The following is a 72,089-nucleotide window of genomic DNA, read 5'->3' on the forward strand; positions in this document are numbered from 1 at the left end:
CCGGGATATGAGAGGATGTCCTGAGGATGTTGATTCTGAGATGTCCTGAGGACTTCACCAATTTCACACCCTGAGGACATTCATACTGCATTGTCCAGAGGACTTCGGTTGTCAAACATTCTGAGGATATTTCTTCTCAAATTTACCAGTTTTAGTTTTTTGACATTGCACATCTGAAACTTGCACATTATTTAATTTTCATATGTATTTTACTAAGTTATTTCTAAATGCTGTACACTAAAATATTGATATGATTGATAATTTATTCTTGTTATTTTGTTATTAATTTTAATTGCTATTTTTTCTGACATTTTTAAAAATTATTTAGTCATGAACAGATTTTTTTCAGTGGATTAACATTTTCCAGAATATTTGCTAAATTCCAAATAACATATTTTTTATAAAAAATATGTATAATGTAAATATGTATATAAATTACATGTATGATTATTTACAGATTACAAACAGGTAAAATTGGAATTTTTTTTAATTACGGAAACGATTTTTTTTTAATTAGAGTGTAGAGACATTAGGTATTTTTTTGGAAGCAGGATAGCAGTTATATGTTGTACTATAGTACAACACATAACTTCTATCAAACAGGCAATTACAGCAATTTAAATACAAAATATTTATATAAATATGATCAACTGTAAAGTATCAATTAGCCATTTCTTATAAAAACTAATAATCAAAATAAATCCATCATTTACCACCTAATATCCGTTATTAAGTCGATCGAACTTCATTAATGAACGGCCGGAAGCATTTCTAGCTAGAAAGACGACAGTCAGTACTAGATCAATTCTTAATTACAGTCAAACTGTCATTTTGATGTCCGCCTTCTGCTTGTTAACGAATTTGCATATCGTTAAGAATGTGCTTGCGCATATAAAAGCAAAAGGTGATAAATAAAACTCGGAGGCGGCAATTAGTACTTTAGAGTAGGGTTTCTTAAACTTTTTTCAGTCGCGAACCCAGAACCCAACAATATTTACGAAAATTTTGTGGAACCTCATAAGCATTTCGCAAATCCGACACACGCGTGTGTAAAACTGCCAATTTTTTCACTTGTACTGTAATATGCTATTGCAATTTTATGTCATTAACTTTAATTTCTAATTTTAAGACATAGAACAATACGAAAATTTTAAATAATTAACAGACGAAATGCAAGCGCCACGTGCAAAGCAAGTAAGATTATAAACGTTTCTATTATAAAAAGAATGCGTCGAAATGTTTTCCTTTTTTCTTTGTCTGTATTGTCTTATTTTTATCTATTTTCAGATACATTGTGTAAAAATTTTTGGTAATTGTAAAATTATTATAATAAGTTAAAGAAATATCAAAACTGCTAAATTTTTTGGCGACCCCCTAGGGGTCGCGACCCACAGTTTAAGAAACGCTGCTTTAGAATAAACGTTCCTCAGTCCACAGTTACTCATGTTGGTTTTACGACAGTTCATACCAACAAGTGTGTATGTGGTCTGGCATTATCTTTCTGAAAAAATAAGTCCAGTGTATTGCAAAAGGAACGCTAGCAAAACAGGCTCAGAATATCGTCGACGTACCGCTGTGCTGTAAGTGTGCCTCTAATGGCGAGCAAAGGGGTCAGGCTATCAAGGGAAATAGCACCCCAGACCATAACTCTTGGTTCAACGCCTATGTGGCGTGCAATAGTGAAAGCAGGAACGGAACGCTGCTCTGGGCGTCTCCAGACACGTTTTCGATCATCGTCACGACACAGTTGGAAGCGGGATTAGTCGCTGAAGACGATACGTCCCTAGTTCAGGATCATTCCAACCTGATCGAGCCAAGCACCACTATAATCTGGCTCGACAGTGTGCAGGCGTGACTGGCAAGTGGCGTAACGGTCGGTACGAGCGTATATTTCTCTCTATCAGCCGTCTGTGAATGGTCATAGTGGACACTCGTGTGCGGTTGGCACGTCTGATGGTTGATAGCGGTGAACCAGGCGCTTTGGCAGCTGATCTGACCATCACTCTGCCCTCTCGAGGTGTTGTGGCCCTAAGTCGACCGCTACCATCATGACGCTGAAATCTGTCACTGTCCACCCATTCTTGCTAGCATCTTCTGATCGCCGCATCGCTTCGACTCATATGAGGAGAGATTCTCCGATTTGCCCAACTTGCCTCTTTCAATCTAATGATACGACCTCATTCAAACTCTGGCAGTTGCTCGTAATGATCTCGAATCCTGCGGCAAGGCATTTTTACAGTGGTTGAAAGGTATGCTAAATCGCAATGCTACAGAAATTTTTAACAGCAGTTCAAGAACAGCTCCTTTTAAACATATGCTGAATGCGCAATTCCGATACGCTGGAGATCGCACTATTCATCCATTGGACACTAAATTTTAACCACTTGCACATTTGCTCAAAACATTTATCCATACGAAATTTCAAAGCAATGGGATGATTCCTTTTTGGTGCATCGATTTTTTTTCCTTGTTTTGTTTTGTTATAGAGTGCATTGATTAATTTCAAAATGGGGAAATTATTCATTAATATGAAAGAAGATATATTTTATTGACGAAGTAAAAAATACTGCAGAATGTCACTAAATTGAACACACACTAAATGTTCGTAGAGTCTCACTTTAATTAAGTGCCCACTATTCAACAGCGTCCCAAAGGTTATGAACCATTAATAAAGTTTATAAATGGTAAATAAATAAGTGCCACATGAGTTTACAGACGAATATTAAGGACAAAGATCGAATTTTGTTTTCGGTTAATAATTTCTGTTATTTCTAAATAATCTGTTTCTTAAAAAAAAAAAAAAAAAAAAGAGAGAGAGAGAGAGAGAGAGAACATACTTCACACTAAACCAACAATATTAAAAAAATATACTCATTTATCACACAGTTTTGGTATATATTATGGTTAATCTATAAGCCCTTCATGAAGGGATTTTTATCTGTTCTTTTGAGATCTTTTTCTGTCTAAGAAGCCGCAATAAAATCTGAAAATCTCAGCTGCGGCTCCGATAATACCATAAACATAATCTCAGGGATAGGAATAGTTGCGATGCTAGCAGATAAGTTTTAATTATGGTAATGGAAAATTAATATTTAAGATAGGAAACTCACATCCTATTGCATTACCTGGATTTTCTGGTTAAGGTGTCTTAATTAAAGTTCAGATGCTTACTAAGAATTTCCATAAAACTAGAAAAAAAGATTTCGGTCTCATAATCTCAAAATTAAATCATCTAGGAAATTAATTACATGACTTCTGTTTTTTCTGTTAACTTCTGTTTAACATTAATTCACATTCTGTTTAACCTTAAGACCTTTTTATGAACATATCGCTTCTTTCAGTGGCTGGGTACATTTTCTGCGTAAGAAACTTCTTATATGCTATTGGTTCTCATACGTAACATTTCAGCTCGTTAATAAAATGTTGGCGTTTCAGACATTATATCCCGATGAAATAATTTGCATATAGGGTTGGGCTAAGATGTTTTCTGCAACTTACAGGAGACTGTAATACACTACTTCTCATAAAAGAAGCAAAAACCAAATCATAGTTTCCTTTAAACTTCACTCAAATCCAAAATTAGCTCATAAAATCCAAGCCCATAAATAAATTTTTTGTGGGCTTAATATATATTTAAAAATTTAGCAAATAGAGGAAAAATATGTATAAATTATGACCGATATTCTGGCAGCCAAATTTGACATTACGAATATTGCAGAATGGCAAGTCAAAACTGTTTCAGGATGTTTGATGGGACACTATGACTTGCAATGCATGTACTCCTGCGTTCTAAACATTGTGTATCCAGTTCAGGATAAAATGTGAGTGTTCATTGATATATCTGTCCATTCTTAGAAATAACATTCTCTCTAATGAATGGTCTCTTTCTATGACATCTGTCACATGGTGTTGAGTCCTGGGTTCTCTCTTTATCAAAGTCTTTAGGAATCATTCTGGAGGTTAAATTGAAACTCATATATAAAGAATACTTGATGTGTATACACCAGCGAAATTACTTAAAATCTAGAAATATAAGACATTTTCTGCTCTTAGTTTGAAAACTCTCGCTCAGCCGAACATAAGCGAATAAACATATAAGAATTGGAGTTTTAATGGCATTTATAACTTATATAACTTATATAACTAACTCCATGACATCGTATTTCTTAGTATTCCTCGTTCGGTATTTCATGAGAAAATTTTTACAAACATTCTTGAAAGATTCGCGTGTGATTTTAGTAGCTGGATTCAACTTCTATTTAAATTTAATTTTCTAATTTGTGGTCTAAACAAATATATATTCGCTTTTGCTTTTCATGTTAACAATCCTAGATTTAACCGAGTCCTACATGAAAGTGTAGCACAGAAAAGAATAATTTCCCAAGATCCACAAATATTCGTTGGGAATTCTTGTTTCATCTGGCGATTTTAGGCGCAATAAGGTTAATGTGTCTCTGCTTCCCATTTGTAAAGGAAATTTTTTTAGCCCATTTGAAGTTACCACTAATATTTCTTCACCATAGGCTTTTTGAGGGAGAATTTTTAAAAATTTACTTTTCTTTCCCAAAAACATTGATGAAAATTTTCGTCCGTTCTTAAGGATTCCAACTTAATTCGTTAATATAATTAAATGGAAACAGGAAGTGAACTATAACAGGAATAACTATAACAGGAAATGAAGTATGAAAAGATCTCGTTAATGGAAAATTAAACCCGTATGATCTTAAGAAACACTTACATATTATCAAACAACATAACCAAAAGTCATTCAAAAACTATAGACAACAGAAAAAATGTTAGCACATATTCGAAAACAAATTCCAAAAAGAATAAATAGGAATATCAGGAATCCCCAAGACGGATAGAAGAGCAAATGGGGAACTTAAGACAATAAAAAGTATGCTTTTATGTTGCACATACGCATGAGTCACGCATGAGGACGCATGAGTCACCCGAAAAATGCTGCGGAGTTTGAGAGTATATGTTTATTAAGCAGCACCGAAACTGTAGAAAATTTTATTAAATAACATAAGTAACAAACTATTTTGAATAATTCTGAATAAGAAAATTTACTAAATAGCATAAGCCAGAGAGATGACTTTCTATCGTCACTCTGGCAGCTGGAAAGTTTTTCTTTCAGAGAAGTATAGATTTATTTAAGAAATTATCAAGATGTTAACTTGACGGCCTCTGCAGAATGAATTCCAGGCCACTTCGGGAATTCTGTAATGACCCAAATAGATGAAAGTCTCGTAGAGTAAGGTCAGACGCTTATTGTGATGGGAGGGGGCTGAACCAAAATACTACAACGTACTTCTAATAAATCTAATAAATAATAAAAAAATCTCTGTTAAATATTTAATACAGCACTCTCATGATGAAATACAGCTCGAAGATTAATCAGTTTTCGATGCTTGACGTCGAATTCTACTTTTTGAACTGCCATCCGCAAACGGTATTTCTCTGAAATGAGACCTGATTAGGTGCAAATTCTTAATTAATTTCAGCTTTATAGTCCCACCTACAAACGGATCGATTTTTCCAGCTTTCAACAATAGTTTTTTTTTTTTTTTTTTTTTTTTTAGTCCAAAGGGGCTTTATCCCTGAAGGACTATTGTTTTCATTTTGCAATTTTGCGTTGAATCACTATAAATGTCCGTTTTACTTTTTGAACTGTTGCCACTAAATGTTAGAGTCCTGCATTATATTTGAAGAAACTAAATAATGAAAAATCTGCATAAATGTATGTATATTTCTCGTATTGTGATAAAACAAAGGTATATAGAGACATCGAATTTTGAATGACGTAATCCTACTGCGAATATGTTCATGTGGAAGCTCAAATTTTAAATTTATTTTATGATCGATTTCCTATTTTGTAAAACTTTTAACGAATTTTTGATTAATAAAGTCAAGGATTTCAAAGCGAGCAATGGCAACGTTGTATAGAAAAATCATTTTTATCTCCAGCACGTGAGACTCTGTATCGGAAATTTTAAAGATATGCTCAGTTTAAAACTATTTTGCGATATTGCTCTTGAATTTTATGGTTTAAATGCGAAGAACGTGATATTTAGCAAATAAAGGTAACATACAAAATGTTAAAAAAATGCCCCTTTGGACGTAATTTAAAATCTGAAACATTTCAGATTTTTATTTTCTTTTCTTACGCATCAAGGGTTCCGTTGCTCAGTGAAATGAGCCAATTCGTGAATGAATCGCAAATCTCTAGTCTTCCAACAAGAGCTCTTCCTGAACTGTAAAAGAAGCCCAAATCCGTTTTCTGGAAATGGCGTAAATTCTCTCAGTTAGATGAAAAGGAAATGAAGAAAAACGATTTCAAGCCTTTTAGATTTCAGTGCACAAAAGCATCTATCTTATTTGTTTAACAATTAAATATCGAATATGGGATATGGATCAGGTTATTCCTTTCCTTCAGATCTCCTCAATTATAATTTATACCATTTTTGATATGCTATTGTGTTCTGTACATATGTATTGGCAGTACAATCGGCTATGACTGCCTTGCTGGTTACCTACACAGATTCGGAATGACTGCCTTGCTGTCTATCCGAACTCTATCTTATGCCGCAGTGAACATGTGATGGACGCTGAGCATCTTAGAGTATGCGCATCTGGTCTCAGGAAACATTTACCATAGACATTGAAAGGGTAGAGAACGGTTATAAGACTAATTGACTTTTGTTGTCTATATGTTTGTTTGATACGGTTTACTGTTTGATGTTTCTATTTTTATTTTGCATGCTTTTTGTTATTTGTTTCCTCTTGTACGTTTGCGCTGAGTGTTCAAGACGAATGATGTACACTGGTGTGCAAAAATTAAGGACGAGACGGTTTTTTCAATATAACTTTGTACAAAAGCTTTCCAAATCCACACATTTAATACCGTAAGATCCCCAATACGTAAGGACATGAGTAATGTAAGCAACACTTACGAAAAGAGAAATCAGAGGGATAAAAAGAAGCTTTATTGAAAAAGTAGCATGGAGCGCAATGCGACTGAAGGCCGAAACATCCCTGTGATGGGTGTCCAGCAAGAAACATCCGGTCTTTAATAGGGGATATGATCTCCCCTGACTGCTAGGCAGGTTTCACAGCGTCTGCCCATGCTGAGAATGAGGGTGTCAATGAGTTGTTGAGGCATTGCTGCCCATTCGTCTTGCAGCGGCAATCGAAGCTCCGGAATCGTTACTGGTGGTAAGGTACGAGCTGCCAAGCGTCTGCCTAGAAAATCCCATACATGCTCGATGGGATTGAGATCCGGAGATCGTGCCGGCCAATCCATACGTTCAATATCCTCACTCTCTAAGAGCTGTTCGGCAGCTACTGTGCGATGACATGGTGCATTGTCGTCCATGAAAAGGAACTGCGGACCCATAGCGCCTCTAAAAAGACGCACATATGGAAGAAGAATCTCGTTACAATAACGAGTCCCGTTGACTGAACCTGCGTCGAAGATGTGAAGGTCTGTACGACTACCAAGCATGATGCCTTCCCAAACGAGAACACCGCCACCTCCATACCTGTCCCTTTCAATGATGTTCGTGGGATGATTGCGGCTTCCCCGCTCTCTCCAGATGAGTATGCGATGAGAATCGCTACTCAGACTGAATCTGCTCTCATCTGTAAAGAGTACTCGTCCCCATTCATTGTCTCTCCAATTCCGGTGTTCCCGGCACCACAGAGAACGCCTTCTCCGATGGGCAGGCGTTAGAGGTACACACAGTACAGGGCGTCGTGCAAACAGACCACCACCGCAGTCTTCTGGCCACGGTAAAACGCGATATCGGTGGTCCAGTCGCCTGTGTCGTGTGTCTAGCGATTTCTCCTGCTGTCTGCCGCCTGTTTCTTCTGGCCTGTAAGGCAATATACCGGTCATCTGCGGGTGTGGTTCCTCGTGGACGACCACTACTAAAGCCCCGGATAGCTGTTCCTGTAGTTTGAAATTGTCTCCAAAGTCATGAAACGATGCTGTGAACAATTCCGAACTCTGCAGCCACACTTGTCCCACTGCGGCCTTCCTCCAACTTCCCAATGATTCGACCTCGGGTAAAAGCATCCAGATGTCGTCTAACAGATTGATTATTCGCCATTTCTCTCTGAGGCAGCAACTCGGTGTGATTTTAACTGCTATACGGCGTGCAATCTCTTTGCCAGAAATACTGATCTTACACCGACAACATGCTTTATACTACTCAGACACTCCCCCATTACGTCTACCTGCATATCTGCGCATGTGCTACCGTACATCACCTTACTTAATCTCCTGATTGATCTTTCTGTCCGCTCTGCCTCTTCGTTCAGGTGATATGCTAATTTTTATGTTGTTGTTTAATGTTTGCACACCAGTGTATATCAAGCGTTACTGCTAGAAAAAAAAAATGAAAAAAAAATATATTGGCAGCACCGATATTAATTCAAATTTCAATTGTTTCATTTTATTTTGCTTTTTTTTAATTTAAACAATGTGATGTTTAGGGAACACAATAGTCGTTCTATAGAAATCATTACCTGAGATCTTTTTTTTTTTTTCTACCTATGCAACGAAGAATGGCGAATCTTTCTCGAAAAACCATGAAAAAAAAAATCACGGAGTTTAAACAAACATTATCGTAAAGTATATGATAGACTGGATACAAGAAACGTAATAAACATTTAGGAATTTGCATACAAATTACTAGCATTATACAAACATGATATAAATTCGAAAATTAAATTGTCAGTGAAATTTAAAAGTACTTAAATAATTTTTTTATTAAGAATCCAAATAACAAACTAACTGAAAAAAAAAATACGAAACTGTAGGGTAAACAATTAGAACCACTATCCGCGAAAGAAGTGGCGAGAGCAATGAATACTTTTAATAACAATAGTTCGGCAAGACCGGATGGTATCAAGGCCAAGCTCTTAATAACAAAGGCCGATAGAATGGGAGGCCAAGTTGGAAATGGGAGATATGTTGGAGTGGTAAGAACTACAGAGAAAAGGAGAATAATAGTGGATTCCAAAAAGGGTAGATTACACAGTATTAGGCAAATACTCAAAAAACAAAAGAATATGACATAGCGAATATACTACCTTATTATTGAATTTAAGGCTGCTTACGATAGCATTAACAGGGAGAAACTGTTTCAGGCGATGCTGGGGTTGGGAACGTCCCAACTCCAGCAACAATTGGTGACTCTGACAAAGCTGACCCTTAGGAGGTAGACTTAAACTGGAAATGTAGACTTAAACTGGGAAATGTAGACTTAAACTGGGAACTTAATTGTTAGATAGCTTTTACACTGAAAAAGGATAGGTCATACAAACATAAAACACTATATTCATAAAATCTGTGCAACTATTGCCCCTTGATGATGACATAGACATCGTGGGAAGAACATGGGGCGGCAATAATTGAGGCTTTTTGTGTTCTAGAGCCAGCAGCAAAAAATATTAATTTGACCATCAAAGAAAAAATAAATTAATGGGAGTTACAAACAGAAGACATAACATGATACCATAGAAAATAAATGACTATATTTTTAAGGAGGTTGAAGAATTTAAATATTCAGGTAAAATTGTAACTAATAATAATATAACTATTTAAATCAGGACCCGAATCAGCATTCTTAGCAGATGATATTATGGATTACGAAACCAGTTTATACTAAAATACCTAAGCAGTAAAACTAAAATATAGTTGCGTAAGATCTAGAATGTTGTATGGAAGTGAGTGTTGGACAAAAAATAACGCTAATGAGGATACAGTAATGGCATTTGAACGAAAGATTATGAGAAGAATTTTTTTGCAGCAGTAAGGGAAAATGGACTGTGAAGAAAAGATATATTATTTTTCTAACTACAACAAAAATTTAGAGAACCAAACATTATACAAGTTATTAAAGCCTCTCAAGTAAGATGGCTACGCCATATATACAGATATGGAGATTATAACCCAAGTAAAGAGACTGACGTAACGAAAGCCAGAGGGAAAGAGAAGGAGAGGAATGCCACGGACGAGGTGGCTAGATAATGAGGAAAAATGGTTAAAGGTTATAGGTAGAGGACACTGTGGCGTTGGATGGGTCAAGATGGCGAAAGCTGAATGAGACAGCCTTGGTCGAAAATCGGCTGTAAAGCGTAAAAAGAAGAAGTAGGGAAAAGAATAATATCAAGTTGTTTTCCGACATTTTTCAATTTGTGTTGAGCACTCTGCAACTCCTAATAGAATACAGTTATACCGATACTGATAATTCCGTTTCTGCATTTGTTTTTAATGTTTTTCACTTTAAAAAATATCACATAGCAGAACTAGAACAAATTCCTTCACTCAAAGCATTATTCGAACCAACCTAAGTATTTTTCTTTTCGGATAAAAGGCTATTCTTAATCGACCAATCGTACAGAATTTTTTCCAGATGTTTTTGCTTATTTTTTTTATATCAATATTCACAAAAGAAGCTGAAATAAACCGTGCAATGTTTGTGCTGACAGGTTTTACATACACAGAGTGTATGTGAGAGTCAGCGTTTTTTTATGTCCAAAAATGATTTACTGCTTTACTTATTATAAGCTATTGTAAATCACAAACTATTCCAAAATTCTATCCTAATTTTTAATATATTCTTTCATTTTACTAGATGAAAATAATATAATCATCTTGCTGCTTAAAGGAGTGGACCTTTTTCAAAAGACCATGGTGTAAGTATACAGCTATCCAGGATGTACACTGCAGAATACATGGTTTTGTTTACAGTAACTGGAAATAAGAGAAATAATGAAGAGCAGCCTTGTTCATTGATGATATTGTTTTTAACCAAACATTTCTCTGAGACAATCCACTTTCAATGCATCTGCCAAAATCATATAAGCCTTAAGGGAAAATTATGAATAACTGGCTGACATTTAAGGATTTATCATTTATTTTTACAGAAAATAATTATTCCTGTATTAGTAACACATTATGAAAATCTGGCTTACCTGAAAAACATCATAGGTCATATGAATGCAATGAAAAACATAAAAGCCAGATGTCCACTTCTCCCTTAAATGTACATTTGTTGCATGTAAACTGAGGTTGATTCCCATTTTGTACATACGCCTCATGGAACCACGTACTACACTCTCCAACACATTTCACCCACTTCTGTCCGGCAGTATCATCAAAATAGTACCCACCGCACTCGCCACAGTAATTTTCACTGTCTTTCGAGATCCCTCGAGGTACTGGGTTGAGTTCCTCCTTGACGTCTAGGTCCCTGTGTTGGTGATTTACTGCGCAGTTGACTCCTGTAATCTGCGGATGTTATAATGGCTGATTCTTGTTTTTTTCTCTTATTATGTACAGAGTGGTTCTGTAGTACTGGTACAGGGGATAATTCCGAAAATCATGTAGAAGCTGATGCAGTAGATGGTGATGATGACCTCTGGAAGTTATCGTCTTCCTCTGCCATAACTGGAATGGTGCCATTTGTAATAGACATGAGTTCATATTCAAACACATTGTCTTCCAAAATATCGAGATTGTACGGGTGTATTCCACATTTTCGAAAGCCATTGGCAAAATTGCCTGACTCGACTTCGAGATCTCCCCGTAACCTACTGTCGAAATCTCCCCGAGTTACAGATTTCTATGAAAGATGGCAGCCCCCCTTCCCCTCTGACTGGCTACGAAAACTTTTTGCGTAGACATCCATGTTCCTGAATGCCTGATCTCACTAGCCAGTCATTTTGAAATCGTCAAAAATCGGAGCCATCGTCCACATTTATTATCGTTATCAAAGCCAATCTTATACTTTGTGCATTGCAAACTATGAAGAACTTACCTGACAGATTATTAATATTTATTTTCTTGATCAATCTCTGACTTTACAACACTTTCGATTCACAATGATGCACTACACTCTTAGGTTATTCCAATACAGTGGTTTCCATATGCGACACCAGGCTGCAGACCACTCTACTAAGGGACTTCCTTGAAAGTGTCGAGATCTCCCAAGTGTCGAGATGTCCCTGAACGACTATATTTATCTAACAGGTAGGTTAGGAACATTAATTTCCCTGCCCTATGGTATGGTTTTCACTAATTTAAAATTCAGCATTTTAAATCCTTATACTGACATCCAATCTTTCCAACCAGAGTGATAAGACATATGCCTATATATTGCATGCCTAATATAATTCATGGCTGCACATTACATTTATATCAAGAGGCTTTGTGACCTGAAACAGGGGTAAATTATGGTTTGACCTTACCATTCTGTGGGAAAAAAAAAAAAAAAAAAAAAAAAAAAACCTTGCCTTCTTTTGATAGTTTATGCTGATTTAGGCCCATTTGTTATCCCTTTCATATGTAATGTCACTGACAAGTGGCTTAAAAATTCTACAGTAATTGAGATAACTTATACAGAACAGGTCCTAATGTGGCATTGTGTATTTTGATTTTTACTTTTGAGATCAAAATCAGAAAAAATATCAAGAAATTTTTTTAAAGAGACAATGGATTTCTTTTTTATTCCTCAATCATGGTTAATTTTTCCCCCAGGGAAAGGGAGAAAAGGATCATCTAATTTTGTGTCTGTAAGAAGGTTCCCCCCCCCCCCCCAATGAACTTTGACTGACATAGAAAGCACCTGGTGAAGAACTAAATTACTGAAATTTTTTTTTTAAATTTATAATTTTTACAATTTTTTTCAAAATTCAGAGTATGAGAATTTCAAAACACACAAAAAGTTTTTTTTTTTTTTTTTTTTTTGTGTGTGTGTGTGTGTGTAGAAAATAATGAAGAATATATTTTAAAATGTATTTATTTACAACAAATAATATAACAATAAATATTTGATGGCTTTAACAAAATATCATGCTTTCTTTAATACTTTTTTCAGTTTAGACCAGTTAGCTTTTACAGCTAATATCAGTAAGTACACATTTTTCTTGTACCAAGCCCTGGAAAAGAAACAGAAAAATATGACACTATAACACTATTATAAATGATAAAAGGTAAAAACTATAAGTAATATTAACAAATATTTAGCACTATCAGAATTTTCAAAGATGATCTGCTTGCGTCATCAGCTGGTATCCACATTAAAATCCTAATCATCTCCTACTTGCTACCAGACTCATTCCTTACACTGAATTTATCTACAGCAATGTAATTACTTTCTTACCTTAGAAATACCATCCAAAATTTACGGATGGGTAACGGAAATTCTTTTTTCACAATACGGTTTCCTTGTAATTACAAAAAATTCTCTAATTTTAAGACTATTTACGAGCAAATTTATTGACGGCTTTAATCTCGTCCTAAAGGAGGTATACTAAAGATGACTATGTATTCTCATGATTATAAAACTTATTTCCACTATGAATGAGTTACAATTTTTTTTACAAAAACAGGGACATCACTTTCAATGAGCTGTTAATGTACACAGGTGTAACACCTATTGGCAAATATTACATAATTATTTCAAATAAATTTATTTTGCATTATGATTGATACTTATAGCCCCAACTGTTGGAAGATACGAGATATGTAAAAGCTCCTTTTATTGCTTTTTTGAGTTCCCCCCTTTTTTTTAACATATCTTTTTTTTCGACTTTTTACTTTGAAGTATTAAGTTTTCGTGGCTTTGAAAAGATTATAAAAAAAATTATTTCCTTTATTGAATTCATTATTTCTACAAAATCTATTGTAGTGTTTAGCAATTTGTTTAATTTAATATTTGCTTCTGATCACTTTATACATTTTTTAACATTATCTATCAGTCTATAATACATAAATATACAGAGTGTTTCAAAAAGAAGATACGCATTACAAAGTGTTATTTTCTCCAAATTATCGATCACTGCACCTCGGCTCGGCTATTGGCGAAACGAATTTATAGTCTCGTTTATATTAACAGCCAGCAGAAGTCAGTTGTCTTCTGTTTTGTGTGGTAACCGTCACATGTTTAAAATGGCTACTTAGCAGCAGAAATCATTTTGTGTTTTCGAATTTGCGAAGTGCGATTCCGTGATTGCAGTGCAAAGACGTTTCAAGTTGATGTACCAAAGTGGTCCTCCAAATGGGTGGAACATTCGCAGATGGTATTGAGAGTTTGTAAATACAGTATGTGTATGTAAAGGAAAGAGTCCTGGCTGCCCTCGTGTTTCCGATGAAAATGTTGCACAAATTCAAACTGCTTTCCAACGTAGTCCTTCAAAATCAACTCGTCGTGCCAATCGGGAGTTACAACTGCCTACAATAACAATTTGGTGTGTTTTGAGACGATTCCGTGATTACAGTGCAAAGACGTTTCAAGTTGAGGTACCAAAGTGATCCTCCGAATGGGTGGAACATTCGTAGATGGTACTGAGAGTTTGTAAATACAGTATGTGTATGTAAAGGAAAGAGTCCTGGCTGCCCTCGTGTTCCCGACGAAAATGTTGCACGAATTCACACTGCTTTTCAACGTAGTCCTTCAAAATCAATTCGTCGTGCCAATCGGGAGTTACAACTGCCTACAATAACAATTTGGTGTGTTTTGAGACGTTGGTTGGTTATGAACCCGTACAAGTTACATTTGTTACAGGCTCTGGCGTCCTGATAACAAACGCAAACATGTGGCATTTTGTAACGAGATTATTGATGCTATTGACAATGATAACACTTTCGCACAACGCATCGTGTTTAGTGATGAAGAGACTTTTCATGTTAGTGGTCATATAAATAAACACAATGTTCGAAGTTGGGGCCTACACAAACCACATGCAGCCATTGAACATGTACGAGATTCGCACAAAATCAATGTGTTTTGTGCGATATCCCGATCATCAATTCACGGCCCATTCTTCTTTGATAGATACACAGTTAACGGTCAGCAGTATCTCGCTATGTTACAAAACTGGTTGCTTCCGAGGCTGCACGAAGACAACTTCATTTTTCAATAAGACGAGACACCCCGTCACTGGTTTTGCCAAGTGCGTGATTATCTGAATGAAACTCTACCGAACCGCTGGATTGGTCATCGGCCTCCATGGTTATTGGATTTGACACCCTGTGACTTCTTCCTGTGGAGTTTCATTAAAGGCAACGTTTATGTACCACCACTCGCACAGAACCTGCAAGAGGTGAAAAACCGGATCCGTACTGTCATAACATCAGGACATGCTTGCCCGAGTATGGGAGAAATTTGAGTATCGATGTGATATTGATCGTGTCGGTGATGGAGGACACATTGAACATCTGTAATCTGAACTTGAGAGGTCAGCTTGAGAGCAGAGGCTTGTGGTCAGCGATTTGCGACACCTGAAGAAGCGGTTGATGCATTCAAAACGCATATTTTGGAGTTACCTCAATCGAAAAAGAAAAAGTGCTTCGAAAAATGGTTCAAACGCATGCAAAAGTGTATTGATTTTCATCGAAAATATTTTGAAAAAAATAAAACCAATTTCAACCATAAACATTTTTTTTTTCTCATTATTAGGCCAGAAATATAAATAGCAATCCTTATACAGGGAGATTAAAGGCAAATAGAGGGGACCGAAACAAAAAGATTTTGTAACGGAATGCATATGACGAAACTGTACTTTGAAGTAAAGTGAAAAAGTTTTGCTGGAAAAAATCATCATTCTCCTTCATATTTTGAGCCGCATTTATCCCTAAAAGCACACGAAAGTTTCCGATATGCACTTTATCTATCGGGCTGCAGCTAAAACGAAGGCGGTGCTGAAACGAGGTACAGAGAATGATTCTGAGTACCTCTTTTAAGCAGTGTTCCGTTTCCATCCCTAGCCTCATACATAAAATGCATATCGGGGAGTTCCACGTTCGTGCAACAGTGTACATCACTAAAATTCCTCACGGAGAGTAGCAATATATGTTAGCAATGCTTTCAGCTACTGCTCAGTTGCACCCTGTAACACGTCATATCGGCATTGTAGAATTTGTCAAACAAATGGAAAACGAACATGGCCGTTCACTTTTACCGTTTCATTGTGTTATATATATATATAAAAATTATAGGCATCTACGCTACAACTTAAAAGATGTAATGGAAAAGGACAATGCATGATAACTACACGATCAGCATTAGTACACAGGCGTTTCAAAGCCTTTTTAACGGAAATTGAATCGCATTATGGAGATTTGCTGTTACATTTGGAAATACGATGGTTGAGTAGAAACAAAGTTCTTAATGGACTTGTAAAGTATTCTGATGAGATAAAAATATTTCTTTATATAATCGAAGAACATGATTTCGAACTGAATGATAAAGAATGGGACTTTTCTTTAAAAAGACAAAATGAACCATTATAATGATTTCAACCTACGATTTCAAGGACATAACCACTCACAGTTTTGAAAATTTATGAGGAAAGGAAGAAGTTTTCTTCAAAATTAATATTACTTAAAATAAATGTTTAAAAAAAATGTTTTTTTTTTCCTCGTTAAAAGGGCCACACGAAAAAAAAAAAAAAAAAATACGGATATAATACAAAAAAATACTAATATATACTACTATATTTTATAATGGAAAACATAATTCGCTACTGCACTGCACTCAGGACAATTGTCATCAGAATGAACCACATTATCAGGTTTCGGAATGTTCACCTACGAGATGTCATCAGTAGGCAGCAGTACTTCCTGTGAATGGAATTCCGGCAGATTTAAAGGAAGTTAGATATTACGTAATTTTTCGATTCGAAGAGAAAACAAAAATAAAAATGCTCTTTTGACAACTGGCATAGTTTGGGTGCGGACTTCTCAAAATGCCTATTATAGTGAAACCGGTTGTTTGTTAGTCTCGTGCAGTCAAACAAGCGTTATAACTTCGGACTTTACAAATAATTTGTAGTATAAAATGAAACCATTAAAGATGCCCGTTAATGGGGCTTGGGCGAAGATGTGACAAATATTAAATTTAAAACTAGGGAATTTAAAACTTTATTACCAATGGAAATTCTTCCTTTTCAACGTAAGCAGAATTTTTGATTGTACCTAAAATCACATACTTTTCCCAGCTACCACAATAAATACAGAAAATATTAAAATGATTGGGCGTATATATTTAACGAAACCAGATTTTCACAAGTCGGGAAAAAACAACATAATACTGGATGCTGAGCTCTTTTTCGATTTAGTGCAAGAGCGAAATGGAAAAGAATGTCTAGAACTTTCGGGTTCCAAGATTCAATTTTCGGATTTATTGTTAGTGGTTTTCTTGAAATAAAAAGTGCAAAACAATATTGTGGAATAATCTCTTAATTAGTCTGAAAGCTTAGACGCACGTGTTAATAAATTTGGGCTAATCCAAGAAGTAGTGAACGACCCTCTCCGGAGCTCAGAAGAGGTATTTTGTGAACTGCGATATCAGAAAACACATAGGACGCACGAGAGTGGACGCGTTATAGTACATATCCTATTCCAGAACAAGTACTTCATCAGCTAGGTGATTTGAGAAGTCGCCTAATAGAATAACAAACGCCTTAATCAAAAGGTTAGATAGTTAAATAAAGAACTAAAGATTTATGAAAAAAAATCTGAATATAAAGTCCGAAAGATTTCAGATTTTATATTACGCCCAAAGGGGCGTTCCGCGCTCCCCCCCCAATTACACACACGTTTCGAGAGTATTTGGACTAATGCTCCTTAAGGCTACAAATATTTAAAAACAGCATAGCTTTAGAATTTCCGATATACAGTCTCGCGCGCTAGAGATAAAAATATTTTTTCCCCGTGCAGCGTTGTCGTTGCTCGCTTTAAAATCGTTGAGTTTGTTAATCAGAAATTCTTTAAAGTTTTACAAAATTAAAGTTTTTATTCTTTAAAGTTACTTTTTCTTTCCCCCCGTACACTGTTGCCATTGCTCGCTCTGAAATCGTTGAGTTTGTTAATCAAAATTCTTTAAAGTTTTATAAAGTATGAAATAGGCAATAAAACAAAATCGTAATTCAAAATTCGCGCTTCCAGGTGCCCATGTTCGGTGGAGGATTACATTATTCAAAACTGGATGACTTTAGGTACAGTAGTTTTTTCACAATGGAAGAAACATACATACATTCATGCAGATTCTTCATTATTTAATTTCTTTAAATATAATACAGGGCGATAATATTTGGTGGCAGTAATTTAAAAAGTGATACGCCATTTATAGTGAATCGACGCAAAATGCTGTTTCGAGACTAGAAGCCCTTCTGGGCTAACGAAACACCATTTTATACGGATTTTTTATCAATTAATATGAAAGCTTAACTCACATGGGAAGAGTTGAAGAAGAAAATCCACCACCCTTTGCTTTTTATCTTCCTTACCATGACATTTAAAAATTTGATAAATCCTAAATGAAAATGCGCATAGTGTTTTAACGTGCTTACCCCTACTACTTTGAGCTACTTTGAACGATAAGTCATAAGTCTGAACGATATTTTACTATCAGGAGAGCTTAAAGAAGATATTTTGAGTTAATTGCTCGATTTCGAAAACATGAAATGACACTAATTGCACATATTAAAGAAATGTTTAGACAGATTTCAAGTGATACATCGCAAAGAGATCTGCTACATAGCTTATAGTAAGAGCGCGAACACGACACATTTAAGTGTCTTTAGACTGAACACTGTCACGTGTCCATTTCTAGTCACCAGAACATTAAAGCAACAACGAACAGCAGAAATACCCACTAGTTTCTGAAGTAAGTCTTCCTAACGTCTGTATCGACGACATAGTGATAGGAGCCCCTAATATTGAGTCTAAGCAACAAGATGTTTGGAAGCTGTGAAATAACTTAATGAAATTCTAAGACTGTCAAAGATATCTCAGTATCTAAAGGAGAGTTTCACCGTTACTGCAGGGAACTGACAAAAACTCTTGGCAAAAGTTGGCAATCGGAATCAGACACCTTTACTTTTAAAGTTGCTTTACAATACAAGTCATTCTTTATGAATAGAGATGTTCTTTCATTCATCATTCACTGATGTTCATTCTTTCATTAACGGTTCTATGATCTTATTGGTTTTATCGGGCCAGTCATATGTATCGCAAAAAATATTCCTTCACTTTAGTCTCCAAAATTAAACTGTGACGATGAATTACCTAAACCATTTGCCAATGAATGGAAGCGTTTTGTTTCAAAAGACTCGAAAAAAACCTTAAAATAGAAAGATACGTTTTGCATTTCACAAACAATAAAACGACTGTCGTAGATAATGCTTATGCTTCAACATCTGGTGCAGTGGCTTTCCTAAAACCTGATCAAGATAGCTCTCGTTTAAAGTTACTGGCAAACAAATCTAGAGAGGCTCCTTTAAACTCTGAAACTATGAAATTCCTCCAATAAGAACCCTTACTCTAGAGACATTGTAAATGAGTGGATGCCTTCTTAAATACCAGCTGATAAAAGGCAATCTGTATCCTAGAGGGTGACGGTGATAGGAGACGGTTGTACCTTTTGCGAGCTCCGATTTATCGTGACTTTTACGAGTTTATTTCTTTAAATAAGGAGGAACCTGCGGGTACGATTCCAATTGTTTTTCTTTAGGACACCGAATGATGGGACGGATGCTGAGTTAAGTGAGCGGGAGTCCGAAAAATCGTTCCAGTCCACAAGATCGATGCCTGTAAAGTTCAGGACGAAAGATTTCGTCGCCGAAAGCAGTATGATGAGAGGAAAGGGAAAAGCCAAAGGAAAGGAGGCCCAGAGCAGTTCAAATATCCAAATTTTTTCGGATGGTCAACTTCAAGCCCTGATTAAGACACATGGTGCAGAACATGTCGGTAAAATTTTTAAAAGTGACCCCAAGCGATATGAAGAGCAGCAGGCTCAAGCACAGCAGCAGAAGCAGGCACGAGAACAACAGCCAGCCCAGCCGATTGATGAAACCAGTTGCGATGAGGAGATGGGTGAACAAGAATGGAAACGACCAAGGAATCCGGTGAAACATCAAGCACCTGAAGTATCGATGGAGGTTATCCAGACCAAAAAGTTTGAAGCGCTGGAAAGCACGAGCCAGGAAGGAGGAGCGTCAGCAATGGAAACGCCCCCGCCTTTTGTGTTTGTGTTCCCGAGTGATACGCCTGATTGGCTGAAAATTGATGAACTGTTTGCTAAGAGTTGCCCAGAAGGCTATGAATCCAGCGTTAAGTTCAGAACCATTCATGTCTACGTGCGTGAAAACTCATGCACACTATCAAAGCATGAAGAAAATACTTAAGGAACGGGACACGGCTTTCATACTTACCAGCGTCACCATGAACGTAACATCAGGGTCATTTTGAAGGGGCTCCCTGCCTCTGTTAAGAAGGACTCCGTACTCGCTGATTTGGGTAGAGTGAGTGAGTGAGTGACGGAGGACGTGGGCACCATCCCTCTACCGTTACGGTTAACTGGTATCAGCACCACGTCCGCCCTTATCTAGAATGACATAATTAGGTACTTTGGTTATCGCTACCCATTCAGACTTGCATGCCTCACGATATTGCCATACTCTGACTTGCATGACTATTATACATGCCGTAAGAAAATTTCCTGCTATTAAGGTCAAACAGTTTGAAAAACAGTAAAAAGGGTGTGAAAATCAAGCTGCCGATATATTTCGTGGAGCTCAGACGGAATAAGGAAGGAAATCAGATTTTCCCATTGAATAATATTTTCAACTTCGAAGTTCGAGTAGAGAAATATAACCCGAAGAAAAGGCCTGCGCAATATTTTCGTTGCCAGGCCTTCGGACACACGCAACACCTCTGCAATAATCCTGAAAGATGCGTCAAATGCGGAGGACTTCACAGGAGCAATACTTGCTCGAAAAAGCCGGAAGATAAGCGCCGCTGCATTTTCTGTCAAGAGGACCATGTTAGTAGTTTTCGTGGTTGTGCGGAGTACAAGAGGAAGTTCGAAAAAGGAAATTAATCCAGAAATAAGCAGAAACCACCCCCACATGCCTCACGAGAAAATTTCCCGGAGTTATCTAAGTCCGTTCTTCAGCAGACCGGAACCCCAGGTAGTGTCAGCTATAGCGAGCGAGAAAGTGAGAAGCAAGCTCCCGGCCCCGAAAAACATTCTGGAAGGTGTTCTATCCCGGTTGTTAGGCCCGAGTATCCAAGAGCTGCTAAAAGTTTTCTCAGAAATTCTGGGTTTCCTTCGGAGTACCAACTTAGCGGAAAAATTGAGAGGAATACTTCAGACCGTGTAGCAAGTTATGCTGATGACCAGCAGTGAGTAAACTTCTTATGGACTTTATGAATACCGCAGCTATCTACATGTTTCTTGCTCACTTGTTCGACGACCCTCTGGCCTTCAGTTACTAAGTTTTTGAATCTTTAAATATCTGTTATCCTTAATTTTAAATTTTTAGCTTAACTACTCATCTTTAATTACCAACCGCTTTAATCGATTTTATTTCTTCTTTTCAACGTTCGAGGAAAATTTTTTGGCTACTGTTTAACGCGAATCGAAACGTCTAAAATTGTTCTACAGGGGGTAGAGCCTTCGGCCCAGGTACCCCGGGTGTAACGAAGCACCGCTCTACTAGGAGGTGAAATCTTTTAAGGTTTCCACACTAAAAATCTTCCCTGTAGGATAGCTAATGTTCACGAAAAGTTATTAAAAGAGTTCACGAAATATTTCTAACCAATGCCATACATTAAGAGTCTTTGCTTGCATTCATGCTCGTAATCATGAAGTGACCTCGCTGCTGTATAAAAACGTAAATGTTGAAATTTGAGTAAATTCCTGGAAGAAGCATTTTTAAAATTTGTTGCGTGCTTAACGTGCAACAAATGTCGAAATGCAAAGCGAAAAGAGTAAAGCCTGAAAGAAAAGGATAAACTGTAAAAAGATTTTAATCCTCCTTGATAAACGTAGCTAGAGAAAAAATATATTTAAACTGGGAATTCCTCAAACAGCATTGTGCAGTTAATGTGTAAGGTTTCATCTAAGTTTATAACAGTTACTTTTTTTTTTTTAAGTTCTCTTTTCCTTTCTATCCTAATTTTAGCTTACAGTTTCCTACGAGAATGTGTTTTTAGAATCATGGTTAATCCAAATGAGTAGGAGTAGTATTTAAATCGATGTTCCACTGACTTCGAGAGAGAGTCTCAGAGTTTCTGACTAGCGCGCGTTTCCCTTTGGCCATGTCTCTCTAAGCTGCTACTACGCTCGGCCGTATTTCAAGCCCTTGATAGCTTCGCTAGCTAATTCGATATTTAGGGGCCAACTAGTTAGAACTTTGATAGCTTCGGCTACATCTCTTTAGTTAATCATTAGTGAAGTTCTTATTTCTAACACTTTGGTGTTCAAGCCCAAGTGGAGGCTTTGCTGTAGGCCCTGAGAAAGGGGTCGACTGTATATCTTTATTTTCAGCAATAAAGGGTAATTAACCCTTCTTGAGTGTTACCTTTCTGTTTCTGGACTTAAGCGATTATTCACTTAGTAGTTCACTAGGTTCTTCTACATTTAATTATTAGATAAAAGAGAGGACCACTACAAATGAAGAACTAATAAAAAATGCAAATGGCTCAAGGATGACCAAAAAGAGAAAATCACGAAACTGGTATGCAAATATTATTAACATTTCCAAGCCCAATCGTCAGTGCTTCCTCAACACTGTGATCTCTCTCGCTAGACATCCATTTCATGTTTTCCTTTCAATTTTGTTTTGATTTGCAAATAAAGTCTTCACGACTCTTCAAAATCTTGCATAAAAAGGGTTGAGAAATATTACTTTTAAACAAAAGCAGCATTCCATTGACTCATTGATTCATTTTTGGGAGTTGATTGTAGCCGTTTAGCAAGTCGACAAAGATCATTGCGCTTTTTACTAGATTCCATGATAAAAATAACTAAATAGAATAAAAAGAATTATGGTTTGTTAGACCAGAACATTAATAGAAAAGTAAAGTTCAAATCAAGAGAAGGGGCATTTTGGCGGAGGGGGGGGAGGAGGACCCGATTATCTAGAAATCCTATTTCTGTAATTGGTTGATCCAGTCGATCTTCCTAAACTTAGAAAATGCATTCCTCCAACTCCAAATACCTCTGCGTGCTGGTAACACTGTGCATATGGCACGACGTGTCCGGCTCTGTAAAGTAATGGACACATAACGTGGAGTAACGTAGACACATAACGCGAAGTAGTGAACACATAACGTGGCTTGAGAACGCATAACGTGGAGTTTACCTGAACATGGTTATGCAAAAAAAAAAAAAAAAAAAAAAAAAAAAAAAAAAAAGGTTAAGTAAGATGTAAAAGAAGGATACCTGAGAACGTAATTGACACCAAAGTCCAAAATGGCGCTGAATTGATATGTTCCTAGTACATTGTTGACTTAAATCAAAATTAAGCTACTTGTCGACTTAATTCCTTACCTGGCGACATGTTGGTTTCATTTGGCAATTTCTACACTCTATTTCGACCTTATTTGGAGATTTTTATCTTTTATTAGGAGACTTTATTTCTTTTTAAAACACATATTTTGATAACATTAACCGACTTGTTGATCACAATAAACAGAGCATTTTCCATGGTTTGGGCATAAATGGATAGGACTTCGGAAATTCCATAACAATATACAAGTGATAATATTTACCACAATCACATTAAACGGGGCAGCTGTGAATAAATCCCGAACCCCAAATTTTAAGTATTTTTTCCCGCCTATAAAAATCAACAAATTGCGACAATACCGCCTCAAAAAATTAATAAATGAAAAAATCTGAATTATTAAGCTATTTTTTAAACAATTTTTATATATGTTGTAGTAACAAAACAAACCAAATAAAAAGTAACAAAGCCCAAATTTATAAAAATATAAACAAAAGCATAAATGCACGCCTATCAGCTTTTTTTAAATTATTTAAAATATACATAATTTAATTCATATTAACTGGAATGCAGTAATTCTAAGTTTTCTGTTTTAGAGGTGTATGTTAAACATAAATCACCAAAACAAAAACTGAAAGAACATTTTCAATTACTGTAAACACTTTGAAGAACTGGTATTTAATATTTTTAGAGAACTTACAAATGACTTTTTTCTCCCTTCTTATGATCACAGATGATTTGAAGATACTAGATTTAGGTTTGGGGAATTTTTCTTTAACATTCATGGAGAAGGCATTAAAGAGTCGTGATATTCGGCATTAAAAACTTAAAAAGGCTAACGAACTGTCAGTATGCATGGTTAGCATATTTCAAAATAAACTCTGCCAGTATTAATAGATTTAAAGATCGCATTCATAGCTTATTTCAGAAAAGCGTAGGTTCTTTCCTGTCGATGTGCAAGATAAAATTGTAAATTTAATTTATATTAATCCCTTTAAATATCCTATTTAATTTGGTTATACACCCTTTCAATAATATGCTTAAAATAAATTTTTCTTAAGTGCGTCATTTCAAAATTAATCAGTGTCGTTCTTACGTTAATGATGCACGTAGTACTTGCATAACCACAACCTGAAATTGGAGATTTTGATCTGATAATAATGATAAATTTGATTTGGTTTTTTTTTTTTCCCCATTTCTGTCCTAAAACAGTAATATGCTAATAATAAACCCTTCTCATATACGTCATTTCAAAACTGATCCCTGTCACACGATTCTTAAGCTAATGATGCATGTGCTAACAGATAACTGCAAATGTGAAACTGAAAGTCTTTTAGCCAATAGTAACGAAAATTTGATTTAGTTACTTCCCCTTTCTATCCCCAAAATAGTAAATGGTAAACCTTGCTCCGGTTATTTCCACTTAATATCCCCAAAATAGTAATATGCTAATAACAAATTTTTCTGCGTCATTTCAAAATATGATTTCAGTTACATGATACTTACGCTAATGACGTATTACTTACGTCTAAAGACGCATATACGCTAATGACGATACTTTGGTTAATACTCCGGCATGCAGCGGGGAATTCCTATCCTCGGTCTAACGCTAATGACGCTACGACGTATTACTACTTAGGCTAATGACGTACTAATACGGCATCACTTACGCTAATGACGTATTACTCACATAACGGCAAAAGTGAAACTGAAAGTCTTTTAGCTAACAGTAATGAACCATTTGATTTAGTTACTTCCCCTTTCTATCCTAAAAACAGTTTTCTCAAGTGCGTCAATTCAAAAGCAATCCCATTCTTAAGCTAATGACACATACTTACGTAATAGCAAAACTGCTGAAGTCTTTTATCCAAACAGTAAAGGTAAATTTTGGAAAACCAAAACTACCAGCTATTAATAATTACAGAGATTTCACATACTAGTCACAAAAATGTAACTGACGATGACGGATAGAAGCGACAGATATGACGTCAGCGGCAGAATGTCAAGGAACAGAGGAGTAAAGTGATTGCAATATTGATACTAAATTAAGAATGCCTAACTTAAAATGGTGCGCTTTGTTTCTATTGGTTAACTAATTTTCGGTTTGCAAATTTATTATTCTGGAATAAAAAACTTCAGTTCCGCTTTTGCCGTTACGTAAGAACTACGGGAATAAGAAAACAATCGAAATCTTCAAGTTTTCCTGCCCCGCTCGTTTTTATCAGCCGAATCAAAATATTATTTGCATGTAATTCTATGCGTTTCTCACTGTTTAAAATATGCTAATAGAAACATCGCTTTGTAAGTAAACTAACATTTTTGTCCCATTATTCAAATGTTTTTAAACTTATCACAGTTAAATTTTAGGAGAATTATCAGTTCGCAATTAAGTCTAAGATAAGTTATTAATAAATGCCTTTAATGATATGCATAAGGGTGTAATTTCAAAGTTATTAGTTCTTCTGTGCTCGTTAAATGTGGATGGACAATTTCAGAGGCAGAGGTAAAACCGAAATAGTATGCAAAGATAATATTAAAAAATATTTTAATAACAAAAAATTATGTTGAATATAATATATATATATTTTTTCTTTTTTTAATCCTTCGACTGATAAATAAACAGAAACAAAAATAGAAGAAAATAATAAAACTTCTAAAATTATTTTCTACACTTAATGAAAAAAAAAAGTAACAAATTATTCTATAAACCTGAACAGTATTGATTTATGACAGAAACATGACTTACCACACATTCAAAAAATCAGAATCTAAGAAGACGGTTTAAGTTAAATGATCTCTTATTCCCCACCCATCTTACATTTAAACATCTACCGCATAACACCTTATCCTTATCAAGAACATAATTATGTACTATATTATGCAAAAATTACAAAATACAAGATTTTTTTCTTTCTTTTTTTAACTGACACTACTCAGAGCCATCTGTAGCTCAATCTATCAGCTGGAATGCCACCCAATTTGATATGGTGACTAATGACGGCACGGGAAAAAAGATTCAATGGCAAACAAATTAGTTCCAAAAGTTTCCAACGCGAAATGCGATGCTGTTCTAGTCTACACAACTAAGAACTAGACAAATGAATAATAAAGAAGAAATTTTAGAGCAACATCCTTTTAATGCAGCAAATGAACTGCCCCAAAGCGTTACAGAGATGATATTCCAACATACCATGGCACACTATCAATAGAAGCGCTTCCTCGAACCTCATATAATATAACCACCCTTCTCGTAGATCATATATTACACCCTGTACGCTACATTCTCGATGGTAAAATGTAACATGTCACCAGAAAGGCTCAGCCCTTCCCTTTAACAGTCAAATCTTTAATGATGGCAAGATCGCAACCCCCACCCCCCAAGATAGACCTTGAACTTCAAACAACCCCACAGGAAGAAGTCACATGGCGTTGGATCCGAAGGGGGCTATGTGGTCATGCTAGTGGAAAAAAGTGACCCTTATGACGCTTTCTTCTGCAAAGTGATGACAGAACAGCCGCTGTACGGCTAGACCAATGTTTGGCACTGCTCCAGCCTGCATAAAAGTTATCTGATAGAGTAACTGCCTCTGATGACGTTATGAAATGATAAAACTAATTAACATATCTTGATACTTTTGCGTGGTAACGATACAGATACGTAGACCAGCTAGAGTAATGCTCTTAATAACGAATGGTTCACGGATGAAAATCTGCTGTGAAGCCCCAATAAAACTGAATAATGGTGAATGCAATAGGATTTCCTAATTGTTCTGATATTCAAATTCGAGAACTGCGAGCATTACAGCCCTATTTAGGTGAAAATGAGCCTAATCTCTCAAAAGAATTCTTCACAGCCACACACCGTCAACCTCCAAGATGGTGGCAAGAAATGCTAGTCTTTTGTCATAATTTTGCATTTAAATTCCTGCATGTGGCTTATCTTCTATGAGTAGAAATGAAAAACTTTCTGTTCAAACATTCAAATCCAACTGTAGCGCTATTCACCGGCCACTAGTTCCCTGGGTGCAGTCGTGGCATCAGTAACTGTCTGTTCTGACACCAGTTTTCGCCCTCTAGTAAACCGAACTGCTCATGACCTATGGTACATCGCTGGTGTCCCCCATACTTTTACCTTTACCTTTACTTCTCTAGCAGTTCTTCAAAAGTTTTAAGAAACTGGATGGATCTCTATCCATCCAGTTTCTTAAAACTTTTGAATTCAGCCTCTTAATTAAAGAGCGCCTTTACGTGGCTTGTTATAGATTCTAAACTCAAGATGAGCGGCGGCTGCGTTCCACTGATGAAGATAAAACAACTTATGCGCGCACTGAGGCAAAGTGAGACACATGTTGAGCTCGGCTAACATTTGGAACATCCTTCGGTGCTTTTCTCTTATCTTTATAGACTGAATTACTTCATGCTGCTGTCGTTTACGTAATTCAGCATTTGCATTTTCAATTTTTTTCCTGTGTTTCATGCAAATTTTCTGTTGTGTAGACTAGAACAGTGCCACATATTCCCCTATCAGAAACATTTGAAATTAATTTTTTTCATGGAATCTTTTCCTCCGTGTCATCATTAATTCCCCTACTGAACTTGGTGGCCATTCCACCAGATAGATCAGAAGGATACAGATGGCTCTGAATAATGTCAGTAAACAAACGAGGGGACACCCAGTAGATTTTTATATTAATAAACAGAATGTTTCATATTACATCCCAGAACTTTAAAGAGAAGACAAATTGCTATGGAGATCATAAAAATTGAAAAAAATATATATATAAGGATTAATAAGCAGAATGACCTTAGAACTTTAAGGGAAAGACCGACTGCTATGGAGGTCATCCCAAATGACTTCCATCATTATCTTCTTTGTGATATACATAGAAACACATATTATCATTCTGTGGAAATATTACGAAACAGAAAACTTAGGTCTTTTTAATTTAAAAAATGAACTACAATAATAATTGTATTCATAGACGATGAATTAAATAAACCAAGTTTATTAATTAAATATGATAAAAATTAAACAAATTGCATTCCTATGATAAATAAAGAATACTATATTATTTACTTTTATTATTAAAATACTTTCTTTCAGATCATCAAGAACTTAATTATACATGGCTCATAAAGCATAAAAATAATTCTCCTTTAAACAGAACTAATTTATTATGAATATATTTCTAATATTTGTGTGTGTTTTGTGTGTAGGATAAAAATATGCAAATCAGCTTTATAATTTAATTTAGTAATAACCTTTTAATTCATCTTTTTTAATTTGGTTATTTCCTCTTTATTCTTAAAAAAAAAGAAAAAAAATTCTGGACCTCGACATTTCTAGATTAATCTATGCCACAAAGCTTGCGTTACGCTGATGACGTAGTTAGTTGGGAACCTAAACTCTGAGAACTTAAATCTTTCAAACTTAAACCAAAACCTTTCTCTTAACAGACTGCCATACTGGATTAAATGCTTACTTCACTTGTATCTCTGTTGCTGCTTGGATGCCATTTCATTTCGCTGTATTCTCTTCCTATCAGAATGGTATTAAAAAACGTATATGTTCTGAAAATAGGCACAATTAGAGTGCCGAATGAACTGTGACTATAAATCTTAATTTAAATAAAAATGGAATGACTGCCTCAGCTGCCAGTTTCCTATTCATCGCATATCGGCATTTCAGCATTCTATGACATCAAAATTCTTGCTGTTCATTAAGGATTCAACTGTCTGTGTTCTGCACCATGCAAAGTCACTTTATTTATTACACACAAACACACATATATACTGAAGAGGCAATATACAGCATCCTCAGTGTTAAATATTTTGCATAATCGCCTGTAGTAACGGCAACCGCCGTCAATAAAAGGAGGTGCTTTCCTTGGTAGCGGCGCAGTTCATTTTCAGTTCGAGCTAGAGTAGACCTGCCCGGGGAAGAAGCCAGGGAATGATAGGTTCCGGTTTCAGTCCTGTTCCGTTTCTCGTACTGTTCCGGTTCCCATCCTGTACCGGTTCCTGTCCTATTCCGGTTCTCGTCCTGTTCTGGTTCCCATCCTGTTCCGGTTCCCGTCCTGTTCAGGTCCTGATCCAGTCCTGTTCCAGTTCCAGTCCGGCCGTTTAAGTCCAAAACACGTAGGAGCTGAAGCCTGAATCTAGCGAAACTAAAATGAAGATACATGCTGAAAGGGCTAGATGGATTTTGTCCTTTTAAAGAAAGTGTTCTTCACCGTGCCGGAATAGCTGACACTTTAAAGCATTTTGAATGTTTCCACCTAAGATGTTAAGTTTTCGTTTATGATGTTAAGTTTTTCATCATTTTTGAAGTTCCAGTTGAATAAACCTTTAAGTTTTAGACAAGGTCTTGTGTTCTTTAGAAATTTTAGATTCGAAGTCAGATATATAACATAGGATTTAACGGGGAAAATCAAAACTCAGTGTTGTAACAGTTCGAAGCAAAATTTTCAGATTTCATTTATTTCTGAATAATTGCTCCTGTGCAAAATAAAAATGATGTTTTAACCCTCAAGCCAGTTGTGATTTTCACATCAGTTGTCATCTAAGCAACAACAGTCTTCTCGGTCATGACAAGAGTGAATTGGTGCATTCCCTAATCGAGCTATCATTTAATATCAAATTATTAGCAACGAACTACATAATCATCACAGTTCATTTGACAGGATCTCAAGTGCAGGTATTCCAATGGAAATTCTGTAGAATTAGTGTGCTAATCAACAAAATTATTTCATCAGAATTTTGAACTGTGCTACAAACCTCAATGGGATTTATTCCCCAACTGGATTTCGATAAAATATCTACAAAATTTGAATAAAGGTGCCTGTTTATTTGCAAGTCCAAAAGTTCTAATGTCTAGTGAAAATGCAGTATAGAATTTATTTTGATCATCTCTTTAATATTTAAAAGAAAAAAAGAAACAAAAAAATCCTGCATCATTTTAACTATGGACTCCCACTGTTTTTCATGGTCATTAATCACTGTTTATAGAAAGTGCTTCGAGTATGTGCACCAGAAAATTACTATTTGTACTTCCGATTTTCCTAATAGCATTTCCTCAGTCGAAAATTCAAAATTATTATCTTAGGTGAACATACTAAGGTTCATTTTCCAATGAAACAAAGTTATATGTGGAAATTCTATATTTTACATCTATATCTTGTTTAAAATTTCTCCAACTTGATTGCTCTGTTTTGCAAAAACATGAAATTATTGTTCAAGGAATGAAAGCATAACAATTCCATACTTTTTTTAATGGTTGAATAAATGAATTTTGTGAATATTTTTAATGTTATAATAATGCTTTTTAGTGTTCTTATAATAGTTTATACTTAATATTTGTCTTGGTCATGAAACAGATAATTTGATCATTCATAAATGTAACTAAAAATTATTTAAACAATAGAAAAACTAATAATAATTATTATTTTGAGATTTGTACACATAATGGTGTTTTTTCTCATGCTGCATTAAAAGCATCACATTGCTTTATGAAAAATGAAAGATTAAAAATCATATGGTATTCTACATTTGAATTTTGCTAATTTGGTTTAAAAATTGAAGAATTTTAAGATTTCATTTAGGGGAGTTTATTATCATGATTAACGTATTTTTGCATTATTGTTTAAATAGCTCTGAATTAATATTTTAAATTTTTTTAATTATTTTAACAATGAAATTATTGTTTAAAAATTTGAATTCTAAGAATTTTCTAATTAAGAATGAAATATAAACTATATAAGACTCACACGTCACAGTTTTTTCATATGTCATAATTATTTTTATAATAGGATGAAATTCAATTTCTTTTTATAAATAGAATATTTTAGTGCAGTTCAAAAAGGTCAGTTGTCTTTAAACGAGAAACAGGGGCTTTTTGAAAGTAACAGTCACGAACACCCCATTAACTCTTGGTGATAATTCATACATCTATTTGTCAATGGTGATTTGCCCATAAGGTGGATATGTTAGTATTCAGAGAAAGCTGTGGAGGTTTTTAGTTTTAATTTGAAATATCCTATAGATTGCTTTTAAGAAGTCTGGGAAACTGTAGCAAATTAAAATATTAAAAGAGAATAAAACTGCTTTTTTCACTTATATAATTAAATAAAGCAAAGCTTGCAACAGCTATCTTGCAAAGAGAAGGGATGTCTTTGTGAAAGATCTCTTCAAGGATATGCAGATAATACTAGGAAAAAATAATTTTATCTTCTTGTATAAATGAAGATAATACAAGAAAAAAGATCATTAATATGCTAACACATTACAAAGATTTGGATTACCAGTATTCGGTAAATTTAGCTACAAGTGAGAAAAAAGCTCTGCGAGTTAGCACTACATTAAATAACTATTTAAATAAACCATATGAATTTTTAAAAGATTTAGTTCCTTATATATTTTAATCAGAAAACAACATTTTAAAATAAAACTCTCCTCTCAATTTTTTCTCCACAACCAAATATTCCTTTTGAGAGGCATAAAAATTAGCTTTATCATCTTAATTATTATTAATCTATTCAAGGTAATTAAATTTTCATTATTTAAAATTTAGTTTCACTTGAATTAACCATATCTTAACCTGGTTTTGCTTAAAAATAATAAGACACAAAATACAGTATTCCTTAATCTCAGTACTTATTCATTTTTGTATTCTATTTTATAAGCTTATAATTTTAATATCTCCATTATGTTTTGATTGTAATAAACACACACTTTTGTATTATATAAAGTTATGAAATTTTTCCAAATCTCAAGGTCTATTTTGCCTGATTTATGACAAATACAGAATAGAAGAATTCTAATCACCATATCAAAATTTGAAGGGGAAAATCAAAAGACCAAACTAAACAATGAAATTATATTAAAAGAACTTGCTCCCAGTATTTGAAATAAAAGATCCTAAAACTTACCAGTTATATGCCAAGTGTTTCTTGCGATTTTTATCCAAGAAATCCCTGTAAAATAATGACATTTCTTCTGTCATCAATGGCCGATCTTCCTCAAGTTTCCTTTCCTTTGATAATTTATCAATGTATGCTTTTTTGGACTGAAATTAGATTCACAACCATTAGAGAAAGGGAAAAAAAACTTTTGCACAATTTTAGAGACAATTTTTGTAGTAATTTTTTTACAAGCTACCATTCATAAATCTAAAAATCCTCTGACATTTATTCTAAAAATAATAACAATATATAAATATTATTAAAATGAAGAAAAATAGAAAATTTTTCAGATCACCAAAACCCTCATGAAAAGCCATTGGTTGTCAACCTTACTAGTTGGTTAAAAAACATTGTTGGCTATTTTTATGGTTCATAAATAAAAATAAAAAGGAGCATTTTATAAGAGAGAAGAAACTTTGTGATAAAAAAAAAAATCTTTATGGACAATATTTACATTTTTACAGCCACCAGATGCAAAAAGAAATCTATTTGGATGTTTTTCATTATAGAACAACAAGCACCAAATAATTTTCACTAAAGAGATATGTATGTCAACATTGCCTATTGGCCACTGTTAATTGAGATGCGTTGTTCTGATCTACTACAGTAGTGTTCTTGTTTTCAAACTGGAAGTTTTGACAATAAAAAGGCCTTTAAAGCTTGTTACTCTATTTCATTACTTTTTTTAACTGAAATAGATAACTTAAAGAGATATTTTTTATATTTGGAAGATTTTTTACCAGAGTCAAAAGATGCTGATGATAAAAGTACCTTTTCTTGACAAAAGCATCAAGTTGGCATGCACATCTTTATCTCATCCCCTCAAATTCAGTCATTTCAACTTCATATAAAGCAAATTTTTGTATTCTCTTCAATTTTTTCCCTCGTCCGGTGATAAACTTAATTATAATTTATGATAATCAAAACAAATACACTTGAAAGAGGAACATTGATCAGTAAAATGACAGATCTCTGTAACATCTTTGTATAAGTGGGAAGAGAGAAAGCATGTTCTATTTGATTTAGCTCATTACTTTATGCAGGCTATTACTATTATTGTTATCTTATGCAAATTAAAGTGATATATAGATTGGTCAAAAACGCTTTCTACAGTACTCTTGCATGTATAAACTGCACCAAATTGAACATAAGGATGACGAGGATAGCCAATCATCTACCATAATTTTTCATTTAGAGGTGCGAAAGTAGTTAAAATGAACACAATATTTATCACACATTGTGAAAAAATTTTTATTACTGGTCAAAAGGAACATGTTCTGTATTAGCACCTCTTATTCGCTGCCATTGTCAGTATCACAACAATAGTTATTTGCACCTACTAGTATCAATATCACTGGTAGTGCAAATAACAATTCACAATAACGGATTTTATACTCAGTTGTTAAATACACACTACTGTCTTGCATGCACTGCTGTATTACCACATGTTTATATGTATCCATTTGTATTCATTATATGTATCATTTGAGCGCATAATCCACATCCCTTATTTCCATATGCTCTCTTGGGGAAAAGTGTATGGCTTACACATGAGAGAATATTCTGGAGCTGTAGCAGGATCTGAAAAGTGAACGAATTTTCAGTGCTTGCTTTCTGTAGCAACTTTTGGTTAAGAAAAAGGCAGTGGCATAATCCAGGCTTAAGAAGGGGTGATTTCAAAACAGATAAAACAGCAACATTATTTTGGAATAAATTTTGAACACTACAAAAGACAAATTCGAGACGTCAATGTGCCAATCAGCAATTAATTAACAGATAGTGAAATCTGTAGAATGGTTTGAAATCCAGAAAATATCACTACCAACAGTTACAAAAGCAAAAAGATTTTTTTAAATGAAAAAATTTCGATTCGTAGTGTAGCAGAAATTTTCAACATGACAATTACAGCACTTTGTTGATGACCAAGAATTAAAGAGAGAGAATTAGCATATAAGATCAGCGAGCTTAAAAAACTGGCATTTATGTATTCATGTAACCACCTTTATGCAATTTGGCAAATTTTTACAGATGAAAATGTAAAAGTAACTTATCAGGTGCAAGTTGGTGGTTTTCGTACCTTTTCTATGGGAAGATTCTTAAATGATTGATATTTATCGCAAGTCAGTAAACATTACTAACATATGAAAAGAAAACATGCTTTAGCAATTTAAAATATAAATCTGAATTATTAAATCAGGATTACATAATACATTAAAAAATAAAACATTCTTCTTCAAATCTTTCAGCACTTTTTTTTTTTTTTTTGGCACTATTCTTTTCCCAAAGTACACAGCCATCTAATTTTGCTTTTAAAAAAATCAGAGATTTATGGAGACTCGGATTCATGTAATACTCTGCAACAGCAGCTATCGTGGAAACAGATTTCCTTGTTCCCTTTAGAAAATTTTCAGCAAAATTCTGTATTCTTCCAGAAATTTTACTGCAATTTCTCCCATTGCTGGCAAATTGCACAAGCTCATATTTTAAAACTAAATTTTAGGCAAAAGATATCATGATTTGTTTATAAAAAACCATTGGAATTTAGGATGCAACAAAAAATAATTCATAAAAAAATGGCAGTGTTGCTTGACTAAAGGACTGTTATCAGCACGGTCGACAAAAGAATGGTTATGTGCATGGTTGCCAAAGTTTTGCATATTCTAAAAATTTGGTGACTTCTACTAAGGTGGTTGTGTTAACACATATCATAAAACTTACATTGAAAGAAATGTTTAATACAACAAATAAATATTGAGCCTTTTTCTATAAATATTGATTCCCTTAAAATCATAAATGGTTCATTATTTTGCAAAAGCTATTTTATATTTTTAATTTTATAATATCTAAATGACATATTACTTGATTTAAACTAATGATCTAAAATTTTAAATTTCTCAATCTCAAATCTGATAACACCAGAAGTCCCAGTGAGGCTGGATCTCAGGCATCTTTCCTTTAGTTAAAATGTAATTCTTGTCAAGAATTATACACACCATTTTCAGTTCCACAACTTTATAATATTTTGTTACCCCCTTTTTTTTAAATTTCTCTTTATTACCAAAAAATTTAACTTCACTGTTATTAATTACATCTGATAAAAAGTTCTAACTTAGCTCTGGAACATATGAGACATCATTCAAAATAAATTTATTAGTTTCCACTAAACCTACTTTCTTATTTATAATATACTGAGACATTTTAGGTGAAGAAATTGCTAAAGTAAACATTTTACAATCTATTAATAATTATTTATTATTAACCATGTGAAATGATGAATCTGAATCAACTATCCAATTAACCTGTTTGTATCATTATTGTTTCTTCTATTAACATTTAAAAATAATGCTTGTTGATTATTAGCATTAACTTTTATTTTCATCATTATAATTTTCTTACATATTTTACAAAACTGTGCTTTTGAAGAGAATTCTTTTCGACAAAAATCAGCTACACATCCATTTTTGTTAAATTTGAAACACCTCTTCTCAGCTGAGCTGATCTTGTTTTATAAACAAAAATAAGAAATATAGCCAACATATTTACAATTAAAAACAGTCTTTTTTTTAAGCATTAAATTTAATTAAATTTATTTTCATATCATCTGCTTCAATTCTAGTTTCTGCACTCAATCTAGCTATTAAATTTGTTAATATCTAGCCATTAATTGTCACTGATTCATTCCCAACACTAATGAAATATTTAGATGATAAAGTTACCAATTAAAAATTATCTTTTCATCAATTCGTTCTTTAAAAGAGTTTAACCTATATGTTGGTTTTCTATTTTAGTACAATCAAAAGTCTTTAATCCGGACTCGTCGGGACTTCAGCGATTCCGGATTATCGGCTTTTCCGGATTATAGATCATCAGTTTAAATCTGGTAAGATGGCATGCAGAAATTATAAAATTAAAAATATGAAACCATAATTTATGAAATAAGGAGCAATTATGATCTAAAGGGTATCAAAATTTACAAAAAAAAAGCTCCATATTTATTTGTTTACTTTATTAAACATTTCTTTCAACGTGCGCATGCGTAAAGCATACATTACACATAGTCGAAATTAGAAAATTGCAACCAGAAAACTATTTGATGTGTATTCGTGATGTTTATAATGATGAGGAATTTGATTTAAATCATATCAAAGACGGAGTACATCGAGATGAAATACTACATTTAGTAAGGAATTATAAGCCAAATAAAATAAAAACATCTGCCTTGAAGATAAGGATAGAGCTGACAGATCAACTTCCAGTTCATTTTGTGCGCCGTGACGTCCCCCCCCCACAGAGCAGCATGAAGTTGATAAACAGATTTTGGAATGGTTAGAGAACCAAAGGATATGCCTTTATCCATTTTTTGCAGCAATTCCACTTTTTGTTTGATGGACATCGAAACATGCTTTCGCTTCATAGATCCTTTGGCAGCTCCAGAATTGGAAATTCTTTTTGACATAATCGAAAGTTCAAGCTTACTTTTATAAAATTGCTCTAACAGTCTGCAAAAAATAATAAGTTGGATTTAATTAGAAGATTAAGGAACAACGCAATCTGCAACAACTGAAATAGATACAAAAACTTTGCCCATAAAAAAAATCCCAGCTGAGAGAAATGTATTCCGCAAACATATTTCAAATAACAGTTTTTAATGGCACTCTTTCATTAATTTTTTAAACTAACATTCGTATTTTTGAGGAATGAACATCTTTTAAATAATACCCTTATTATAACTTTTTTTAATACTTTGCATTTGTCAAATCATTTGTCTTTATCATTTGTCATTCTATAGAATGCATAAGGAAAGTATGTAATAATTCTTATATTTCATACTTTGCCTAAAAACGTCTAGCATTCTTTCATGCTTTGCCAGTAACATATATACAAAATTCAATTAACATTGAGGAGCTAAAATTTTGATAGCTAATTTTTTAAAAACTACTCATGCAATTTTTACAAAACTTGGCACTTTGTCATAATTTGAGTCATAGAATCAAAATACAGAAAAGAATTGGCATGTCAATTTACAAAAAGTCTCATTTTGTGTCAAAATACCTATATTAGAACAATGCTATATATAAATCTAACTCGTATCCTAAGTTGCACTTTTGGGACATGAAAAACCAAGTTGAATTTCGTCAATCGGCCCAGTAGAATGGGTAATATAGAACTGTCCCTTTTTTATGAGCAGTGAACCTTAGAAGCAAATGAGTTCTTTGATACAAAAGAAAAAATATATATATTTCTATTAAAATTAAAACAATGTATTTGCTTAATGTTATACCCATCCTAACATTCCAATATTTTATTTCTTTCTCGATTAGATTACAGCAGCGGGCAGAGCTGGTTTCACGTGCCACTGTAACAGTGCAGCAGTTTGCATGTTACTTTATTACAGAGTTGTGGTGTATAAAATATATTTATACAGCCAAAATTGTGAGGTAAAGTTTGAAATTTTATAAAGAATACATTAAGTTTTACCTCATCAAAATCTTTGTTATGAGCTTCCCAATACTGTTGATGCCAATCCTGAGTTTCTTTGCATTTATCATAAAAGTATCGTTCTTCATCTGTCAGGCCCTGTGAGCTGGGAAAGATTCTTAGCCTTAAATTGGATACAGGATGAGCAGGTCCAACCCAAGCATGTTCATTTTTTTCTGACTGTGACTTTAATTCTGGATTTACATTGCCAGGAATTTGCTAGAAAACAAATTTATCTTTCATAATACGAAAGCATGTACATAAGGTTAAAAAAAGGAATCCATTGCAAAGAAATTAGCATATAACCCTCAATATATTTATCATCACACATTGATAATTTCTTAATAATATAAAAATTTCTAAACACAGATATAGCTAAAATCTTGTCTATTATCATATTATCAGAAGCAAGAGACCATATGGACATCATCCACACATACATAACAGAAATCTTCAGATCTGGAAGTGCTGGCTTACTATGAAGATTTCAAGCAGTTTAGATCTTTAATTATAAAGAATAAATATCTAACAGGAGAGCAGTATTTTCTACCCACTAATATGCAGTAAGGAGTTTTTCTTTACTAATAAAGCATGCACATTAAATATTCTACAATAATATCATAAAGCACATTTTGTAAATGTAATTATTTCATGATTTACAACTTCCAGTTTTACAGAACACTTTTGCCCCAAATTCAAGGTTTATTGCACTTCAGACAATGCAAAACTTCTGATTAAATACAATTTCTACAATCTTTAATTTGGAAAAAATCCTTGTAGAATACAGGTTAGTGAAACAAAAGTAAAGTTTAAAAAGAGATATTAGTTTTTACATCATTGTGAGCATAGAATTCTAGGATAGTCTATATTTTGGGGTACCCCTTGGATTATTGCCAAGTTGTTTCATTTATGGTAACCTAAGTATTTTATAATGCATGTTTTGGAAACCCCTACCATTATGTGATTGGTCATAAAGCATGGTAGAGCTGATTTTGGATCTGGGAGAATATTTCTCAGGGCTTATTCCTACATGGGATGTCGGCTAGGAAGTACATTGCTTATTTTGTACTTTACATCATAAAATGGCTGCCAATGGTAAGATAAACTAAAGTTTCTGTACAATTTAAAATGAATGGGAAAGAAAGCATCAATTAACTGGTGTGTAAATGGCTTTGCTCATGTCTCAGAAAATCACACCGTGACATTTCAGGACCCGGAAACTGAAGATCATATTAACGCTATTAGAGGTAAGTGGGATATAAAAAGGGATTTGGGAAAGAAATGCCACTGACAGTCCAGTACTACAGAGATTATTTTTAATGGTTACTTTTGTGGATTTATGTGGCGATTACAGTATACAGATTCTAGTTCAGATAATTTTAAACAGTTTTCGGATGCTGTTAAGGAATTCTGTGTACCACACATTGAAGACACAGAAATTTCTATATAAGGCAAGTCGATATTTCCTTTTTGTACTACACAGAGGAGATAACACATATTTCCATTTTAATGTTATTTCCTTGTTTTATTTCGATTTGAAATGCAGTTTATTGAGGTTATAATTTTTTATGTTTTACTTACATTTTATTGCATTATGTTTTGGATGCAATTTTTACTTGGCATTGCAAGTAAACAGGAATGGTATTAAAAAAATCGCCAATTTTCGCCAAGGGGAACCCTGAAATATATTTTCCCCGAATTCTGCATTATCTTTTTAAATCGTTTAGTTAGCAGCTTGTTAAATGTTCCATTACTGTTACACACATTTTCTACATTATTTGCTACACATGGTTATAGTAGGATAACGAGAACTAATAGGTAAATGCCATAAAAGTACTATGCCAGATATTTACCATCATCTGTGATACATACTGTTTGCATTAAACAATGAAAATTTTGAAAAAATAAAAACTTTCCATTTATTTATAAAAAGAAGAAAGAATTAATGAAGGAAAAAGAAATATATATCATTTAGTTTTTTAAACCAACAGTTCAGCTATTTTTCTCTTAGAATTTTTGCAATTCCCAAGAAAAATTTTATGTTTGCTAGAATAAATAAAAAATATATATATATAACTTACTTTAACCTACAGTGGATGGACAAAAATATGGAAACACCTTGTGAAATGCATGTTTGAAAAGAAAGATTAATTATAATGAAATATGTAGGTGGTGCTGGCGTTTTTGACTACTGACGCCACCTATACAACTTCATAAATGTGCTAAACAGTTCAGTTGTTGTCAGAGTACTGTTATGTGAGGTTGTCATTGCATTATGTCAGAGTTAACAGACTTCGAACGTGGGCAAATTGTTGGAGCACGTATGGTAGGTGCTTCTGTAAGCAAGGTAGCCGAGGTGTTTAGTGTTTCAAGAGGTACTGTATCGAAGATTTATTCTGCATATTTGAAAAGCGGAAAAACATCATCTGCTAAATCACAGTGCAGACGAAAGTGTGTCCTGAGTGATTGTGACAGACGATTATTAAGGGCAATTGTGACGAAAAATAAGAAGACCACAGCTGCAAAAGTTACTGCTGAAATGAATGTTGTGTTACCGAACCATGTGAGTACCAAAACAATTAGAAGGGAGCTTCATAAACAGGGAATTGCTGGCCGTGCTGCAATTGAGAAGCCACTCATCAGTGATGCTAATGCCCATAACAGGAAAAGCTGGTGTTTAAGTCATAAAGCCTGGACTATAGAGCAGTGGAAGCGAGTAATATGGTCTGACGAGTCTTCTTTCACATTGTTTCCCACTTCTGGCCGAGTTTACATCTGGAGAACGCCATCTCAAGCCTATAATACAGACTGCTTGTTGCCAAGAGTGAAACATGGCGGGGGTTCTGTTATGGTTTGGGCAGCCATATTGTGGTTCTCTGCTAGCCCCATGATAACTGTGTCAGGGCACATGACTAGACTTATGTGACCAAGACTTATGTGAACACTTTGGCCAATCAAGTTCATCCCATGGTACAAACTTTGTTCCCCGATGGTGATGGTGTCTTCCAAGACAACAAAGCCCCTGTTCACACAGCTCACATTGTCCAGGACTGGTTTTCTGAGTACGAGGATGAGTTGTCCCATCTCCCCTGGCCACCACAGTCACCAGACCTGAATATTATCGAACCTTTGTGGTCTACAGTGGAACGGAAAGTGCGTTCTCGTTATCCACCGCCAACATCGTTATCTGAACTTGCCACCGTTTAGCAGGAAGAATGGTATAATATTCCCTTGGCAAACATACAGGAACTGTATTTATCCATTCCGAGAAGACTGCAAGCTGTTTTGGATGCCAACGGGTTTCCTACACTATATTAAGCAAAGAAACATGTTTTTTTAAAGGTGTTTCCATATTTTAGTCCAACCCCTGTATGTTAACAAAGTAGCTCCTAAACCTTTAACTTATCCTTTCCAAGTTTAAAAATTTTCCAGGTGTTTTACAAGAAAAGCCTGTCACAACTGGCCTTTCATAACATTTGCACTGCAATGCCCCATTATGTTTTTTTACCACAATTTCCCATTTAAAGGCAAGGTATTTAAAATACCTCCTTTATTCATTAGTGTTATTTAACATTATTCCTTGAATTAGCATGATATTTAGGCATAAAAAATCAACAAAAAAAAACATTAAGTTTTGGAATAATGGCTGAATTTTTATCATTAAATGTTTGAAAATTTTTATGACCCAATATGTTATTGAAGCACTATACATATCTTATCCTTTTTAATGATAAATTCTTTTAGAAATCAAGAACCTTTCATTTCAGATATTTGCCTGAGTTGTACAAACTTTATTTAGTTTTAAATATATATAAAGGTACCCCTTGTATTATCACGAAGTTGTTTCATTTATCGCCAAGTAGTGGTTTATTTATGGGTAGCTAGAGTAGTTGAATGTTATGGAAACCCTATTACGAATCCTATTGGGTGAATTTGTAAGCACTTGTTGTGTTTGTTGGTTAGAAGGTACATTGCTTGTTTTCTGGTTTAGACGGTAAAATGGTAAGATTAATTGAATGTGGTAAGATTAATTTGAAGTTTCTGTACGATTTGGAAAGAAAGGAGAAAAGAGCATTACTTGACTGGTGTGTAAATGAAGGTTTACTTAGTAACCATTATTAAGTGTCCTTTTTGTAGGAAGGAAATGCGTATGGTCGGACAATACAGCGCTAGGGAGGATACGTTTGTCTCTTACTTTTATGTGGCAATGCCAGTATACAGATTCTAGTTCAGATAATTTTAGGAAGTTTTTCGATGAAGTTAAGGAATTTTGTATGACTGAAGACGTGTTAATTCATAAATAAGGTAAGTGGATATTTCCTTTGTATACTGCAAATATGTATTTCCTTTTTTAAGTTATTTCATTGTTTGACTTAAAATGTAGTTTATTGAGATTATATATTTTTTTTGTTGGCTGCTCCTTTACTTTTTAAGTGAATATAGTTCGATGTATACATGGACAAAGTTAAGGGAGTGCGCAATGCCTAGTTTGTGCAATTCTCTGATTTTTTTTAAGTGAAAATAGGTCGATGTGTACATGGATAAAGTCAAGGGAGTGAGCAATGCCACGTTTCTGCAATTCTGGGATGTTTTTTTAAGTGAAAATAGGTCGATGTGTACATGGATACGGAGTTTGTGCAATTCTTTGTCTTGTTATTTTGGTTTTGTATAGTGTCTAACCAAATAAAGATTTTGTTACAAAAATTGCCGCTACACAAGCCAAAGTAACAAGTCAAAGAATTGCACAAACTCGGTATCCATGTACCGCCCAAAAATCGCCAAGGGCCGGTTATCTGAAAACTGCCCCTACAGCGTAATCATCTGAAGCACAGAGTATAAAACCCATTACTTCCTATTTCACCCTGCGGCCCTTCATATTCGGCGCTTAAGTAGCAGTCATAATGGAAAAGTCTGTTACCTATGACAGCGATTTTATCAAACAATTGCGGTTTCTTTTGATAAATCATCAGGAAATGAAAGAACAATCAAATAACTTCACGCTAAAAGCCGGTATGATGAAAGCAAAGTAGATGTATAATTTTTGACCGTACAATCACTTTCTAATTAAAGCTGAAAATTTAACAAGATATCACAAAAATATCGTTTTGGGCATAGAATCACTGAAAAAATACAACAAAAGAGACAACAACTTACACAATTACGATTTTGTAAGCAGCTAGTCCATCTATAATGCCTGTTAAAATTTTGATTATAAACACTTGTGCTATTTTTCAATAAGCTCTTTGAAATGTGAATAATATTAGGCACTGAAAAAATACTACCCTTCAGTTTTATAAGCATAGTGATAAATCTATGCTGACTAATTCACGATTTACCTTGGCATGTTCACCTTCATGTTTACATTTTACATTTCGTACTTCGAAGCAGCAGTGGTAGTAACAAATTGTGCAGGTCTCCTTGGAGTTCTTGAAACTTTTTTGAGGCTGGTCATCCTATTAGCTTCTTGTCTTTCGAAATAGAAAGCCAACTGATGTGAATTTTTTTACATGTCAGTCTAAATTGGTTATAACCTATAACCAGTATACAAAGACAACAGAGTCAGCAGATAGATTTTCCTATCTCAATCTAAATTGGTTATAACCTATAACCAGTGTACAAAGACAACAGAGTCAGCAGATAGTTTTTCCTATCTCTTCTTGGGCCATGTAGAAGTTTATGTATGAAAAAAACTATTATTTAATAAATAATATTTGCTTTTAGAAATGAGGTGTTCTAGAATCATTTAAAGAAAATTTGAAATTAACATAGTATGCCACACCTCAAACTGAAGGACAGGGTGTTATGATTATGCAGTGAGGTCAGTAAAATTGGTTTAAAAAAATCTCTTAGAAGTTATTGAAGCTCTGTATTCTGTATGATCTATTAGGGAAGCAAAACTGCCCATTTTCGGTGATCTTATACATGATTAGGAGAAACTATGGGAGAACTTTGGGGGTTTAGAAGGAGCGAGCTCAGATTATAATCAGGCTTTGGTTACAAGAGTATATTGATCTCATCAGAGATAGATCAATGTTTCATGCTGAATTTTAACTACTTTTTCTAATTAGAATCATGAAAATATTAATAGAGTAATATCTACTCGTGTTAATTTTCTTTCGCTTTCAGGGAATAAATTTCATACTTAATACTATTTTTGACCTCATTTAATTATATAGTTCATTAACTTTTATTACTTTATAAAATATCTATTTATATGTGGTATTTTAAATTTGAAATTAACATAGTAGTGTAAGAAACAGAAAGAAAGTATAAGAAATAGACTTACGCTTGATTCATGACATTCTTTTCAATGGATGTATTTCTGAGTATGATAAAATTTATTTTCGAAATCCAAAACAAAACAGTGCATAGTAAGTAATACCTAAAATTACATAATAAACAGTACACAGGAAGAAAATTTTATGTATACCTTTACATCTTCATCCACCTTTTCATCCTCTTAGATTTGCTTTTCAGGGAATAATTTCCAGCAATTTTTGGAAGGTAATCCTGAAAATTTACTGCTATTTCTTCTTTACAGCAAATATAGGCAATTCATTGATTGTGAACAAACCATGCGATTGCTTCTTAACTTTCCCCTCAAAATACGAAAGTTGGGCTGCGATTTGGATTTTGTAAATATTGTGTAGCAGTGTTTTCCCCACTCATTGAATAGTATAGTTGTATACTATTATTTATCAAAGGAAATATTGTAATCCTGATTTAATAAATTGAGCTGTTTTCTAAATTTTGTTAGTATAGAATCTTGAGAATATTTTCATAAACCCGAGAATCAATATTTTGTGCTAAAAAAAATCTAGAGAAACAGTCCATGCAGGGACTATTAGGTCTTACAAAAGAAACAATTTCGAAAATTCAACCTTGTTCTAACCAGATCTGGACTTACGAAGAATAAAAAGGGTTAAACCGAACCGAAGACTCTTGACTGATCTTCCACTTGCATGGCATCTCAAGACAATGTGCCATAACATTCCATATGACACATTTTGAGGTAGCTGATTTTGGTTTATTCCACAAAATAAATGCATTTATTTATAGCGCAGTTCATGTATCACAAATACCTTTCTAGAATTTCCATTCCAAAGAGACATTCTACTACTTTTCACCAGATAATGGACTATAATTACTACGGATCCTAATTTTTCATTTCTAAAGGGTGACTCAATACTTTCATTACACAGTTGGTTTAATAAAGAATTAATAGAACATAGATATAGAAAATTGCATATGAAAACTAGAAATAATAATTATTTTACATTTCAGTTTTTAAACTAAAATAGAGCACTAAATTAGTTTAGGGGCCATGTTTTTCAAGCGTCAGATGTAAGGACCTTTAGTTTTACTAACGTAATTTTATTTTAAAACTTTACTATCATCTCTTATTTTCCAATTCCGGCCAGAAAAAACGCGTTAAATTGTTTATGCAAATTGTACTTGCTAACTCTCAACAATTTAAGTTGTGGTTTTTTGCCAAGAGCAGAGTTAGATAGGGAGAGACTGAGCCTTCTTGCCACCATACCTCACGCGAGCTTGCAATCAGTTGCTGTCCGCCTTTAAGGCCAGAGGTTTTAGTCCTCTTGAAAGCTAAAGATGTTTTGTAGTTTTCCGCAGTTTGCGTACTACATACGTAGTAATTTAAGAGACCAGTCTTAGTGTTAGTCATTTGTGTAGAGTTTTCAAAGTTAACTCTTATTTTTAGTTAGTTAGTAGTTTGCATACTTTTACGTTCAGACCACAAATGGTAGGTCTTTGTATCCCGAAGTGCGGAATCACCACATTTAAGGTTTGAAGGACCATATTTGATTGAAAAAGTAACCCAGGCTGTAGTGGTTTTAAAAGCCAAGAATTGTGAAACGTTTACGGCAAATATCGAGCAAATCAAGTCGTATTACAATCGAAATAAAATGAAAATTTTTCAAGATCTTTTGCAGGATCCGGCACGGCAGGCACCATCTCAAGACATGGCACAACAACAACGACCTCCAGAGCCATCTACAAGTAATGATATAGGCAAGAAAAGAAAAGCCCCGAGGAAAGACCGGAGGTAGCAAGAAAAGGAAGATATTCACCCGATCAGAAAAGAGAGGGCACGACCGGCTCCAACAGGAGGAAGAGCAAAATTCTAACAGTACGAAGCAGGCAAGAAAAAATGGCTGCAGTCATAGTACCTGTGAGAAAAGAAAGAGTGAACCGTCGGAAAGGACTCTACGCAGTAAGTGTCCACGAAATCGACCCGAGAAAGCCAGCTGTAGACTCAAGGCAGCAACGAAAGTTCGAACAGCGAGCAAGCAGAACCTGGCAACTACCGGCTAGAGATGTCCCGATGCCTCCAAGAACAGCACCCGTCAAGCAACCAGGAAAACAACCATGTAACAAGAAATAGCTTTTCAAGGGCCATCAAGCATGTCCAAAAAGAAAATGGAGGGAGGAGGAAACTAATGGTCAGGTCCAGACCAAGGCATCGAATCAACCAAAACATGGTATTCGCTACCTTCCAGGAGTCCAGGAGTGGCCGGCTAAACGGATGTCCGAATATCACAAAGATAAGTAAAACTTTAAGTTGAAACTTTAAGCTAATTTTTTCGTTCTTACTGCAAGTGGCAGAATTTAAGGATAAATTTTACCTCATGGGAAGTCTATCTTTATTGCCAAAAGGGCAAGAAATGAGTTTTACCTATTTTTTAATATGTTTTTCAACTACTCGTGAGTAATTATTGTATAATAGTAATGTGTAAGTACTTGAGTATTGTAAAAGCTTTTGTAACTGTGTAAGAAAAGTACTTAAGAACATTGTAAAAATATTCTATAAAGCTTTATTTAAAAGATTCTGTTAAGAAAAGACATTTTAGTCTGACAAACTTGTATAAAAGTGAAATGTAGTATTTAAATGTAAAAGAAACAAGCACTTCCTTTGAAGAAAAGAAATTTGACAAAACATTTTATTACCACACTGTATGTTTTGAAATGTGTACAATTAACGGCATGTAAATGTGTTCTTATATACATGTGAACTGTTCTTTAAAATTTTTGTGATATGTTAAAAGTGAAAATGCTGTATAAATGCCAAAGTTTAAAACTTAATAGTATGATTGAAAAAAGCGCTACGCCTTGTGAATATGTCCTAAATTTGGAATGAATGAATATAGTTAGGCCCTCTGACGCTACACTGCAGAGTTAGCCACTTGTTTAGAATAGTACCTCAGATGAACATGTGTTCTGAGGTCTTGTTATGTTGAATTTTACCACGTTAGTGTTTTGATTATAAGTGTTGAACACTTCTACATAGACAAGCCGTGTTTGGTGTTTCTCTCTTTACAACATATGTCAGAGAGTACGAGGAGATAATTAAATAATGGTATGAATGAAAAAAGAATAGAGTTTTAAAAGAATATATATAAACGTGTTCATGTTACTTGCAATTTAATTGCTTGACAAATTGATCAAACTAGTTTTCCTTCCAGATCTCTGGAAGGAACCAGATAAGAAATCAGAAATTCCTGTTTTTACGTGCAGTACAGATGAAGAATATTTGACATTTGTCCGTGGAGAATATGTTGTAAAACTACTTTTTATATAATTTCTAGGTTAGATAGTTTTAGCGAGGAGTTTTTGTAAAAGATAGGCCTCGCGTTAGACTTAGAATTTAGAATTAGAAGTTTTCAACAAGGTCGTTTAGACCTTATTTTTAAACTTCTTAATTCTGGCGGGAAGTATGTAAGGATATTAAGTTTTACTAACGTTTATTTTATTTTAAAACTTTACTATCATCTCTTATTTTACACTTCCGGCCAGAATAAACGCTATAAACTGTTTATACAAACTGTACTTGCTAACCCTTAAGTATTTGTGGCTTTTTGCCAAGAGCAATGTTAGATGGAGAGAGATTGAGCCTTCCTGCCACTATACTTCACGAGAGCTTGCAATCAGTCGCTGTTCGCCTTTAAGGCCAGAGGTTTTAGTCCTATTGAAAACTAAAGACGTATTGTTGTTTTCCGCAGTTTGCGTGCTACGTACAGTCGGCCACAAAAGTATTCGAACACCGGTACCCATTCAGAAAATTTACTTTTCCGTTGAGAAACAAAATTGCCTCCAGAGTCCATCTTGGTTCGATAGACAAAAAAAAAAAAAAAAAAAGGATGGCTCATGTCCAAAATTGACTAGGTGCATGAAACAAAATACAACATGACCTATCTGGGTGAGACGGGAAACAAAATGGCTGCTCACGTAATCCTTTATTGCGCTCATAGAAAACGCAAAGTGTCGCTGCGGCTCGTCTCGGTTCGCGAAGAGTGAAAACCCAAAACGGTCTGCAGTGTCTGTCTTTGTTGAATGAGAAAACAAAAGGATGGCTCATGTCCAGTTTATTTAGGTGTGGGAAAAAATATAACGTGACCTATCTGGATGAGATGTCTCCAGCGATCCAGTATAGACTATTTCCCCATCTGCAATAGGTGACATCTATAAACAATTCCATTGAAATCTCCTCGAAATATAAGAAACAGCTAGCTCGTGAAATTGTAAAGTATTCCCAAAAAATTCCACTTCTTGAAGAAGGAAAAACACCCTAGCTGCAGATGAGATAGAGAGAGAAAAAGCATGTTGCACCATGTCGAGCCCGCACGGTTCTGAACAGAAAACGTGGAATGCTTTTATAGAAAAGAGTTGAAAGTGAAAGTAAAAGCCGATTGGAAATTTTTCAATTGGTTGCCGACTGGGAAAAAATTTTCAGAGCTCAGAAAAAAAATCTGAGATGTAAAAAAAAAAAAAAAAAAAAAAAAAAAAAACACTTTTTGTTAATTTTTATCATGTCTTCTAGACATGATAAAAATTAACCCTACCCCCCTTTTGTGTGGGAATATTGTCTCACTGTTTCTAAAAATAGACCATGACTCATTCTAGGAATTATATGTTTTAAAAAGGATGAGTTTAAAGTTTATAAGTTTTTAAAAAGGATATGTTTTAAAAAGTCTTTTGGTTTCTCCATTCCAAAGTAAACAAAGTGAAGACATCAAATTAATAGAAAAAAAAGGAAGAGTTTTTTTTTTTTTTAATAGCTCTGGAAATATTTTTCCAATTCAACAGCCAAGAAATATTTCCAGCCAATACAATTTCATTTTTACTTTCACTTTCAATTCATTTCTTATATCTATAAGAACATTTCATGTTTCTTTTCAGATCAGTGTGGGTTGTTCAAGATGCAGCAACTCTACTCCATCCCACAACCAGGAAAAAAAGATGTTCTTTCATGACATGTTCTTTTGACTTTCGAAAACAATGATGACATGATGATTGTAATACATTTCTGTTCTCATGTCCCATGCTTGAACTCAGAATTATTTCCAGAACTCTGAAAATTTTTCCTAGTCACCTCGATGACCCAACTTCCGTATATTTATTTTTTAAGCCACTCGAGTTTCGACTTCCCATCCGTGTGTACTGTGCATTCAACCTGGAGACACATTCCCTGAGCTCTAAGAAAACGTTTCCCAGCCCACTCAATCGCTGAAATGGATTAAAAATAAATTCTTTCATACATTTTTTAAGCTCAAGAGTGTTAGCTGTCATGGAAAGAACCTTTTTTTTCCCTGAGCTCTGAGAAAATGTTTCCCAGCAGACTCAATCGCTGAAATGGATTAAAAATAAATTCTTTCATACATTTTTAAACCTCAAGAGTGTTAGCTGTCATGGAAAGAGCCTTTTTTTTACCTGAGCTCTAAGAAAATGTTTCCCAGCCCACCCAATCGTTGAAATGGATTAAAAATAAATTCTTTCATACATTTTTAAACCTCAAGAGTGTTAGCTGTCATGGAAACAGCCTTTTTTCCCTGAGCTCTAAGAAAATGTTTCCCAGTAGACTCAATCGCTGAAATGGATTAAAAATAAATTGTTTCATACATTTTTAAACCTCAAGAGTGTTAGCTGTCATGGAAACAGCCTTTTTTCCCTGAGCTCTAAGAAAATGTTTCCCAGTAGACTCAATCGCTGAAATGGATTAAAAATAAATTGTTTCATACATTTTTAAACCTCAAGAGTGTTAGCTGTCATGGAAACAGCCTTTTTTCCCTGAGCTCTGAGAAAATGTTTCCCAGTAGACTCAATCGCTGAAATGGATTAAAAATAAATTGTTTCATACATTTTTAAACCTCAAGAGTGTTAGCTGTCATGGAAAGAGCCTTTTTTTCCCTGAGCTCTGAGAAAATGTTTCCCAACAGACTCAATCGCTGAAATGGATTAAAAATAAATTCTTTCATACATTTTTAAACCTCAAGAGTGTTAGCTGTCATGGAAAGGGCCTTTTTTTTCCCCAGCCCACTCAATCGCTGAAATGGATTAAAAATAACTTCTTTCATACATTTTTAAAGCTCAAGCGTGTTAGCTGTCATAGAGCTGCAGATGAGGTAGAGAGAGAACAAGCATGTTGCACCATGGAGAGCCCGCACGGTTCTGAACAGAAAACGTGGAATGCTTTTATAGAAAAGAGTTGAAAGTGAAAGTAAAAGCCGATTGGAAATTTTTCACTTGGTTGCCGACTGGGAAAAAATTTTGAGAGCTCAGAAAAAAAAATATAAGATGTAAAAAAAAAAAAAAAAAAAAAAAAACACTTTTTGTTAATTTTTATCATGTCTTCTAGACATGATAAAAATTAACCCTACCCCCCTTTTGTGTGAGAATGTTGTCTCCCTGTTTCTAAAAATAGACCATGACTCATTCTAGGACATTCCAAAGTAAACAAAGTGAAGACATCAAATTAATAGAAAAAAAGAGAGTTTTTTTTTTTTTTTTTTTCAGCTTTGGAAATATTTTTCCCATTCAACAGCCAAGAAATATTTCCAGCCAATACAATTTCATTTTTACTTTCACTTTCAGTTCATTTCTTATATCTATAAAAACATTTCATATTTCTGTTCAGATCAGTGTGGGTTGTTCAAGATGCAGCAACTCTACTCCATCCCACAACCAGGAAAAAAAGATGTTCTTTCATGAGGAATTCTTTTGGCTTTCGAAAACAACGTGGACATGATGATTGTAATATATTTCTGTTCTCATGTCCGATGCTTGAACTCAGAATTATTTCCAGAGATCTGAGAATTTTTCCTAGTCACTCGATGACACAAATTTCGTATATTTATTTAAGCCACTCGAGTTTCGACTTCCCATCCGTGTGTGCTGTGCATTTAACCTGGAGACACATTCCCTGAGCTCTAAGAAAATTTTCCGAGCCCACTCAATCGCTGAAATGGATTAAAAATAAATTGTTTCATATATTTTTAAAGCTCAAGCGTGTTAGGTGTCATGGAAAGAGCCTTTTTTCTCCTGAGCTCTAAGAAAATGTTTCCCAGCCCACTCAATCGGTGAAATGGATAAAAAATAAATTCGTTCCTATATTTTTAAAGCTCAAGAGTGTTAGGTATCATGGAAAGAGCTTTTTTCACAGCCCACTCAATCACTGAAATCGATTAAAAACAAATTGTTTCATACATTTTTAAAGCTCAAGAGTGTTAGGTGTCATGGAAAGAGCTTTTTCTTTTCACAGCCCACTCAATCACTGAAATCGATTAAAAACAAATTGTTTCATACATTTTTAAAGCTCAAGAGTGTTAGGTGACATGGAAAGAGCTTTTTCTTTTCACAGCCCACTCATTCGCTGAAATGGATTAAAAATAAATTATTTCATACATTTTTAAAGCTCAAGCGTGTTAGCTGTTATGGAAAGAGCCTTTTTATATCCCCAGCCCACTCAATGGCTGAAACGGATCAAAAATAAATTCTTTCATACATTTGTTCAAACCTCAAGACTCTTAGCTGTCATGGAAACTGAAATTTATGTCACGGTTTGTGTGTCACACGTCGTCAACGGTATGGTTTGAGGTGAAAATTGAAAACCCGGTATGAAAAATCTCTTTAACTTCACTTTAGAAGAAGGTGTGGGATAGAGAGATTTCGTCATGGGAAAATATCTTTCAATGTCCGTCGATGAAATCCAAACGAGGGGTCCTAGCTTTTCAAATGGGAAACTTTTTCCCCTAAACGGAGGAATGATTTCTATTCTGTGAGACGTCAAAAATTGGAAAAAAGCTTGTGTTCACAGAAGGTCTTTGTAGAAGAGTGGTCCTGAGTCCAGATGAGGTAGAGAGAGAAAAAGCATGCTGCACCTTGGACAGCCCGCACAGTTCTGAACAGAAAACGTAGAATACTTTTATAGAAAAGTGTTGAAAGTGAAAGTAAAAGACCAATCGTCTTGGCTGGAGAATTTTCACTTGGTTGCCGACTGGGAAAAATTTTTCAAAGCTCAGAAAAAAAAATTTGAGATGTAAAAAAAAAAAAAAAAAAAAAAAAAAAAAACTTTTTGTTAATTTTTATCATGTCTTCTAGACATGATAAAAATTAACCCTACCCCCCTTTTGTGTGGGAATGTTGTCTCACTGTTTCTAAAAATAGACCATGTATACCAATATACTACAAACGGACTTGAACGCCTGTTCTCAGTATGTAGCTATACAAATTTGAAGGTAAAATTAAAAAAAAAGACATCTTTTTGGGGAAAAGGGAGTAAATTTGTATAGGAATATACTACAAACGGAATTTAAGGCCTGTTTTCAGTATATAGCTATACAAATTGGAAGGTAAAAAAAATTTAAAAAAAGACATCTTTTTTTTTCGGGGGGAAGGCAGTGAATTTGTATAGGAATATACTACAAACGGACTTTAAAGCCTGTTTTCAGCATATAGCTATACAAATTGGAAGGTAAAAAAAATAAAAAAAAAGACATCTTTTTTTTTTCGGGAAATTAAGTGAATTTGTATAGGAATATACTACAAACTGACTTTAATGCCTGTTTTCAGTATATAGCTATACAAATTGGAAGGTAAAAAAAAAAATAAAAAAAAGACATCTTTTTTTTTTTCGGGAAATTAAGTGAATTTGTATAGGAATATACTACAAACTGACTTTAATGCCTGTTTTCAGTATATAGCTATACAAATTGGAAGGTAAAAAAAAATAAAAAAAAGATATCTTTTTTGGGGAAAAGGAGTGAATTTGTATAGAAATATACTACAAGAACATCAAGAAAAGAACATCATGGGTCCAAGAATTGAAAGTAAAAGTCCAAAAACGAAATGTTAACGACTGGGAAGAAAATTTTCAAAGCTGAAAAAAAAAAAAAAAAAAAAAAAAAAAAAAAAAAAAAAACCTTCCTTTTTCTTTCTTAATTTGATGTCTTCATTCTTTTGACCTTGTAGAAATAAAAAAAGTGAAGACATAGAATTAAGAAAGAAAAAACGAAGGCTTTTTTTTTTTTTTTTAAACGTGTTAAAATTTTTCCAGAGCTCTGAGAATTTTTCCCAGTCGGTTTCTAGAAGCAACTCATTAATGTATTTAAACCACTTGCGTTTCAGTTTCAGATCAGTCTGTGCTGTGCACTCAACGTGGATACACGCTTCTCACTCTCCTGGGAAGAGCTTCTGTGAAGGTATGTGAACATTTTTTTCTTACTCTTTTGTATTTCATAGATAACAAATATTTATTGAGTCACCCATTTTATTGAAATGTATTCTTATTTCCTTTCAATACTTTGAGGTAGGGTAATATTTTTCCCCCTGCTACTGTTTTTGCTTTTCAAGGCTAGAAATGTTTTACTCAATAGCTGTTTTTATAGAAAACATGCTATTATTTCATATACTGATATATTTTGTGAAACTTTAACAAATTCCTTTCAAGAAGCCAAGATGATGTGATCCACAGCTGGCTAGACCCGTCAGTGTAATCGGATCACGATTGTTCCATCATATACTGATATATTTTGTGAAACTTTAACGAATTCCTTTCAAGAAGCCAAGATCTCGTGATCCACAGCTGGCTAGATACGTCAGTGTAATCGGATCACGATTGTTCCATCGTGTACTGATATATTTTGTGAAACTTTAACAAATTCCTTTCAAGAAGCCAAGATCTCGTGATCCACAGCTGGCTAGACTCGTCAGTGTAATCGGATCACGATTGTTCCATCCTATACTGATATATTTTGTGAAACTTTAACAAATTCCTTTCAAGAAGCCAAGATCTCGTGATCCACAGCTGGCTAGACCCGTCAGTGTAATCGGATCACGATTGTTCCATCCTATACTGATATATTTTGTGAAACTTTAACAAATTTCTTTCAAGAAGCCAAGATCTCGTGATCCACAGCTGACTCCATTAGTCAGGAAAAACGGATCAGGATTTTATCAATCGTATACTGATATATTTTGTGAAACTTTAACAAATCCCTTTCAACAGGGCAAGATCTCGTGATCCATAGCTGGCTAGAGCAGTCAGGATCAATGGATCACGATTGTCCCATCGTATACTGATATATTTTGTGAAACTTTAACAAGGCAAGATCTCGTGATCCACAGCTGGCTAGACTAGTCAGGATTAACGGATCACGATTTTATCAATCGTATACTGATATATTTTGTGAAACTTCTTTAACAAATCCTTTTCAATAAGGCAAGATCTCGTGATCCACAGCTGGCTAGAGCAGTCAGTATAATCGGATCACGACTGTTCCCTCGTATACTGATATATTTTGTGAAATTTTAACAAATGACTTTCAAGAAGGCAAGATCTCGTGATCCAGAGCTGACTCAATCAGTCAGGATTAACGGATCACGATTGTTCCATTGTATACTGATATATTTTGTGAAACTTCTTTAACAAATGACTTTCAAGAAGGCAAGATCTTATGATCCACAGCTGACTAGACTTGTCAGAATTAACGGATCATGATTGTTCCATTGTATACTGATATATTTTGTGAAACTTCTTTAACAAATGACTTTCAAGAAGGCAAGATTTCGTGATCCACAGCTGACTAGACTTGTCAGAATTAACGGATCACGATAGTTCCATTGTATACTAATATATTTTGTGGAACGTTAACAAATCCTTTTCAAAAAAGGCAACGTCTTGTGATTCACAGCTGACTCCATCAGTCAGGATAACGGATCACGATGGTTCCATCTTATACTGATATATATTTTGTAAAACGTTAACAAATGACTTTCAAGAAGGCAAGATCATGTTATTCAATAGAATTGTTCAATCGTATACCTGGCATATTCTGATAAAACAACAGAATGATCCAATTTTGAATACGATCCCAATATGTTTTTATAAAATCCATTTCATATTTTGTAAAACGTGAAAGACTGACTTTCAAGCTGGCTGCATGGGTGTTTTTTTTCGTGGTTTTTCCCCATGTGTAACGTGAATACGAGCCAGTTTCCCTTCCAAAGTCCTCCACGAAGGCATTTCTTAAGGCAAATAGCTCTCAAATGCTTTACCGTCCTCCGAATCGACTTGACCTCTCTCCAACTTCCACGGTGTCATTTGAACGATCGAGTCGGCTGTTGGAAAAAAATGTCTGACAGCTGAAAACAATATCTCCACACACCTTCACAAAACCTCTTTTCAGGAGGAAGAAGCGTGTATTCAGCTCCAGTGCACAGCACAGACTGATTTAAAGCAGAAACGCGAGTGGTTTAAATAAATGAGAACCCTCTATAGAAATAATTTGAATATATCTGGTTTTGTGAATCAAGCCGACTGGGAAAAAATTCTCAGAGCTCAGAAAATAAATTCTGAGATGAAAAAAAAAAATATTTTTGTTAATTTTTATCATTTCTTCTAGACATGATAAAAATTAACTTCCTTCTCTTTTTGTCTGGGAATGTTGTCTCCCACTTTCTAAAAATAGACCATGACTCATTCTTTCTAAAGAATAGAATTCCAAGAAAAGATTGGATGAGTCATGGTCTATTTTTAGAAAGTGGGAGACAACATTCCCATAAAAAAGGGGGCGTGAGTTAATTTTTATCATGTCTAGAAGACATGATAAAAATTAACAAAAAGATTTTTTTTTTTTTTAACATGTCAGAATTTTTTTCTGAGCTCTGAAAATATTTTCCCAGCCGATCTCATTTCGTGTTTCGACTTTCACTTTCAACTCTTCTCTTTTCTATAAAAGTATTTCGAGTTTCTGTTCAGAACACTGTGGGCTGTTGAAAAGGCAACACATCTCCCTCTCTACATTAATTGGGAATCCAAGATGTTGTAAAGAAGAATTCTTTGAGAATCTCTTAACCTTTCTAAACTTTAGACGAGCTAGCTGGATATTTCTTCATTTCTTTTTCAAGTATGGGTTCAAAGGATTCTTTTAAATAGTTGCAAGTGAGACGTTGTATTATTTTCTGTTGATCATGAATCTATTAAAAAATTTCAATGCCTAATTTTATTGCTACCTATACCCGGCATGATTCATATGTTTTACTCTACGTTTTAGATAAGATCCTCTCTTAAAAACATGATTTTCCTATTCAAAGTTGAAATGAGTTTCCAAAAGCATGATTCTTTTAAAAAAACATGTGTGATTGTGTAGGTGTGGTGGGACGGTTAGCTTTCTTCTTACGAGATAGTCATCTCCACGAGATGTGTTTTGGATATCTTCTCCAGTCTCTCTCTTTACCCAATCTCATGATATTCTTTAAGAATTTCTTAGCCATTTGTCAAAGAAGGGGACTATAATTGAAGAATTTATGAATTTGGGAACATGTCACCATGGCAAATCTAAAATCTTGGCACTGGATACTGGAAAGCCCCGCTCTGATTATAATTCTAAGTTCTAGCATGGGACATTTTTTAAATCAATAAGCTAAACTATTTTTCTAGTCTCATATTCTCTCGTGACTAGGGTTCCAGATTTGGGTAGAGAGAGACATGTTGCCTCATCAACAGCCCGCACTGTTCTGAACAGTAACGCGGAATGCTTTTATAGAAAAGTCAAGAGTTGAAAGTGAAAGTCGAAAAACGAAATGGGATCGGCTAGAAAAAATTTCTCAGAGCTCAGAAAAAAATTCTGAGATGTAAAAAAAAAAAATCTTTTTGTTAATTTTTATCATGTCTTCTAGACATGATAAAAATTAACTCCCTTCTCTTTTTGTCTGGGAATGTTGTCTCCCACTTTCTAAAAATAGACAATGACTCATTCTTTCTAAAGAATAGAATTCCAAGAAAAGATTGGATGAGTCATGGTCTATTTTTAGAAAGTGGGAGGCAACATTCCCATACAAAAGGGGGGTGAGTTAATTTTTATCATGTCTAGAAGACATGATAAAAATTAACAAAAAGATTTTTTTTTTTTTTTTTTTTTTTTTTTTTTTTTTTTTTTACATCTTAGAATTTTTTTCTGAGCTCTGAAAATATTTTCCTAGCCGATCTCATTTCGTTTTTCGACTTTCACTTTCAACTCTTCTCTTTTCTATAAAAGTATTTCGAGTTTCCGTTCAGAACACTGTGGGCTGTTGAAAAGGCAACACGTCTCCCTCTCTACATTAATTGGGATTCCAAGATGTTCTAAAGAAGAATTCTTTGAGAATCTCTTAACCTTTCTAAACTTTAGACGAGCTAGCTGGATATTTCTTCATTACTTTTTCAAGTATGGGTTCAAAGGATTCTTTTAAATAATTGCAAGTAAGACGTTGTATTATTTTCTGTTGATCATGAATCTATTAAAAAATTTCAATGCCTAGTTTTAGGGCTACCTATACCCGGCATGATTCATATGTTTTACTCTACGTTTTAGATGTGACCCTCTCTTAAAAACATGATTTTCCTATTCAAAGTTGAAATGAGTTTCTAAAAGCATGATTCTTTTAAAAAAACATGTGTGTTTGTGTAGGTGTGGTGGGACGGTTAGATTTCTTCTCTTACGAGATAGTCATCTCCACCCTCTCGTGGTCGCTGAAATCTCGTGATGGCTCAAGTGAAAAGAGTTCATTTATTTTGACTCACAACAACGTTATATTTTTTTGGATATCTCCTCCAACGACTTGTGGACCTCTTTTCCCTGAAATGAGGTATGTTTAGCAGTGCACGCCCTCTGAAGTGAAGCTCGGAATACTTTGACAAATCCTGTCGAGTGGATTATGAAACCATATTTAAAGGACCTCAGAGAAACACCCATGAAGACAATACCAACGTGTCGTTTTTCAGAAAGCATGAAGGTGGTTCAAGGTGAAAGATGAGATGGTAAAATAGTTTTTTTCTTAGAAAGTTGAAAAAATGGAGAGTAGTAAGACACAGTCTCTTTTTTTCGAAACTGAGTAGGAGGGTCATTTTGAGATGAGCTGGAAAATATTTTCTGAGAGATTTGAAAAAAAAATTTTAAAAATAAAAAATATATATATTATATAATATATATATTATATAATATATATTATAAATACTTTTTGTTCATTTTTATCATGTCTTCAGACATAAAAAATGAACGACATCTCTCTTTTTTCTTTGAAACCTCTTTCAACCTATCTTGTCCTGTTTCTCAAGTAACATTTCTTTCCTGAAAAGCTAATTTCTTTAGAAACCTAAGACAACTCTTTTCCTGAAAAGCTAATTTCTTTAGACACGTAAGACAACAGGTAGAGACATCCTTCGAACCAAAAAGAGAGTAGATATCCTTTTGAATAATGTCGAATAGACAAAAGACGGCTAGCCATTTCAGTTCTATGCTTTTTCCTAGGGACGATCCACGAAGGGTCCTCTTTTGTTCACGAAGCGTGGTTCACCCATGAATTAAACACGTAGACTCGAAACTTTCTAACATCTCTACCTCCACGGTGCAGTTTGAAAGGAAGGTGACCCACCCATCACCCCAGCTATGAAATGAATAAGCTACATTTCATAGCTACACACGTTCTAGAATAAGAACCCTTGTAGACATTTGGGGGTTCTACAGCACAGATTCAACAGAAACAAAACGATAAAAACTTTCATACATCCCAGAGAGTGGATGCTTAAAAATAAGGTGATGTCTCGTCGATCAAATCAGCTGTAAATAAATGTCTAAGAGCTGTGAAGAATGGATGGCCTACCTTCACAAAAGCTCTTTCTAGGAGGGAAAAGTGTGTATCCAAGCAGAATACAGAGCACAGACTGATGTTAAGTCGAAACTGGAGTGATTTCAATACACAAGTATGAATTCGTTCTAATAACCCTTTAGATAGGTCTCGTTTGACTCATCGAGTCGAGGGGGAAAACATTGACGTGTTGCCTTTCCAACAGCCCACACTGTTCTGAACAGAAACGTAGAATGCTTTTATAGATAAGAGAAGAATTGAAAGTGAAAGTAAAAAAACGAAATCAGATCGGCTGGGAAAATTTCTGAGCCGAGAAAAAATCCTGAATCAAAAAAAAAAAAAAAAAAACTCTTCCTTTTTCTTTATTAATTTGATGTCTTCACTTTTTGACTTTCTACAAGGACAAAAGAGTGAAGACATCAAATTAATAAAGAAAAAGGAAGAGTTTTTTTTTTTTTTTTTTTTTTTTTTCAATCTCATAATTTTTCCTGAGCTCTGAAAAATTTTTTCCCAGCCGATCCCATTTCGTTTTTTGACTTTCACTTTCAATTCTTCTCTTTTTTATAAAAGTATTCCGCGTTTTTGTTCAGAACAGTGTGGGCTCTTGAAAAGGTAACACGTCTCCCTCTCTCTTTACCCAAATCTGGAACCCATGATGATCTTAAGAAGAATTCTTTAAGAATCTCTTACAATTCCTGAACCTTAGACAAGCTGAATGTTTCTTTTTTGTATTTCGAAGCTATTGATGGATCAAAGAAGAAGATTTCAATGGAATGACTTCATCGTTCTAGGATAGAATATTTTTTCGAAATCTCTTCCTACTTTCGTCTACACAGAAATGCTTTTCACGAAAGTTTGGTCCTCTTTTACATTTACTTTTTAAATAGTTGTTCAAAGGGATTTTCGTTCTGCTGATTCAGGTTTCCCGCCCTTCACGCTACCCATCCTCACCCATTTCTAAAGGATCTCAGAGAAAATTAAAAGGGAAAGAAATAGCCTCCAGTGAACACAACTCCAACAACGACAGTGGATAGTTTTTTTTTTCTATCCTTCCAGAGATATCACCGGTGACCGATAGGTTGTTCAGCCACACGGGTGTCGTGAAAAGGCACACCATGCCTGTTTCCCTCCCAAAAATGTTTCTTCGGAAAAGGGAAAGTTTTTTTCCCACCCCTTTGGTGATTCCTTTTCCGCATCGATACCCAAACACATCGGCCAGAAAAATAAATTTTTTTTAAGAACATTTCCATTCTTGAAACTCAATATAAGATACGTATTCATTTTAATATTTTTAATAAATTATGCATACATGTATTTTACGAGCTTATCTATTATTTCTTACAATGCTTCGTCAATCTTACGTAAAGTAGCTTGGAAGAACCGTATTATTATTTCTTTCTTTTAACCTCTTACAACTATATTGTTTAAAGTTTCTAAAGAATTTCTAATACATTGTATATACAATTTAGCTAAAACCTGTGACAAGATGAATTTAATTCCCCCCCTCAAAACAATTTATATACAGTCAGTTTGAGTTAGCTGGATCCGTGTAAATAGTTAGATAATATTTATGTCACGTAAATTATTTGCTAACATAACATATTTTTCCTTCTTATCATGCTATTTCAACCATTTTGTTTAGCAATCATCCATCTCAAATAAAAAGGATTTGACGAGACACAATATACTTAAAAGATTGATGAAATAACACTAAAATCTCATGTTGTTGGAATCATTTAAGAAATTTAGAGTTTACAGACTATTTCATCCAATGAAGGTAAAATATTAAAATGAATACGTATGTGTGTAATATATTTCAGAAACCTAATGTTCTTAAAAAAAATTTATTTTTCTGGCCGATGGGTTTGGGTATCGATGCGGAAAAGGAATCTCCAAAGGGGTGGGAAAAAAACTTTCCCTTTTCCGAAGAAACATTTTTGGGAGGGAAACAGGCATGGTGTGCCTTTTCACGACACCCGTGTGGCTGAACAACCTATCGGTCACCGGTGATATCTCTGGAAGGACAGAAAAAAACTATCCACTGTCGTTGTTGTTCACTGGAGGATATTTCTTTCCCTTTTAATTTTCTCTGAGATCCTTTAGAAATGGGTGAGGATCGGTAGCGTGAAGCGCGGGAAACCTGAATCAGCAGAACGAAAATCCCTTTGAACAACTATTTAAAAAGTAAATGTAAAAGAGGACCAAACTTTCGTGAAAAGCATTTCTGTGTAGACGAAAGTAGGAAGAGATTTCGAAAAAATATTCTATCCTAGAACGATGAAGTCATTCCATTGAAATCTTCTTCTTTGATCCATCAATAGCTTCGAAATACAAAAAAGAAACATTCAGCTTGTCTAAGGTTCAGGAATTGTAAGAGATTCTTAAAGAATTCTTCTTAAGATCATCATGGGTTCCAGATTTGGGTAAAGAGAGAGGGAGACGTGTTACCTTTTCAAGAGCCCACACTGTTCTGAACAAAAACGCGGAATACTTTTATAGAAAAGAGAAGAATTGAAAGTGAAAGTCAAAAAACGAAATGGGATTGGCTGGGAAAAAATTTTTCAGAGCTCAGGAAAAATTATGAGATTGAAAAAAAAAAAAAAAAAAACTCTTCCTTTTTCTTTATTAATTTCATGTCTTCACTCTTTTGACCTCGTAGAAAGTCAAAAAGTGAAGACATCAAATTAATAAAGAAAAAGGAAGAGTTTTTTTTTTTTTTTTTTTTTTTTTTTTGATTCAGAATTTTTTCTCGGCTCAGAAATTTTCCCAGCCGATCTGATTTCGTTTTTTTACTTTCACTTTCAATTCTTCTCTTATCTATAAAAGCATTCTACGTTTCTGTTCAGAACAGTGTGGGCTGTTGGAAAGGCAACACGTCAATGTTTTCCCCCTCGACTCGATGAGTGAAACGAGACCTATCTAAAGGGTTATTAGAACGAATTCATACTTGTGTATTGAAATCACTCCAGTTTCGACTTAACATCAGTCTGTGCTCTGTATTCTGCTTGGATACACACTTTTCCCTCCTAGAAAGAGCTTTTGTGAAGGTAGGCCATCCATTCTTCACAGCTCTTAGACATTTATTTACAGCTGATTTGATCGACTTTTTGTCTAGAAGACATGATAAAAATTAACAAAAAGATTTTTTTTTTGTTTTTTTTTTGATCTCAGAATTTTTTTTCTGAGCCCTGAGAATTTTTTCCCAGTCGGCTTGATTCACAAAACCAGATATATTCAAATTATTTCTATAGAGGGTTCTCATCTATTTAAACCACTCGCGTTTCTGCTTTAAATCAGTCTGTGCTGTGCACTGGAGCTGAATACACGCTGCTTCCTCCTGAAAAGAGGTTTTGTGAAGGTGTGTGGAGATATTGTTTTCAGCTGTCAGACATTTTTTTCCAACAGCCGACTCGATCGTTCAAATGACACCGTGGAAGTTGAAGAGAGGTCAAGTCGATTCGGAGGACGGTAAAGCATTTGAGGGCTATTTGCCTTAAGAAATGCCTTCGTGGAGGACTTTGGAAGGGAAACTGGCTCGTGTTCACGTTACACATGGGGAAAAACCACGAAAAAAAACACTCATGCAGCCAGCTTGAAAGTCAGTCTTTCACGTTTTACAAAATATGAAATGGATTTTATAAAAACATATTGGGATCGTATTCAAAATTGGATCATTCTGTTGTTTTATCAGAATATGCCAGTATACGATTGAACAATTCTATTGAATCACATGATCTTTTCTTCTTGAAAGTCATTTGTTAACGTTTCACAAAATATATATCAGTATAAGATGGAACCATCGTGATCCGTTGTCCTGACTGATGGAGTCAGCTGTGGATCACAAGACCTTGCCTTTTTTGAAAAGGATTTGTTAACGTTCCACAAAATATATTAGTATACAATGGAACTATCGTGATCCGTTAATTCTGACAAGTCTAGTCAGCTGTGGATCACGAAATCTTGCCTTCTTGAAAGTCATTTGTTAAAGAAGTTTCACAAAATATATCAGTATACAATGGAACAATCGTGATCCGTTAATTCTGACAAGTCTAGTCAGCCGTGGATCATGAGATCTTGCCTTCTTGAAAGTCATTTGTTAAAGAAGTTTCACAAAATATATCAGTATACAATGGAACAATCGTGATCCGTTAATCCTGACTGATTGAGTCAGCTCTGGATCACGAGATCTTGCCTTCTTGAAAGTCATTTGTTAAAATTTCACAAAATATATCAGTATACGAGGGAACAGTCGTGATCCGATTATACTGACTGCTCTAGCCAGCTGTGGATCACGAGATCTTGCCTTATTGAAAAGGATTTGTTAAAGAAGTTTCACAAACTATATCAGTATACGATTGATAAAATCGTGATCCGTTAATCCTGACTAGTCTAGCCAGCTGTGGATCACGAGATCTTGCCTTGTTAAAGTTTCACAAAATATATCAGTATACGATGGGACAATCGTGATCCATTGATCCTGACTGCTCTAGCCAGCTATGGATCACGAGATCTTGCCCTGTTGAAAGGGATTTGTTAAAGTTTCACAAAATATATCAGTATACGATTGATAAAATACTGATCCGTTTTTCCTGACTAATGGAGTCAGCTGTGGATCACGAGATCTTGGCTTCTTGAAAGAAATTTGTTAAAGTTTCACAAAATATATCAGTATAGGATGGAACAATCGTGATCCGATTACACTGACGGGTCTAGCCAGCTGTGGATCACGAGATCTTGGCTTCTTGAAACGAATTTGTTAAAGTTTCACAAAATATATCAGTATAGGATGGAACAATCGTGATCCGATTACACTGATGAGTCTAGCCAGCTGTGGATCACGAGATCTTGCCTTCTTAAAAGGAATTTCTTAAAGTTTCAAAAAATATATCAGTATATGATGGAACAATCGTGATCCGATTACACTGACGTATCTAGCCAGCTATGGATCACGAGATCTTGGCTTCTTGAAAGGAATTTGTTAAAGTTTCACAAAATATATCAGTATATGATGGAACAATCGTGATCCGATTACACTGCGGGTCTAGCCAGCTGTGGATCACATGATCTTGGCTTCTTGAGAGGAATTTGTTAAAGTTTCACAAAATATATCAGTATATGAAATAATAGCATGTTTTCTATAAAAACAGCTATTGAGTAAAACATTTCTAGCCTTGAAAAGCAAAAACAGTAGCAGGGGGAAAAATATTACCCTACCTCAAAGTATTGAAAGGAAATAAGAATACATTTCAATAAAATGGGTGACTCAATAAATATTTGTAGTCTATGAAATACAAAAGAGTAAGAAAAAAATGTTCACATACCTTCACAGAAGCTCTTCCCAGGAGAGTGAGAAGCGTGTATCCACGTTGAGTGCACAGCACAGACTGATCTGAAACTGAAACGCAAGTGGTTTAAATACATTAATGAGTTGCTTCTAGAAACCGACTGGGAAAAATTCTCAGAGCTCTGGAAAAATTTTAACACGTTTAAAAAAAAAAAAAAACCTTCCTTTTTTCTTTCATAATTCTATGTCTTCACTTTTTTTATTTCTACAAGGTCAAAAGAAAGAAGACATCAAATTAAGAAAGAAAATGGAAGTTTTTTTTTTTTTTTTTTTTTTTTTCCAGATTTGAAAATTTTCTTCCCAGTCGTTAACATTTCGTTTTTGGACTTTTACTTTCAATTCTTGGACCCATGATGTTCTTTTCTTGATGTTCTTGTAGTATATTTCTATACAAATTCACTCCTTTTCCCCAAAAAAGATATCTTTTTTTTATTTTTTTTTTACCTTCCAATTTGTATAGCTATATACTGAAAACAGGCATTAAAGTCAGTTTGTAGTATATTCCTATACAAATTCACTTAATTTCCCGAAAAAAAAAAGATGTCTTTTTTTATTTTTTTTTTACCTTCCAATTTGTATAGCTATATACTGAAAACAGGCATTAAAGTCAGTTTGTAGTATATTCCTATACAAATTCACTTAATTTCCCGAAAAAAAAAAGATGTCTTTTTTTATTTTTTTTTTACCTTCCAATTTGTATAGCTATATACTGAAAACAGGCCTTAAATTCCGTTTGTAGTATATTCCTATACAAATTTACTCCCTTTTCCCCAAAAAGATGTCTTTTTTTTTAATTTTACCTTCAAATTTGTATAGCTACATACTGAGAACAGGCGTTCAAGTCCGTTTGTAGTATATTGGTATACATGGTCTATTTTTAGAAACAGTGAGACAACATTCCCACACAAAAGGGGGGTAGGGTTAATTTTTATCATGTCTAGAAGACATGATAAAAATTAACAAAAAGTCTTTTTTTTTTTTTTTTTTTTTTTTTTTTTTTTTTTACATCTCAAATTTTTTTTTCTGAGCTTTGAAAAATTTTTCCCAGTCGGCAACCAAGTGAAAATTCTCCAGCCAAGACGATTGGTCTTTTACTTTCACTTTCAACACTTTTCTATAAAAGTATTCTACGTTTTCTGTTCAGAAATGTGCGGGCTGTCCAAGGTGCAGCATGCTTTTTCTCTCTCTACCTCATCTGGACTCAGGACCACTCTTCTAGAAAGAGCTTCTGTGAACACAAGCTTTTTTCCAATTTTTGACGTCTCACAGAATAGAAATCATTCCTCCGTTTAGGGGAAAATGTTTCCCATTTGAAAAGCTAGGACCCCTCGTTTGGATTTCATCGACGGACATTGAAAGATATTTTCCCATGACGAAATCTCTCTATCCCACACCTTTTTCTAAAGTGAAGTTAAAGAGATTTTTCATACCGGGTTTTCAATTTTCACCTCAAACCATACCGTTGACGACGTGTGATACACAAACCGTGACATAAATTTCAGTTTCCATGACAGCTAAGAGTCTTGAGGTTTAAACAAATGTATGAAAGAATTTATTTTTGATCCGTTTCAGCGATTGAGTGGGCTGGGAAAAAAAGGCTCTTTCCATGACAGCTAACACGCTTGAGCTTTAAACATGTATGAAAGAATTTATTTTTAATCCATTTCAGTGATTGAGTTGGCTGGGGAAAAAAAAAGGCTCTTTCCATAACAGCTAACACGCTTGAGCTTTAAAAATCTATGAAAGAATTTATTTTTAATCCATTTCAGCGATTGAGTGGGCTGGGAAACATTTTCTTAGAGCTCAGGGAAAAAAGGCTGTTTCCATGACAACTGACACTCTTGAGGTTTAAAAATGTATGAAACAATTTATTTTTAATCCATTTCAGCGATTGAGTCTACTGGGAAACATTTTCTTAGAGCTCAGGGAAAAAAAGCTCTTTCCATGACACCTAACACTCTTGAGCTTTAAAAATGTATGAAACAATTTGTTTTTAATCGATTTCAGTGATTGAGTGGGCTGTGAAAAGAAAAAGCTCTTTCCATGACACCTAACACTCTTGAGCTTTAAAAATGTATGAAAGAAATTGTTTTTAATCTATTTCAGTGATTGAGTGGGCTGTGAAAAGAAAAAGCTCTTTCCATGATACCTAACACTCTTGAGGTTTAAAAATGTATGAAACAATTTATTTTTAATCCATTTCAGCGATTGAGTCTACTGGGAAACATTTTCTTAGAGCTCAGGAAAAAAAGGCTGTTTCCATGACAGCTAACACTCTTGAGGTTTAAAAATGTATGAAAGAATTTATTTTTAATCCATTTCAACGATTGAGTGGGCTGGGAAACATTTTCTTAGAGCTCAGGTAAAAAAAGGCTCTTTCCATGACAGCTAACACTCTTGAGGTTTAAAAATGTATGAAAGAATTTATTTTTAATCCATTTCAGCGATTGAGTCTGCTGGGAAACATTTTCTTAGAGCTCAGGGGAAAAAAGGCTCTTTCCATGACAGCTAACACTCTTGAGCTTTAAAAATGTATGAAAGAATTTATTTTTAATCCATTTCAACGATTGAGTCTGCTGGGAAACATTTTCTCAGAGCTCAGGGAAAAAAAAGGTTCTTTCCATGACAGCTAACACTCTTGAGCTTTAAAAATGTATGAAAGAGTTTATTTTTAATCCATTTCAGCGATTGAGTCTGCTGGGAAATACTTTCTTAGAGCTCAGGGGAAAAAAGGCTCTTTCCATGACACCTAACACGCTTGAGCTTTAAAAATGTATGAAAGAATTTATTTTTAATCCATTTCAGCGATTGAGTGGGCTGGGAAACATTTTCTTAGAGCTCAGGGAATGTGTCTCCAGGTTGAATGCACAGTACACACGGATGGGAAGTCAAAACTCGAGTGAATTAAAAAAATAAATATACGAAAGTTGGGTCATCGAGGTGACTAGGAAAAATTTTCAGAGTTCTGGAAATAATTCTGAGTTCAAGCATGGGACATGAGAACAGAAATGTATTACAATCATCATGTCATCATTGTTTTCGAAAGTCAAAAGAACATCTCATGAAAGAACATCTTTTTTTCCTGGTTGTGGGATGGAGTAGAGTTGCTGCATCTTGAACAACCCACACTGATCTGAACAGAAAAATGAAATGTTCTTATAGATATAAGAAATGAATTGAAAGTGAAAGTAAAAATGAAATTGTATTGGCTGCAAATATTTCTTGGCTGTTGAATTGGAAAAATATTTCCAGAGATATTAAAAAAAAAAAAAAAAAAAAAAAAAAAAAAACGCTTCTTTTTTTTTCTATTAATTTGATGTCTTCACTTTGTTTACTTTGGAATGGAGAAACCCAAAGACTTTTTAAAACATATCCTTTTTAAAAACTTATAAACTTTAAACTCATCCTTTTTAAAACATATAATTCCTAGAATGAGTCATGGTCTATTTTTAGAAACAGTGAGACAATATTCCCACACAAAAGGGGGTAGGGTTAATTTTTATCATGTCTAGAAGACATAATAAAAATTAACAAATTTTTTTTTTTTTTTTTTTTTTTTTTTTTTTTTTTTACATCTCAGATTTTTTTTCTGAGCTCTGAAAATTTTTTCCCAGTCGGCAACCAAGTGAAAAATTTCCAATCGGCTTTTACTTTCACTTTCAACTCTTTTCTATAAAAGCATTCCACGTTTTCTGTTCAGAACCGTGCGGGCTCTCCATGGTGCAACATGCTTTTTCTCTCTCTACCTCATCTGCAGCTAGGGTGTTTTTCCTTCTTCAAGAAGTGGAATTCTTTGGGAATACTTTACAATTTCACGAGCTAGCTGTTTCTTATATTTCGAGGAGATTTCAATGAAATTGTTTATAGATGTCACCTATTGCAGATGGGGAAGAAGTCTATACTGGATCGCTGGAGACATCTTATCCAGATAGGTCACGTTATATTTTTTCCCACACCTAAATAAACTGGACATGAGCCATCCTTTTGTTTTCTCATTCAACAAAGATAGACACTGCAGACCGTTTTGGGTTTTCACTCTTCGCGAACCGAGATGAGCCGCAGCCACACTTTGCGTTTTCTATGAGCGCAATAATGGATCACGTGAGCAGCCATTTTGTTTCCCATCTCACCCAGATAAGTCATGTTGTATTTTGTTTCATGCACCTAGCCAATTTTGGATATGAGCCATCCTTTTGTTTTTTTTGTCTATCGAAGCAAGATGGACTCTGGAGACAATTTTGTTTCTCAACGGAAAAGTAAATTTTCTGAATGGGTACCGGTGTTCGAATACTTTTGTGGCCGACTGTCTGATTATACTGTTACAACCACGAAATCTCGAAATGGATGGGTTTTACAGTTGACTACGGTAAGACGCAGGGAGACCTGTCATCCCTAGCTCCTCCTAGGAATTCTGAAGATACTATTACAACCCCAAAATCTCAAAAATGATAGGATTTACAATTGACATCGAGTCCCGAAACCAATCGAGCTGACCCTAGAGAGATTGGAAAGGAAGATGGATTCAATGGGAGGGAGATTATTCTTCTTTCGGGATGGAAACAATATTCGTACTACTTTTCTTTCAAGAGGGAAAGGGGCATCCAATCTCACAACCTGTCGAGCGGACCCTAGAGAGGTTGAAAAGGCAGACAGATTCGACTGGGGTTGGTTTCGGATTAAAAAGAAGAGCCGTTCCTCTTTTCTTCCAACATGGGAAAGGGTATCTAGTCTCACAACCTACAAACGCATCTTCTTTCAAAAAGTTAGAAAGGATTTTAAAATAGGTTGGCAACTATTTTCTTCCTCAAAATTCGGGAAAACAACAACATACGGTTGGGTTCCAAAAAACAGTTAAAGTAGGCTAAATGAACAGCCCGTCTAAAGTGAAATTCCGAAGAGAATAAATGGGTAAGGACTCATCCATCGAGTTGGGTGGGCAATGGTTTTCTTAGAAATTGAAACGGTCCACAAATAAACAACGTGGTAAACAATATCAACAAAATGGTAAAGCAAATCTATTGAGCTGGTCTCTCAAATCTCACCCCGCAAAATATTTTAAACGTAAACAAGTCAACAGCATAGTAAATAGCATCAATAGAATAGGATAATAACATCGGCTAGAAGGGGAAAAACCTGTCAGAGAAGCAAAAACACAAAAGAGTGGAAGAAAAAATGTTAACATACCTTCACAGAAGCTTTTTCCAGGAGAGAGAGAAGTGTGTATCCACGTTGAGTGCCCCGCACAGAGTGATTGGAAGCTGAAACACGAGTGGTTTAAATAGCTAAGTGAGAATTCTTTCTAGAAAGAATTTGGAAGTCTTATTTTGATCATCGAGTCGACTGGGAAAAAATTCTCAGAGCTCAAAAAAAAATTCTGAGATGTAAAAAAAAAAAAAAAAAAAAAAAAAAAAAAAAACTTTTTGTTAATTTTTATCATGTCTTCTAGACATGATAAAAATTAACTCCCTTCTCTTTTTGTCTGGGAATGTTGTCTCCCACTTTCTAAAAATAGACAATTACTCATTCTTTCTAAAGAATAGAATTCCAAGAAAAGATTGGATGAGTCATGGTCTATTTTTAGAAAGTGGGAGACAACATTCCCAGACAAAAAGAGAAGGGAGTTAATTTTTATCATGTCTAGAAGACATGATAAAAAATTAACAAAAGTGTTTTTTTTTTTTTTTTACATCTGAGAATTTTTTTTTCTCAGCTCTGAGAATTTTTTCCCAGTCCACTCGATGATCGAAACAAGACTTCCAAATTGTTTCTAGAAAGAACTCTCACTTAGCTATTTAAACCACTCCAGTTTCAGCTTCAGATCAGTCTGTGCTGGGCAGTCCACCTGGATATAGGCTTTTGGATACAAGAATGGTTTTTCTCAACTCGCAGAAATTTGTTTCCAGCCGACTCGTTTTCACTTTCCCATTCAACTCGTCTCTGATCTATAAAAACATTCCGAGTTTCAATTCAGTTCGGAACGGGCTGTTGGAGATGCAACACAAGATCCTTGTTATTGATAACAATATTCAGATTTCCAATCTATGCGTGCTGTTCAAGGTGGAACATAACGGTTTGAATCTCTTCAACTTAAAGAAGATGACGTATTCCATCCTTTTCAAATCTCTGATTACAAGTGGGGTAAGTTTATGCCTTTCCTTCATACTGTCCAGCTTTACTATTTATTTGTCATTACATAAGTGATTTGCTTGACCATTTACATGATTTATTATTAAACATAGCAAGCTAACCATTATAAAAACTATGCCCCCCTTCATGGTATTTATCTTTCAGACATATATATTATTGATTAAGTTATTTCTTTATCAATATCTCCTGATCCTGGCACCCATTCAAAAAATCATTAATAATAATTTAATATCATTAATACAATTTTGAAACCTTCTAGTATAAACCTTTTTTTATCAATTTTTAGTAAAATAAAAAAGATCCTAAATTCCTTACCTTTTAAATCTAGTGTGTCTCATAGGACAAACCGGTTTGTCCTATGAGACACACTAGATTTAAAAGGTAAGGAGTTTAGGATTTCTTTTATTTTACGGTCAAGGAAATTTTAAAAGTTTTATGGAATTCTTATATTTTTTTAATCAATTTAATTTTTAGGTACCAAAATAGGATTAGATTAAAAAATATAAGACGAAGTGAAAAATAATAGATAATTATTAATAATGAAGGGTAGGAATCAAGATGAATACTGAGGAATCTACAACATTATCTGAAAGGAAAAGAAAAAGAAAAGCATATTTGAAACATTATTGGTCACTGTAACGAGTAAAAGAAGCAAATCGATGGAGAAAACGAGAAAGGCGAAAAGATCCAAACGTCCGATTCAAAGAAAATGAATACCAACGAATGAGATGATGGAAATGTTGGGATAATGGTCTTCCTAAACATAGACATAAGCCTGACAACACAGTATTCAAACAATGTCCGACAATGGAGGAATGTCAAAACATTATTAAACGTATGAATGTTTCGGAACGAACACGAGCTAAGTATGAATTTTATTTTAATGAATCTATGAATGGTATCGAAAACATGGTGACGGTATAAAGTATTATTATAAAACAGCATTAGACCAATATGAAAAGTATCTGACTGAGGAAAAGAGGAAATCGTATAATAAAATAAAAAATAAAATCGTGTTTTTGTATCGTTTGCTCGGTGAAAAAAGGGAGCGCCCGAAACAAATTCATATTAAAAGGTGTTAAGGTCCTCTTCTTACATTAAATGACCTAAAAAAACTTAGAAAAATAGTTATAGATCGTTATGAATATGAAGAGATGCCTTTATTTATTCTTGTCATTCTTGAAACTGACTTAAAAGCAAACGAAATTTTAAAACTTCTGAACGAAACAGATCTTCGACGACATTATGCAGAAAAGAAAATGGCATCGTCCAATATATGGGATCAACGTAATCGGTATTTGTATGAATTTTTGGCTTGGGTTATTGCCGGCCCACTTTTCCCTCGATCATTAGATAGTTGCTCAAGAAAGTTAAAACGATTCTTCCGAAAGTATTTCCCGTATCGACTCTTTAATCCTTCCTATACCATCATTAAACGTTCTATGAAAATTGCAAAGTATCGGAAACACATGCGAGAAGAAGCTAAAAAGGAGATGGGATCAATAATAACGTAATAGCTTATTCTTTTACGTATCTTTATCTTCCTAATAGGTAAGTATTTTTCAGGTTTGGACGAGAATGATCTTGTGTTGCATCTCCAACAGCCCGTTCCGAACTGAATTGAAACTCGGAATGTTTTTATAGATAAGAGACGAGTTGAATGGGAAAGTGAAAACGAGTCGGTTGGAAACAAATTTCTGCGAGTTGAGAAAAACCATTCTTGTAATCCAAAAGCCTATATCCAGGTGAACTGCCCAGCACAGACTGATCTGAAGCTGAAACTGGAGTGGCTTAAATAGCTAAGTGAGAGTTCTTTCTAGAAACAATTTGGAAGTCTTGTTTTGATCATCGAGTGGACTGGGAAAAAATTCTCAGAGCTGAGAAAAAAAAATTCTCCTTGGAATTGTATTCTTAAGAAAGGATGAGTCATG

General features: G+C 34.5%; 1 protein-coding gene across 1 annotated transcript; it reads right to left on the reverse strand.

The window, feature by feature from the left end:
• Positions 1 to 12,796: 12,796 nt before the first annotated feature.
• Coa8 (Cytochrome c oxidase assembly factor 8) lies at positions 12,797 to 43,138 on the reverse strand. Its single transcript, XM_035377186.2, has 4 exons — positions 42,903 to 43,138; positions 37,749 to 37,967; positions 32,238 to 32,374; positions 12,797 to 12,951 (listed from the first exon to the last, which is right to left on the reverse strand). Exons 1-4 carry the CDS (start codon positions 43,047 to 43,049, stop codon positions 12,864 to 12,866), a joined length of 591 nt encoding a protein of 196 aa, XP_035233077.2. The 5' UTR covers positions 43,050 to 43,138; the 3' UTR covers positions 12,797 to 12,863.
• Positions 43,139 to 72,089: the final 28,951 nt, after the last annotated feature.

This window comes from Stegodyphus dumicola, chromosome 5 (assembly GCF_044657685.1).
Source record: "Stegodyphus dumicola isolate Sdum_Otavi_A_Nest chromosome 5, ASM4465768v1".
In the NCBI taxonomy this organism is placed as follows: domain Eukaryota; kingdom Metazoa; phylum Arthropoda; class Arachnida; order Araneae; family Eresidae; genus Stegodyphus; species Stegodyphus dumicola.

What these genes read in the sequence shown, in the direction of transcription:
- Coa8 (XM_035377186.2), bottom strand. Translation starts at nt 43,049, where the DNA reads ATGCTTATAAAACTGAAGGGTAGTATTTTTTCAGTGCCTAATATTATT. An exon ending in GCTTACAAAATCGTAATTGT is followed by an intron (nt 37,968 to 42,902) that starts GTAAGTTGTTGT and finishes TTTGTTTTCTAG; the next exon opens with CAAATTCCTGGCAATGTAAA. An exon ending in AAACACTTGGCATATAACTG is followed by an intron (nt 12,952 to 32,237) that starts GTAAGTTTTAGG and finishes TTTCTTTTCCAG; the next exon opens with GGCTTGGTACAAGAAAAATG.